Consider the following 72,089-nt stretch of genomic DNA (forward strand, 5'->3'; position numbering starts at 1 on the left):
AAATAATGGTTTGATATTTTTCATCTAACCAACTATATTTTTATGTGATTACTTAAAACAAACAATGAGCATTCATATGATTATACCAACTGCTTATATTTATAGAATCAATTCATAAGTAACAGAACCCCTACTCTAAGTAAGAGAACCATTCATAAGTAAGAGCATTCATGCAGTCCTTTTCATTATGAAGAAAATCCCTAACTGAAATTACTAAAATCTATTGAGAGAGAAGAGGGGGGGAAAGAGAGAAGATAGAAGAGAGCAGAGAGAGAGAGAAAGAACATTACTGGCGAGCTTTATCTTCATCCACATCCCCCACCTCGATCATCGTTTCCATCGAAGAGAAGGCTACGAAACAAGAAGACCACGGAACAAGAGAAGACCTCGGTTGTTGTTCCATGTTCTCCACCCACCACAGCCTCGCCACCAGTAGTGTGAGTAAAATCATACTGAAATATGGCACCAGAGGTATTCGTCAGGGAGAAGAAAAATAAAGAGATAGGAATTTGGAGAGACTATCATATTCAATTTAAGGGCACTTTTATCTCATAAGGGACTTCAAATTAAAATGCTATTTCTAATGGACTGGTAGTCATACTTTGGATCAACATGGCTTAAAAGTTTAAGTCCAATCCACAAATGGATTGGGCGTTAAAATTTTCTTAAATAAACCATTATGTAGGTGAGAGTTTGATTCTTATCTTGACTCACAAATCAAAAGCCACTACAATACCAACTCTTAGATAAAGTCCTTTTTCAAATAAGACATATATAAAAAATAAATAAATAAAAAATAGAATCATAATTGGACATGCAATGATTGTCAGTACCTCCCACACCAGCTACAATAGATGAGCGCCCCTCCATGATCTACCACCCCTCCAACACATCGACTATGACAACTTGGATTGAACTGAGGGGTTTTCTCAGAGTCCGGCATGTTGACCAGCATGTTGAGGATGAGGAGGGCACTACACATGCAAATAATGTGTTGGGCAGTGAGAGTGGCGTAGATGGCTGTGGCAACGAACGACAGAGACAAATATTGATACCACTTGCAGTGATGACACCCCAAGGAAAAATGGTTGAAGCTTTTCACTTTCTTCATAGGGGTCTTCCATAGGGATTATTTGGGAGACTCAGTGGAATGTAGGGAGAAGACGGAGGGCATCTAGGGGTGAAAGTAGTATGAATAATATCCATCCAGATCTATTATCGTATCCAAATCAATTTAGATATAGACAAAAATTTAAGGATCCAACTAATATCCATATCCATCAAAGAAAAATAGATATGGATATGGATGATAACTATCCGATCCGTATCCGAATATTCGAATATATTTGTAATCTTATATAATTTTATAAAGTATTTATTATTTTTTTAAAAAATATATAATCATAAAATATATTATTAAGTTAATTTATCATCTATTTAATAATATTTTTGATTCTGTAGTCATAAAGTTTACTTATCCAATTTATATTCGTAATTATATCCATACTTTCAGTATCTAAATTATATCTATATTTATTTAAAATAAATATAAATATAAATTTTTATATCCGAATAATATCTGTATCTGTATTTATATCTATTAGATAAAACAAATATCGATACGGATATGTTGATATCCTATTCAGTTTTAGCCCTAAGGGCATCATGGTGGGGGAGGGAGCCCAAGGCCTTAACCTAAAAGTAGCGAACTCATGCAAGAAAAATAGGCCTGAAAGCCGTGCAAAGTTGGACCCAGATCTGACCAACGTTAGTGATCTCCTAGGCTGCGCCCAGCCCAAACCCGACCCAGTCACCCGTTAAGCAAGTCAAACAAACATAGGTGCAAGGAAAATGCGGAAATGGTTTTTGTCAATCATACACCATCATCTAGTGATGCTATGTGTTAAAGAAGGAGACAAAGCTATTTTAGAAGTCACGGGTTTCAATTTACCTCCATGACTCTCAATCTCATCCCACATTTATATGGAACGTTCCTTTCACTTAAAATGCAAATTGCCATATCACAATTTAGCTAAACAATAAAATAAATTTTGAAAAGTTAAGGGTAAAATTGAAGAGGAAATAGAGCATCTATTGCCTATTTGAGGAGTCTTCCTCTGACAAGAGTTGTTTGAGTTTAATACTAACAATAATATAAATGTAGATCTTCGACTACTTTGCTCTTCTACTAAGCTATGAACATCATAACATAGACATAATGACATTACATAGAGAGTTTAACAGTTAACCGAGTGCACGCTGTCTCCTCCCATGCTTGGTCATGAAACTACAGAGATGGAATATGACGGAAAAAAGATGGTACTTCCAGGCTTCAACGAGCAATGACGTGGAAAGTTTTGAAAGACGGAAGACAATTACAAACTTTATTTTCTTTATTGTTCCGAGAAAAGACGAGGAGATAATTCTTTTCAAACAGACACTCAAACGTTGCTTAACGCTTACAATTTACTGATGATACACTCTAACATGTATACGTACAAGGTTTAGACCCAGACATTTAATATGGGGACCGTCTGATAGGATTTCAATCGCCTACTCGATGAAATACATAACACATAACATGGATCGCGAGGCAGCACAGGGACACCATCAGAACGTGCAGAATAACGTCTAAATGTCATTTTTTTAGCTGGCTTTTGTCAACAACCTATTCTCTATATCCACATTCATCTGAACTCGGCTCTCCTTGCTTCTCCTATATTTTTTTCTTTGGAGGAAGATGAAAATGAAACATAAAACTAAATCAGACCTAGATCCGCATGTGGTGACGTGAAAAGTTTTAAGTGGCCCTTTTAAACCCATATGTAGATATAAATCATTAGTGGTGAAACATAAGTAGACATAATCAAATAACACATAATGACGAGGCGGGAACTGTAACAAATTATGGACCATACCTGCCGTCACACCGATCCATTTTACCTTTCATGGTCCAGCAATCGGCCAAAAAGTCTTTCCATGAATGCTGCCGGCACAGCCATGGATAACTATAACGCCAAAACTAGAATTACTGGCAACCAGCTAGCGAGCCACAATTTTAAAAAAAATACAATATGAAAAAAAAAAATTCTGAAGGATGATTTTCTTTTTGGTGCGTTAAGACCTGTTTTAAGATTTGGAAAGAAAAGAAAGAAAAATATATCCTCGTGCCATCCTTCGGCGCCAACACAAAATTAGCATTGCAGTCCCAACTGACGGCAGAAACATTACAACAAACAAACCTGCAGATAAACCTTGTTACCATAATGACAAAATCATAACTAAAAACAATACTTCAAAAAAAGTTCCTTATTATTTTATAAGTATTTGTGCAGTGTGTAACAAACTCCAAAACCATAGATCGTTGCAATTCATGCCCATCATACTACAGCACAACCTTCACCATGGAGTTTTGGCATGTCAAAACCTCATCAAAACTACATAGGCAATTGTAAATTCAAATGTAAATGAAAGCAACATATTCAAAAGCGGCCATAGAATATTTGTTAAGATGACCAGGAAAACAATCCAAATATAACATTAGTCATCAAGCCAACCATAAGAACGCTGGTCGAATGATCGGGGTTCTGGACAAAGTGCAAAGTCGGACAAGCCAAAAGGAGTCGATGGGATTTGGTTTTCAAATGGGAATTGGAAATCGTTCTTATCAGGAGATGAAATGCTCATATCTGACAGTTCATCTTTCTCTATTCCCTCCAATACCTCCTCATTCCAGTTTGATACCCTTTTTTGGGACCTATCCACAGGGTTTACCGATCTGTCGCAATCGTTCGTAACCTTGTGCTCTTTCTCTTTCAGAGCAGAATCTCTCTCTTTATTTTGCTCTGCTGGAGGAGCATCTACTGGTCTATCTGTTTGGCTTTCTTCATCATTAGACCCGGCATGTTCCTTGAGCATGTGGCCATGCCTTATAGCTATCTCCCTGTGCCTCTCTGTCAAGTCACTGCGGCTCCATAGGTAGAGGGGAGGTGGCCTCAAATTCCACTGTTCAATCTGCTGTTCATCAACATCAACAGAACCAGGTAGGTAGAAGGACTGCGTGAAAGAAAATAGTTGCTGTTATTCACCAACGGAGGCCCTTCCCAGAAGACCGGGGTAAACATGAATCACTATACAGGATCAACTACTGATTTCCACTATACCTTGCCAGAGAGTTTTTCAGAGTCCTCCCAGATTAGATCATATCTTGGATCTCTTTCATCTACTCTGTCCAGATCAAAAAGCATGAAAGTATTTCACATCAACCACAGAGAGTTGAACTCTTGTTGTCATTCCTAGTAAAAGCAGGGCAGGAGGCAGCCGGAAGTTGAATACCTTTCCGTCTCCTGGGGAACAATCAGAATAAGGAGCTTCGGTCTGAATGCCAGGGCTTTGTCAATGAACTGGTTGGCACGTGATGCTTTGACCCCAAAGGGAGGATTGAGCCCCATGATCTATTCATGTCAGTGATAAATGAAATGAGAATATAAAATCTATGGTTATAAAACTATCTAATCATATAGGCAGGTCACTAAAAAAGTTAAATAACCACATAACAAAAAGCTTATATTTTCATACCAATTTAGATCCAGCAGGTAACTCATTTGGCTGCACTGTAAACCAATCCCTCTTCTCAAAATTGAAATCATTCTGCCAATAACATTTATAAGCCTTGATTTCAATTCTAATTATGAGAAAATATTAAAGTGGCATAAACTCGTCCACTTCATGTTTATGCATGTTACACAAATACTTGATAGTAAAATAATACTACGGCCATCACCTCAAACCAGCTCAATGGTGAAAGATAGTAAAATGGTTGACATTGCAGGAATTTGACTTAATATTCAATGCAGTTAACTAGTCTGAGGATGAACAATTAAATCATGTAAAGGTCTAGCTTCACTGTATGCATAACAAGCAAGCAAACCAATTCCTTTCAACCATCTACATTCCATGTATCAATGAAATGATGACCAGACGGAAACATAAACCATGCAAGATGACTTCAACTCAATACCACGCAATGCCACTACAGTAATGCAAACAACCAATTCTTTTCAACTATCTACCTTCCATGTATCAATGAAATGACGACCAGATAAAGAAGATAAACCATTAAACATGACTTCAACTCAATACCATGCAACATAACTAAGGTAATGTGTAACAATGGTGTTCCTGCATCTGATACATCACAGAAGGATGTAAAACATCCTGCATATGGTAAAACGAAGTATCAGACACTAAGTGAAAGACCAACCTAAAAGGAAAAATTAACCTAAAAAATTGATTCAAATGAATTTTAGTTCAACATGCTAAGGGGAGAAATTGTAAAAAGAAAAAAGAAAGCTCTAGAGAAACAATAGCCATTTACCCCCTTTCTAGTCTTGACGCATGAATATCACCACATCCTAACAGAAATACAAGGCAAAAGAAGAAAAAAGAAAACTCAGAAACACAAATGCAGGAGTCAAAAAGTCAAAAGTCTGCAATCTGCAACCAGGAAGGCCCAGGCCAAGAATTCCCCAAGCCTTGTTCTGGAATGAAAGCACTAGACTCAGCATTGTCTGAATTGGCCTAAACATATGACGCCCAAACTGAACCAAGGTATTCGCTCTTTGTTTCTGGGCTGGGCTCAGAATCAGGCCAAGCAATTGTCCATTAATATTTATTGGCACAAGTACAACCAACCAGGGCTTAAAACTTTGACTCATGGCTCCAGCCAGTTGATTTCTGACTAGATTTTTTTTCAGGCAAGCTGTTTAAGCTGATTGGACCAGCCCAGCCCATTGACAACTTTCAGGCAGAAGGAAAAGGCATGAAATTCTTGAGGTATATAGGGCACAGAAACATCTGAACGTTGGAGATGGGACAGATAAAAAATATGTAGGTTTAGCACCAACAACAAAAGGTCATTGAACAAGACCTATAATTTACATAGTACTAGATGATCATACTATGTCCAGCATACTTACGCTAACAGTGTCATATCTACCATGGCCATCAATCTAATTTACTAGAAGTAGACAAGAACATGGCAACTCTATCAATTTGGGGACTTGCTACATGGATTACTATTCAGTGTCAATCCCAAGGTTGTCCTATCAACTTGGGTTGAGCTGTAGGAATCCTACATTGCCATTTGTTCCTTACAAGGTCCTCCAAAAATAGATAGATCTTCAGTAAGGCGCAGATCAAACTGCAATTACAATGTCCCATAAAACTACATTTTCCATACCTTGTAGGCTTACAATCAAATTCATTTTACACTCGGACAAGAGTACCTTCTAGTGCAAAGAGTTATATAAAATATTTTTCATACTGTGTTGCCACTGATCTTGGATATGCACTTAGTATTGGCATTCATACGTTATCAGAAGTGCACAAGCTCTAAGCACAAAAATCCATAATATAAGCAAACAAACACCTAGACCTATTCTATCTTTAAGTTATATAAAATAACTGATCCACAGCAGAATATTTGAAATTCAGCAGCTTGAACAAAAGGCATTAACTACCCTTGGTGTCATGATATCATAATTTTTAAATGAACATTTCTTCCCAACAGCATCCAGCTTGTCTTTCATTAGTATACTAAAGTCATTGGCACCACAGCAGAAGTCAACTATCTGCAGTGAAAGAAAATAAGAAAATCAAGAATCAAATAAGAAAGAAAATAATATGAATTGCACTAATGCTCTATAAATAAAGCTGCATCAGATCTCGTATACAAATTGTATTTGTCAATAATTAAGTTGCCCATCCACCATGCAACCACTGGGTTATACTACAAAAAAGAAAGAGAACAAAAAGACAGGAAAACTTGTCAATCACACAGCTGCGCACAAGATCCTCAAAAGGTCATAGATCACACATAAAATTCAATGAAGAAATTATTAACATTGACTTTACCTTATTTGCTAAAGAATAAATAAATATTCCAAATGAAAAGAAATATTTGCATGACTTCTTCAGCGGTTTTAGCATGCAGCCTCAGGAGTTTTCTAATGTTACTACTAATAGGGAGGAAAGCAAGCAAACAAACAAACACCATGACAAGTCCATCAAAGTCAGCTATGGACCTACTTCATTGATGACTTGCATCCAAAGCCAATCCAATAAATCACAGACTATCTTCAACCATTTCTAGCAACCACCATACAAATCTTATGGTCCTCACTATTTCCTTCACATGCTTCAAGCTGTACTCTAGACCCCACCTCACCAAGGCCTAAATTATCCAAAGCTGCACATATTCAAAGTTGCAACCATCTCAAACACAACACATCAAGATTGGCGCTACCTCTTAAAAAACTCAGCCTCACACTTTTTCCATACAACTACCTTAATATTACACCTTCAGAGTCTTCACCTAAGTCTTGGACCTCATGGCCCATCTCACCACCAAAAATTTTAACGTATATCAGTAACCTGTCATATAACTGTTTTATTACTTTTTCCAAATGGTATTAAATAACAATACAAAAATGCAAAGGCTACACATTTATTTCATTCACTTAATCTTACAGGAACATCTTCATCAACCTCAATCCTTTTGTCAAGTAACCAAATGTCGTCCACCAGTTTGTCTTGAAAAATCCAGAATACACATCAACTTGCCCAGGCTTTCTTTCATAGTCCAATTTGGCATTTACTCATTCACTCATCCCTAGTCTTATTCATGTAGACCCAATTTTGATGAATTGAACCCACAGTAGGCTATGATCTCGAGTTAAACTCATAAATGAAGTAATTAATAGATTTTAGTTTATGTTTCAGATTTTGAAACAAAATCTGTGAATGGGATTAAATTCCCCATCCAAGGGTGACTCCTCAAGCCCAGAACAGAAGAGAAGAAGAAAAATAAAACCAACAAATCAATTTCTCAAAACATTTCCAATGCAACATTTCAAAGTCCTATTATCACTAAGCAAGTTGCATAATAAGTTCAACAGATCACAGGGACCATACAAGGTATTACAGCTGTGAATTGATGATGAGAAAGGCAGTAATGAGAAACTGAGAGCATGAAGAGAAGGGTTAGTCAACATCTCATCTGTTCCTCTTCCTCCTTATCCTTTTTGCATTTCTTTCTTCCTTCTTACTTTCTTTTATTCTTTCTTCTCTTTTCTTCCATCGTTCCCATAGCTTCCTTGTGTAGCCTCTCCCATGGCTACAAGTGAGCAGGAGGCTGAAGGCCTCATATTTTCTACCTGATATGCTAGCTGCATAACCACACCTGTTGCCTATATATAGCCAAAACGGATAAGTTGTACCCGATCATCTCAATGTTTGGACTACCAAAACAGATCATAGTTTATTCATTATCTCAACAAATGGGAAAACAATCCCCTAACAACTCAGACCAAACCTGAAAGCAACGGAAAATCCGAAAAAAAAAAAAAAAAGGACCCTTAGGACTATTACAAGCATCAGTAAGATAGAAAAGCATAAAATTAACACCAAAATATCAGCTTAAATTTAAATTCCTGAACTTTTCTAACCCTAGACCATCATATCTACAAGGATTACCAAAACACAGTACAAATATATGTTCCCATTTAATGCAGATATGCCATGATATTAGGAAGGCCAATAGGTATATGATATGATGTCGCTCATCGAACATTTCCTGCATGATCAAAATAGGTTCCATCTTGCAAGTTCTTTTCCAATGATCTGATGTTTTGATCAGGTAATCTCTAACCAGATGTGTGCATAGCATCTCATTTTTCGATGTATCCCTTCCATCTTTCCTTAATATCGCTTAGCATCCACAAGTAGCGGTTCTTAAAAATACCAAGCCCAACCTCTCTTATTCCAAAAAGCCTATTTAACAAAAAATAATTTCTGATCATATTTTCATCTAGCTTGCTGTAAAAATTATCAGAAAGCACAACATTGGCTTCATGACCTCCCTATAGTACTTCTACACCTTTGAAGGTGTCCAAACATAGTTGTCCAATCGGGATTCGACTCATGAATTGCCCATGCCTTGGCTTGAATCGTGACTCGAATCACAACTCAAATCTTAAGATTCAGCAACAAATTTAATTTTTTACAAAATGATAGAAATCAGCATAAAATCAAAATTTGTATAACAAAATAATTCAACAAATATAAAAAGAAAAGTACAATCAAAATGTATACCCATCTATCAATCAAAGAACACTCAAAAAGCATATGTAAGTTTCAATTTTAAAATACTAAGTCTAAAACATATGCCGATATCAAATATTCATGTGAAGTGTGCAAGTTGTTACTTGTTAGTCAACCGGCCCAAGCCCTATTAAAAGAATAAGAATTAAGAACTATTAAAAAAATTAAAGAAATCCAAATACAAGAAATAGGGAGTGAGGGCTCTGAACATTTCCTGAATACTCATTATGGCTTTTGAGTTTGATTTGGCCTTAAGACTTCATGGACCACGGGCCACGGTCCACTCGTCTCTCTCAGTTGAAGAGAGAGAAGTCCACGGAATAGGGCTTCGGGCTTCCTCAAAGAGGGGAAAATAGAAAAAGAAAGTGCAATGGGCCGATGGTGAAGGAACGGGGAAGAGAGATAGAAACAGCAATGGGGGCTCGCGCAAAGAAGAAGATGCCTTCCTCTTATGTTGAAGTCTTCAAAGCTTGGAAAAATAGTCGCACGCACCAGCAGAGAAAGAAATTGAAGAACAAAGGAGAGAGAAGGAGAAATCAATGTTGAAAGGGTTCGTAGTTGGCTTCGATTTCCTTCTGCGAACCATTTTAAAAGCTGAAATACCAAAAAATTTGGACTCTTCGACTTCCAAATATGATGAACAACATCCGAAAACTTACTTTTCCGACTCGAAGGTATCGTACGATCCATCGATTTGCATGATTCAGCCAATGATTTATCGATTCAGATATGATTCTTCAACATTTTCGATTCACCATCTCAGTTCAACTCGGCCAAACCTTGAATCGTCTCGAATCGTAAGAGTCGATTCCCGACTCGTACGATTCTAACAACAAAGAGCTTAACCTATAATTTTGACATAAATGCTCAATGGAGTTGAAGATCACTCACTGCACACTAGAGGAAATGTTAAGCAGCTATGGACAGATAAAATCAAAATACCCTCAATATATGATAGTGCACTTCATTCGCATCCACCCAACTGGCACATTGAAGGAAAAACTTAGTTCCCCATAGTTGCTTAATGGCTTACCATTTATTCTAGTCTAAATCTTTATTTTCTTCCAACTGAATCTTAGAGTTAATTGGACACTTCAAAAAGGTAAGCAGCTAGAGTGGCTAACATGTTCTTTTATGTGCTCGTTTAGCAAAAATGCAGTTGTTAGTTTGTCGCTATTCAAAGCACTGTAGCATAAACACTGTCAACATAAAAAAAAAAAAATTACCAACTTAAGTTCAAGCCAGCAAAATAAATAAACCCACCTCTATTTCAAAACAAAACAATGAATATCATACTAACAACAACTAACATATTATTAATATGATATCTGAATAGATATTATATTAACAAAGCAAATAACGAATAAATGAAAAAAGGTAACAAGCACAAAAGCAAGAATTATTTCAAGGGTATAACTCTTTATTTCTAAAATCATCCAAGATAATTGTTCATAACTCCTCATTTTTAAGATCATCCAACATAAGAATATATTTGACATCTTCATGGAATTATTCAGGTGTCTACTTGGATTATGCCTCCAAAGATAAATTTGGAATTATATCTCCCCATTACATTCTCTAAGTTTCTCCTATGTTACATATTTTCTATCAAGAAATACAAAATTGGTATTTTATTCCCCATTCTATAACTTTCTCCCATGTTGCCAAGTCCTAATGAGAAAATTGGGATTACATCTCCCCACATTCTGTAACTTTCTCCCATGTTACTAATTTCCTAATGAAAAAATTGGGATTATATCTCCCCATTCCATTCTGTAACTTTTCCTATGTTACCTATTTCTTATTTAGAAACACAAACTCACAAAGCTTTTCAGAAACCTTAGTTAAAGTTTCGAGCAACTCCACAAATACTCTTCCACTCTCCCTAAATATCTTGGCTTGGATTATATTTACAAAGACATTTGCAGGCCCAACAAAAAAGGTTCTCAAACTAATTATAGAGAGGTGCTTTGAGATTATGTCGAAGAAAACAGCAATGCCCACCAAGACAACATTAAACCCAATAGATCAAGAATGACAAGGATCTTTAGTACGTCATTGTCACCTTTACCATCACTGCCACCGTTGCCGCACTCCCTACCGCAATATCCATCTCCATCTCCACCAACTCCGATGACATAGACGGCCGAGTGTAGGTGGCAAGGTGTTTCAAAAGGTAGACCTCATCGAATAATCAATAAGACTGAAGCACTCAGAACCTTGATACAGTCGCAATAATCTAACGATGCCAACAACGAAACAAGCATACCATTTGCACAATTACCATAACACAAGGCTACCGTTGCCAGAGCCTTTGCCTCCGCTGCTATCATGGCCACCATGGTCACTGTCCCCTTGACCATCCGCATCACCATCACCCCTAAAGTAAGCTCAAAATACCATTGGGAGGCAAGTCTGAATCACATGTTGAATTCCAACGGACAATGATGGTGCCAGAGACTGATCTCCAAACGACCATGCTGATCGATGAGGACAATAGTCTCCAAACAACCAGACTGGGCACCGAAGACGATCGGAGGATCAAGACTCATGATAATAATATTTACCTGATAAATTAATTAGGCACCACCATCGGCTCCATCTCTATTATTTTATTACAGTATGTAATTAATATAATTATTAAATAAGTTATATATTTTATATAACCTCTATATAGAGCATAAAATTATATCAACATATTATGCCTTCTTATTTTATTACTGATAATAATAGCATTAACTAATAATATTATATAAAGATACTACTATTATATAAATATTATTATATTTATATATAATTATTATAGTATTGCATCTCTATAATTAGTTTGAAAACTTCTGTTGTAGGGTTTGTCTCTGTTTTCGAAAACATGATCCTGGCGAAAACATTTGAAAATAATGGAAGAGCATTTGTGGAGCTCCTCAAAATATTAACTAAGATTTCTGAAAAGCTTTATTTTAGATCTTTTTAACAAGAAATATGTGACATAGAGGAAGTTACAAAAATCCCAATTTTGTCGTTATGAAATAAGCAATATAGCAAAAAGTTACAAAATATGGGAAGATATAATCCAAATTTGTCTTTTCTAATTGGAAATAGGTAACATAAGAAAAATTTACAGAATATAATGGGGAGATATAATTCCAATTTTGTCATTGGATGTATGATCCAAGCAGACATTTCAACAGTTTCACGAAGATGTCAAATATAGTTCATATGTTGGATGATTTTAGAAATGAAGAGTTATACCTTTGAAATAAGACATCTAAATAAATATCATATTAACAATAGGAAAGCTATTGTTAATATAACATTCACTGTTTTGTTTCAAAATAATGGCAATTTTTTTTATTTTGTCAACTCAAACTAAAGTCAGCAGGATTTTTTTTAAAATTTTGCTGGCTTGAACTGAAGTAAGCTTGAATAACCCTAATATTACCTATTACAAAATTAAATTATATAATGTTATAATAATATTTCACTATTATCATCATTATTGTAATATTATAATATCTATAATAACATTATAATATTATGCTTTAAAATATACTAAAATGAGAATATCATATTATTATATGATAATAATTTATGTAATATAACAATATTATAATTATTATTAATATTTTCATAATAATGTAAAATTTATTATTTATTATATTACTTAAGTTAAATATCAAAATAAAAAACTTAAAAATGAATAATACTTCATAATAACATTTTTTGATAATATAAATAGTTAGACAGTTGAAAGCATTATACCATATCCTTTATTATGATTGTTGATCCAAAGGCCCTGTGTGGGTTTGTTGTTGATAGCAGAGCTTTGGGAAGTGCAACTTTTAACAAAAGGTTACTTGCTATTTGGTAACTCTATTTCTAAAATGCTGTGGAACTTTAACATCCATTTAGCAACCAAACTTAGAAAATGCTATTAGCACAAGAAAGAAAAGGACATTGCATAGTGCTTTCAATTTTTTAGCACTTTGAAAGATAAAGAACCATTATTAAAAACTATTCTTAATTTATAAATTATTTATTATGAATAATACAATCAAAGATTCAAGTCCCAACAAGACATCCGCTAGGACACCAGGATGGGATACTATCCTATACAGGACCGTCCTGCCAATATTCCAGAATCTTGATCGAGATATCTTGGGATATCTCCTAAATATCACGACAAGACAAGATGGGAGTGCGTCCTGTTCCACATAAAAAACGGGACAGCCCCATCCCACAGGATTTGAAACCTTGAATATAATAATAGAATATTATAATATTATAATGTGATAGTATAATACTATAAAAAAATAATATTGTATAATATTGTATAGTATAACAAAATTAAATAAAATAATATAATATTACATCATATCACAATTATGAAATAAAATATTAGTTAATAATTATGAAATAAAATATTGATATGAAGTATCATAATTATTAATATTACATAGTATTACGTTATTATAATAATGTGATGTGATATTATTTTAGTATAATATTATCACAGTATCATATTACAAAATTATTTTCACATCAATATGACATAGGGGGTATTTGGTACAAGATGATCATCCTAAGATCAAAGATAATGTGAGTGATAGTGATAAGATCACCAAATTTGATTGTACCATAGTGATCCTATGTTGCAGTCAGTAATCTCAAATCACCCTCACTTCTCAAATCACAACCTAACATAATTATGAGATATCCATCCTTGAGGTAAGGAATCCAAGTTCACCATAAGATAGTGATCTTGGGCTCAAATTTGAGGACAACAATACCTCAATCTAACAAAAAAAATTGGTATATCAATATAATATTAATATAATATATAAATATTATATATATGAAATTATATGATATTATATAATATATTAATGTTACATATATCAATATAAGATTAATATATTATATAAATATCTTCAGTATTATAAGTATAAATTAAAATATTAATTCTATAAGAACAATTAATATATCTTTGTACGATCACTAATTTATAGGACTAATAAATATATTTTTATGGAATAAATTAATGATTAATATATTAAGAAATAAATTAATATTTTACCATAATACATTTAATATGACTAATAAATAATTTTTATAGAATATATCGATAGTTTTTGTATTATATGGTATGTGATCTTGGATTCCCATGAAATATCAAATAGGTTACCTGTGAATACTTGGGAATCTTTGATCACTGGAACATAGCATACCAAATGCAGTAATGTTTGATCACCAAAGATTAGATTATCCCGGACAAAGATCACCAATGATCTAAGATCACCTTGGTGGTCCCATTTAGGTCTCCAAATGCTACCATAGTGTAAAGTTTATTTGCCAATGGAGGTTTTTCAACTTTTGGGCGCTAGAAAGCAATTTAAAGCCTTTTTACTAAACACTTAAATATGGCCCGAAAGTGCTTTTCAGCAACAAAAAGCACTCTTGCCACTCTAAAAGGCAATCCCAAATGAGGCCTAAAAGCATTTTCTTGGTTGGATACCAAAGATATGTTAATGGTCTAGACACTTCAGAAATACGGTTAACATAATAGCAAGTAGCTTTCTATTAAAAAATTCTACTAACAAAAGCTCGCTATCTAAAGCTCTGTGACAAAAGCTCTACCATAAACAGCAATGCCAAACGGAGCGTAAACCTACATTTTGATAATAATTATTTAACTTCTACCACTCAATCATTACAACCGTTCAATCCCAAACATGTTGTTTAGCACATCCTTATGCTTATACATGTTCAATGTCGCTTCCTTGCTCTCACAACTATTCTTGCTCTCCTTTCCAATTCAGCATACTTATGAAAAAAAATTCCAATTTTATCTTTACCACTAGGCTGTCCCAATCAAACATCCAAGTACTTCATCTATCTCCCCTTATTCTTTCTTTCTTTCTCTTTCCTTTTCTTCTTCCATTCCTTCCTTTTTTCGTCTGACTTCCTTTCCTTTTTTTTCTTCTTGATTTTTCTTAACCCTACCTTTCTTTTTCCTATTTTTCTTCTTCTCTCTTATATTTCTTCCTACAAACCTTTCTTATTCTTCTCCCTATCCTTCTTTCCTTTTCCTTTTCTTTCATTTTTTCCTTTTCTTTACATTTTTTTCCTTCTTTTCTTTCCTCTTTCTTCTTCTCTCTCCGCACGGATGGGTTTCAGAGTCCCAATCTCATCCCTATCCCATTTTGTTATAGGAACGAGACAAGACGGCCGAGACAGCCACCATTCTACCAAAAGTTAAAAACTTGCTGCTAGGCAAGTCAACATCTTGGTTTGGATTTGGTCATGGCCAAGTCAAACTTAATACAGAACATTTTAGGCCTAACCTACCATTTTTTATAAGACACCATATCAATCCAAAGCTCACCTTGAAAAAAATTGATATCCAACTCCATCCCAGATATGTTAAAATTGGGATAACGTCAGGATAAAGATGAGGCAAAAAAGGCACCAGCCAACAATAAACAGGAGTAATGGCAGCACGGGAGCAGCATGGGTGGGGCTGACAAACACTGGTTGGTGTTCCAGTAAAATTGAAGGCACATGTTAAACAAGGAAAGGGGCGAGGGCAAAGAGGGGACTAATGGGAGAGAAGCTACCAAGCAGGGAAAGTGCAGGCTAAAGGGAGGAAGAGAAGCACCATCCTAGTTTAAGACAAATGGTAGGTGATAATCTAGACCGAAGAATCATAAGCCTATGCTTGAGCAAATGCAAAGAGGAGAGAGCAAAAGAAGAACAAAGTAGAAAAGGCAGAGGATGGGATTAAAGATAAAAATAACAAGAAATATCATATTGATAATATAAAGCATAAATCTATTTAACAAGCAAATAATTTATACAACACATAGGGTTCGGTTAGTACCAGACAGAACCGATTTCAACTATTAGGCTTAATCCGTGTAACATGCCAGGTCATCAATTCAAGCCATCATCTAATTGCTCTATTTGATATTGTTGACACAATATACCTTAACTGGATAGGACCAAAACTGAAACTAGGCTAACACCCAATACTTGGCAGGTCTACATACAGCAACAATTGATTGCAAAAGTATTCAAACTTTGCCAAGTGTCTTAAATCAAGCAAGCTTAATTTCATCCAAAAAGTAGTAGCATATAATTTTAACAATTCAATATTGTTAGGTGCTAAATTATTGATTGTTAGGTTAGCAATTACAGCACTTGAGCAAGTCATTGCAATTTATAGTAGTGTTATGCCACTATAGAACCATGCCCACCCCATTCAAATCCCAAGTGGATATTAAAATGGAAGAGCCACTTGAGAAAGGAAGATCGGGCCACAAAATGAACACCAGCAAATAGGTATTATGCGGCCATAATGTAAAAGATCATTACAAAGTTCAACAGGTGTCATAAACTATCTTCCTAAATTTATTTATGTAAATCTAAAATCATACTTTCTATCTAGCATTTGGATATTCATTGTCATTTAATTCCCACATCCTTCTATTCATATTCAGTTTCAGCCTTTGCCTGCAAAAACTTCCTATGATATTTTTTAGCCTCCTACAGACTGTAACATAAACCAAAACCTAAAAATGTAACCCTCGGAATCAAAGAATTTAAGAAACAATAAGCATCAAACAATATAACTGGGCATTGCAAATAAAATAATATCAAGTTAGCAACAAAAAAGATTCTTCTCCTGCATTGATACCCTGAAAGTTATTAATCGCTTATACATTTGCATTCAAAATAAATGGCAATTCAGAGCCAGGTCCTATCACCCGAGAACAAAAACAAGATCACAAGACTCGAATAAAATTATTACCATGTCACCGCATTCTACGTAGCACTGAAGCATATCCACAATCTGCACATCAGCAAATATCCTATCAGTGTCGGTAATCTTGATTACAGTAGTCCCTGAATCATGAAATATAACAGGTACAAGAACAGTATATAAATATCAGCACTTTTCATTGATTAAAATGCCTACAAATTATGCACGTTGCGCAAAGCATCTAACTTAAGAGCATGCAGCATGAGCATGTACGTACTAAATGGGGCAGTATGTACTGATCCAGGAAGATTCATTTTTATAATTTAATTGGACTCTTAAAAATAATAGAAACACATTCTGCTCTTTAAAGAGTGAATGCAAAACATAACAAGGTAAAGAATGTCATATTTGCCATAAACAAACATCATTTATCATTAGAATGTGCAGTGAAATTCAGAGAACAATAATAACTCGAGAAAATAATAAATCTGTAAGAAAACTAAAAAAAATCTATAACTCTGATCCAAATTCCAAAGAACTATAATAAATCTTCTAGTCAAGCTAGTTGGCAAAAGAAAAATAGAAAGAAGAAATTTGCGGTCTCTAATCCAATGATACAGCGAAATAACACCTCCCAAACTAAACATGAGTTTTAAAAATATTTCTAGTCAAATTGACCAACATGATAGAATGAAGAGTTCTTTCAACGAGAAAGGTCCTTGGAATTATATTAAATTTTGGGAAAAAGCAGTTCCCCATGTTTAGCATAGAAAAACCAAATATAACTTCAAAAGCAGCCAGAATCAGCCCCCAAAGTAAATGCATAGACAACCTCATTTGAATGTTTTCCAGACAGGAAGAGAGAGAGAGAGAGAGAGAGAGAGAGAGATTAACTAGGTGGTTGCTTATTTATAATTTGTGCACAGACCTCCTTAAGTTTCTCCACTTTTGTGAAATGGCGTCCAAAAGACGTGTAGCGCATACCATGGAGAAATGGTGCGAGATAAACTCCTAGGTGATTCTACATGGAAACAACAATTTCCAACAAAAAACATATCAAAAATTATTTTGCAGATATAGTAATTACACTTACACCTAAAAATGCCACACATTGAAATTATTACCACATTCAGGATAGAAAGAGATGTAAAAGCATGGAATAGGGCAAAAAAAAAAAAGATTAAAGAGCAAGAAATGCAGAAATAGAAAATTACCAACTTAAAAGCTGAAATTGGACTCTCCGAAAAGAGCTTTGTAGATCCAACCAACAAAATTCTTAAAAATACAATCAACTCCAACAAAGACAGAAAATGCATGAAATTTCATTATTGAACGACTTCTTGCGAAAAGACACAAGCCCAAAGGTGAACTATGTTACTTGCGTATTTGATGGCAGTCCCAACCAAAATAAAGTCTGAGTCCATGAAAGAATCTCACAAGAAAAATAGACATGAAAAACAAGTAAAAATATCAAGAACAAAGAGCAAATGCAAGCAAATTTAAGCCTGAGATTGCATTGATTAAGTGAATTATGACACCTAGATACGCCTTAAAGTCAGCATACAGGTGCTTCCATGGTGCATAAATCAAGTTACCGAATTAATTAACCCCAAAAAAAAAACAAACAAAGAAGTTGAACAACGAATGAAAACGGACGACAAGTATTCTATTTCCCTCTTTTTGCATATTATTTCTAATATTTCTAACTTTTCATAATTGAGTAAGGTATATTGCACTGCCAAAACCAAAACTTGGTGGGCATGACCAAAACTGGAATCAAAAACCGATCTTCCAAGCCTGGGATAAAATTATCGGCAACATGAAGTTTGATGACACATATATTTCTCGCAGTACTTTGACTCTTTCCATTTCATTTCAAAACAGGAAAATTATTTACTGGCATTTTTCTCTTACCTTTTCTGTGCACAGTGCACATGTTCATACATAAGATGAGTGTTTGATCCATGGGCATCAGACGCATTAAGCAAGCAAAAAAAAAAAAAATTGAAAAGAACTCATAAAAAACACTTTTTTTATTACCACCATTAGAGAGGGCTACATAACCGTATTTGGAGGAGATATGTAATAAGTAGCATCGCTTTTTAAAGAAAATGCCTCATCTAAATATGTTGAAGAGATACATATTAAGTAACATCACTTTTTGATAACGGCTCATCTAAATCTGTGGAAGAAATACCAAATAAGTATTATCGCTTTTTGAAGAAAACGGCCCATGCAAAAGTTTTTCAAGTCTATCATAAACCATGCAAATTCCCGAGCATCACACTGACCCAATTAATTGAGCAATTCTATCAAAATTTCAAGAAGCGTCCATAAAACCCCATACAATTATTTAGCCCTAACAAATGAGGCATATGACACTTAAAGACTTAAGAACGTCCTTCTCAAATCAACCATGGAAAGTGTGCCTTCAAGTAAAGATTCTTATCCCACAGTTTGCCTTAATACCAGATTCCTTAAAAATCTGAAAGCACAATTCCCTTGTCGGTTAACCATGAAACCTCGAGTTAACACTAAACCCCAACAACTCCATGGCCTGCAATGCATACTTTAAATTGTTCATTCGTCTGATTGACAATCCATACTTTAAATTGTTCAATCCTTCGCGCTTGCAGGATGAAGAACAACATGCAGGCCAGCTCACCTGAGATCACCTGGCTACATGGTCACTTTCATCACCCCATCTGCCCTTTACAGATTAATTAGCCAAATAAAATCATTTATGTCCAGATGTATGCTACATGCTAGCCAACTAGCCTAAACTCTCCTGCAATATATGGCATCCTCAATGAAAAGAATATCACACTCCACATCAAGAAGATTACTGAGGACACTTCAGGCCCTGCCCAAACTTTAACCTCAGAAATCCTTTCTTAAACAGCAGTCATCAAGCAAAATTCCAAATGTCATGCTCACATACTCAACCTCAGAAAGATTGGCATCAAAACATTCATCAATCCCAAATGTTTAAGCAGAATTTTGCAAGCCTTCCTTCTAATCTGTGGCTTACTGACACTTCACATGTTCTTCACTGAAATCCTGTTATTGTATCACCCATAACAGAAACAAAGAAGAAAATAATAGATTCTTAGAATCAATATAAATCTCTCATTAATACTGATCCTGTTCCAAACTTCAACAGCGGTAATAATACTAATTCGAAATGCAGCACATGTAGTTTTCTTCCATCAAAGGATCCTGAGTGATGATCCCATACACAAATCTCCCCCAGATGGTCATTGTGCATACACCAGCTTTAAATAGAGAAACAAATGTGTGGCAACAAATATGAAAGATGTAGATGGAACTGGGTTACAGAGAAACTAATAGTTTTGTATTGTTAAAAAAAAAATTTGCTTTTTTTATTGAGTAATAGGTAGTGATACAAAAACAAGAGCTTTTTCCAACACAATGTAAAAATAATTATATAGTTGTTGACAACGAAAAGGCGTGACAAGAGATTTTCTAAGACTAAACAAAGAGCTAATTGTGAACTTCAGTAGCAAAAATGCACCAAAAACAAGGTTTGCCATGATATATCTGCACATACCCTCCACTTAATTATCTGACTTACTACATCAGGTTCGCATACAGCTTTGGCATCTTCAATGCTGACACCATCTTTTAGCTTTTGTAAAGCTGTTCGAATAGCCTGAAGATAAAGCAACTAAAAGATAGTTACAATCATGAAGCACCAGGTTTAAAAGTACAAATATCAGTTTTTCAGATTTATATGGATGATTACCACGACAGAACCCTCCACCTTTCCCAGAGTAATGCTCTTGTCAATGTGCCTCGCAGAGTATGAATGGGTTGATGGCGTTGAGTGCTTTTTTACAACATCTTCAAGTGCTAATGTGGATGATACCTCCGTCATTAAAGCAACAAGCCTGCATTTGAACATATGTGAAATAAAATACACCAGGAGCTTAAATTGCAAGACACATGCCCAAAAATAAAATAATGAATCAAATTTAGCATTAAGAAAAAACATCATATAACTGAACATTTTGGAAAGCAGCAACGGCGCTGCTTGCTCATGGCTTGATTTAGCAGCCTAATAAGAAGGTAGACTTAAAAGGGAAATCTAACTATATACAATCGTTTTTCTCCAATTATAAAAGGTGGAAATACTTAACAAACTAATAATGTACATGTACATAAATAAAGATAATTTTTTTTATCACATATAGTTCATTTTTTTTCAATGAATATACTTCTGATGAAGCCTTCTGAAACAGTGTAGAGGGCTGCAAAAATGGGTTGCTCAAATTATGTTTTATCAAATTACAGAGTTACCACATGGTACAAAAGTTTCAATTGTTCAAAGCTACCAGATTTCATTGCAACCTAAGTAGATAGTACAGACTACAGACTGAAGTACTATTGAGCAATAAAGTCACCAACTTGTCGAATTCAAACATAAAGTTGACCTAATATCTAGTAGAAGACAATTTTAAGTCATCCCAACATGGGGCTAGGAAATCCACAAGGTACAAAAGTTACAATTTAATCTGAAAAAAGTGGTGGAACCTTACTTTCTTTTCATTACACCATCTATCGCAGGAAATGAGCTACGAAACTTCTCTCCAGTCAAGATTGGAAAAATATCCGACACTGGAGCTTTCCCCTTCACTTTCAATACCCTACTTGAGTCCAGTTCTGTGCTCTCTCTAAAAATATCAACTTTTTTCTTGTATCCTACCACTTGCTTTGCATCAGTTCTCCCAGCTTTACCTGCAGCATAACTATCTTCCGCACAAGAAAGCTTCTCAAATAATTTAATTGAATTTTCAGAAGGCAGCTTTTCAGGCAAGTCATCAGAGAGCTTCCTTTTCTTCAACAAAATCTTAAATTTTGTTGATTCATCCACAGATTTTCTCTTTTCGATGACTTCAGGAAATATGATATGGTCTCGTATAGGTGTTCCAAGATCTTTATCAATCTCATGCTTCCTGGCCAAAACAAAGACAACAGTAGTATTAGCATTCCAATGTTTTTAAAAACAAGTGAGAAACAATAGTACCTGATTATAGCATGTATAAGATTGCAAACAACAGTAACATTTACAATGCATAAGCACAAAAGAAACAAGCAACCCCCGAAATGAGAACATACAGGCAGTAAATCAAGATACGATTTGGGAGAAGATCATCCCAAGCCCTCAGCATAATACCTTTTTCCTCTGAACCTTCAAAAGAAATTTTCCTGATTAATGCAGCAAGAATATGATCAACAGAAGAACATAATGGTTTTACTTATTAAATGCTTCACAGCTACAGAACAATTGAAAATTGGAGAAGAATTTGCAAGTACCTCGGCAAACACTTTCTATGGTATGACTTCGGACAGCGTCTACACAGTGCAAACTGCAACTCCAAAACCTCTTTATTTTCTGCTTGTTTACAAACAATGCATTTATGAATAGGGCATGTAAAGGACTCCCCACTTGCAACTTTTCTTTGAAATTCAGTTGATTCTGCTTGATTTTTAGGAAAAAGTAATCGTGCAACACATTTTGGATGGTAGAAGCGGCCACATGTTGCAGAAACACAACGAAACACCTAAAAACAGACAGATAGCACACATTTTATAACAAAAATATAAAGCAGAAAATTGACAAAAAAGGTTGAGCTACATATCCATAATATCTTAGAACTACAGCGAAAAGTTAAAATTTGAGTGCACAATATAGTGTGATTTGAATGTACACTAGATAATATTTTGGAAATAGGGAAACAAGAAGAAGAAGAAGATGATGATGATGAACATGATTGGGACATGAACCTTAATAGCATCTGAGATCTACATAAATATTAGTCAGCAAATATTCTATGATTGGACAAAAAATGTAGTGATTGTATTCAATATTTTTCAAGAAGTAAATTTCTTAAAATAAATAGTAAGAATAAGACAGGATCAAAAATAAAATCAGCATGACAAATACAATGTTGTAAGGTAATTTAATTTCATATGCTTCTTTTTAAGGATTTTGTCAGTGTAAACAAGGGGCATCCTTAAGCAATAAAAAGGAATTTCTTTTTACTCTCGCATGTTGAGTCCTGCATTTCAAAAACTAGAACAGTTTTAAATATGAGAAGTGGAGAATGTCTGCAATTTAGATCAAAAGAACCACACAAAAAATGGTAACCATAAGTGGAAGCAAAACGTAATTTTTAGAGCGGAATGCAAGCTAGTAGAAACTAGAAACCATTGTCCTATATAAGCAACAAAAATGAAATGGAAAGATTGGAGAAGTAGCATGGAGGCACGCCCTCTTTCATTGGTAAGATCTCAGAAAATGCCTAACTTATGCATCTCACTTTTCAAACATAAGGCACACCTATTATCCAACAGTGATACTCCCACTGGCAATTTGTCCAAGCTAATTATGTCTTTCGGATACACCATAAATATATGACCTATGCAGCAGAACCAAGTTCCTCAAACCCATCCGAAGAACAAAAGGGGGAAAAAAAGATCAAAATGTGAGACTCATTTCTGTTCACCTTCAGTCAGCAGAGAATCATCTTGTCTCATAATACCAACATGCATATTTACTCCACTCTTTCCTCAAAAAGGTGACCACCAATTTCTCTTTGAAGTTGCTCAGATGCCATAAGTGCCATTCAGGGAACGGAACTCATAAAGGACAACTCACCACATAACAAATAAATCCAATATCTATCAGTCTTTTGTGCTCAACCTAAATCTCACACATGAGCCAAGTGTCCCTAGCTTAACAATATTTTAACATTGAAAGTTGCAGAACAGGCATATGATCCAAAACTCGAATACCTGCTTGCAAAATACCATCCTCTGTAATGCAAAGCCTATAAAGCCATTAATATTAAAAAATAACCATCTTTGATCTTTTTATTCAACTTTGCCATCCATTATTATTAGTTTCCCGCAACCACAATAGAAGACAAAATATATGCATCCCCCAAGCCCATGAGAACGATTTTCAACTTGTGAATAATGTCAAAATATTAAACAGTGAAAAGCATTGAAGCTCACAAAATAGCCGACAAAATGTTAAGGATGTACTAAACAAGGCAACTCATTTTAACTCTAAGAAATAAATAATAAGTGCAACATTACCACCACTCATTAATAATTGACTACCTGAGTGCTCTACCCCCCATCAACTCACCCTATTTATGCAACAATAATACAAGTGATAGTAGCAGTAGTAGGTAAACTAATCATGAAAGCAAGCATATCACAAGTGGCTAAATGTCCTCGAGTGTCAGACATGGCAACCTAAAAAAATCCAGGCACACAGATACAATACACACATGTAAAAGGTTTCAAACACCATCAAAATGAGATGATACAACAATATTGTACCATTCTAGTAGGTTTCTGGCACCTATGCATAGTGTGGTGGTATGGGATGCAATCCCACACCATCTGTCAGTACCCGATATCATACAATTTCAGCAAAAAACTGATATGAGGTCCGCTACCAGCATTTGGCACCTTGCACATGTTCTTGTCTGTTTTGATGCTTATTCAGAAAAAGCAAAGAAAAGAAACATCAAATATAGGATGGTATTAGCACGGAGTCTGGTACCAAGACGACAAATCTTGGAATCTAACCATTAATATGTATCATTTACTTATAATAAAATGTGATATTAATCTATAATGATATTGATGATCGCAAATGCCACTAGTGATCAACATTATCGATCTTACAAAAACAGCTACACAAATAGTTGCAATCAATTAAGATGTTCAACACATAGAAGCATTATGGGACAACTCAATCAATATAGAGGAATTCAAACCCATATTTTGTTCATGAAGTTTATAAAATCTACCTTCCTATCAAATCTCAAACTTTGGTCCCACCCTTATGTCCATGATTCATTACTTACCTCAAATTTTCACATGAATAACATTCAACAGTGGGCACCTCATCAAGCAACACAAAGATCAGGCTCTTACCAATTTTTACTTTCATATCCTGACCTATACAGCTTTATGTATTTATTAAAAGAATGATGTTAACTTCCCCACCAACTCCCACCATAACTGGTTGCCAATATAGCCCACTCAGCCCCATACAAGTACCAAACCATTTTGGGGCAATACAGTAGAAGAATCACAAGTCTTTGCCCTTCAAATATAATTAAGATCCTAGTTGTCCAAAAAGATCAATACATAAGAATCAATTGTGAGGGATACAAAAAAACAAGTAGCAAACTTAAGAAAGGTTAAGCATAAAAAATTTGCAACTTATGAAACATTGTCTATTTTGTGATTGAACTAGCAGTGAAGTATCCAACAAATAAGGAGGAGCAAACAGATTCTTAATCACTAGCAATGAATAGCAATTGATTAAACATCATCTTAACTTGGGCTTGAACCCATCAAGTAAGTATTCAACACAAAAAGAGGAGATAAAATATAAGTCAAAGGTAGCCATGAATATCTTCTTGTTAGCTAAGCCTTCTTGTCGAGCATCCCTCAGGCAAAATAGCATACGCAAGCAAAGGCCTGCTATGGTCAAAAATCTTGTCAACCATGCTTAATAATGCAAAAGTTTATGCAAGTGATATTTCAAAATTCATTATAACAATCATTGATCTTTTGCAAAATATCGCCAAGTCATAGAATTCATGACTCGCCCTTGATGCATGAGTCAATAACTCAATGTCCAGCTAAGCCTCGCCATTAGTTACTAAGCCAATCAGCACCAAAAGAAGACAGAGTAATCAGCTCAAATAGAGATTAAGTTAAAAAAGCATAAAGAATATGCTGATCAGTGATTCCTAAATAAAAATGAGAACAATACAAATTTATGCATTTATAGCTTTTGGAGATGGTTAAGGCTTTTGTCTATGGTAAATCCGTAATTTGAAAGTCAAAACTCAAAAGAAGCCATGGTATACTGAAGGACCCTGACATGTGATGAAGCTCCAACAGTTGAAACATTAAGGCTTAACCTAAATAGGCATTCAGCGAAAAATTTACAAAGGTCCAATCAAAAAAAGAGTGGCACAGAAAGATAAAGTATTGATATATGATTCATGAAGACCAGATAAATGGGTTAATGCTTGACAGTTGTGATCATGGTGATGTAATCTTCAGTAACACACATATGAACACAAATGCATACATAGATAAGAAGGGTATGTAAATGAAAGCTATTATGACATGCTTGCATGACCCGTTAGTGCAGTGCTGCAACAAATAATATTCATCATGCTACAAAAATCTATTGCAAGACCAAAACATGCCTGGTGTTTTGTTGAATAAGAGAGCCCAAATGGTGAAAGCATATACACTTAAAGGTTACACTATTGAGCAAGGACTGCTGGACCGGAACCGAACCCTGTGCTGGCTGGCTGGCAGTATGGTTCATTATGGGTCTGTACCGGTCCGTGCCGGGCCAAACCAACAGGGCAGAGAAGGGGAGAGGGAGAAGAACGAGAGGAAGAGAGAGGGGGGGGAGGACTAATACAAAAAAGAACAACTTCATGCATAACTAATACAAGTAAAGCGCATGATTGGATTTTCCAAAAATTCTGGCAGATCACTTTTAACAAATCTATCTCCTGAAATACAAAAATGAGGTGTAAGCGGACTAACTTCAAGTTTAAGATTTCAAACCTTAGCACCAGCTTTTTCATCTGAGGAACCCAACTTGCCACAGGCAAAGCATTGATGCTGCTTATACCGGCAATTCTTGCATAGAAATATCTGCATGGCCTGCACAGAGAAAAGATTATTAAAAAGAGAAGTGCATACATAGGAAAGCAAACCAGTAACCTCAGAAAAAGGTTAAAAAAAGGAGTAAAATTGCTTATTTCATGAACAGATACCTCTACTTGAGCCCTGGTGTAGCCAAGGGATCTACAATCTGTATCAATGCCTGCATCTCTAGTGGCATGAAAGGACCTCAGGCACTTGCCTTCACAGCTGCAATAGGCATACGACGAATTTCTCTTATATTACAGAAAATAAAATGGAGAGCATCAATAAGTATTAGTAAATAACCACACATCAACTCCACAGTGATCATGCCCAGCATCAAACAGATGCAGAAAATTAAGCAGCTTATAGGTTTAGTGATGCTTGAAAGTTCAGTTAAAGAGAATGTTATACAATGATAAAACATAAGTAAATATTTCAAATTTGCATAACCTTGACAACCATCTCTTCACTATGAATCTTGTGATGATCAGGTAATCAAGTCCCTATCCACAACATACTGTTTTAACAGTATTGTATTGTGCCAGCAGGTTATTGCCACAACATAGGGATGCATATAATTATGTACCATCCCAGTGGGGCCACATCATTATATATTGACATGTATCAATGTCTATCGAGCCTGTACTCATAGGTATGGACCTATAAGTAGCGACAAATGCTCATGTCCTCCTGGCCATCTTAAATAATTCTCTTCCAACTCAATATAGTTTGAAACTTCTCCCATTATACTTCCTTAAATCAGCTTCCCTAATTCTCGCAGTGTGTTAAGAATACCATGACTGTTTTATAAGCACACTTACAAGTCTCCTTGCAGTTTAATAATGAATTTTGACATTGGTTTGCTATTTAAAACATAATTACATCATCTGGCCTATATGAGAGGTTAGTTGAAAGTTGAAACAAGGGAATACGCACATAATAAACAACAGCCAGCACATGCTTTGGATCCTGAATTTCTATATGTCGAACTAAAACCGGTCTTTATGCTTAACATTCCACAGGCATTTGAAAACGATCGATATTCAAAAACTATTAAAATAGCATAACTACACAAGCCAATCGCAAACCTTTTCCACAACTTACATTTCCTTCCATGATACTACATAGCAAGCATCCATGCAACACAACACAGCACATGTAGCATGCCATCCTCTAACAAGCACAAACATGATATGAGATTCTTTAACCATTGGCTGTGACTAGTGTTTAAGCAATTGTCTCGAGGGTTTTCTAATAGTCGACGATCACCAAGGGTTAATCCTGAGACCATATATCTTATTGCTTGCTAACTAGTAGTTGTTTGAGCCAGAGTATATATTTTTTGCCAATATGTCAAGTTAATTGATGCAACAAAAATACAACTAAAGGCTGGGTGGAAATTGGAGTTATAAGGGAAATATGTGAAGGATCAAAAATGCAATTTGAACAAAACAAAATATTCAGAAAACAATTTGATTGGAAACACAAATGAGACGAAGGACCCAGATAAGAAAATGGGGAAATTACCTTGTTGCTCCTATGTCCAATGCAATTTAACAAACAGGGCATATTTATCAAAACTTTAATTCCTGGTCCCTCGTTTTGACTACCATTTAACTTTTATTTCCTAATATATGTGCAAAACAAATCATACAAAGCACACACAAGTAGGCACTAATATGCGTAATCTAGGCATGTATACATCAGGGGCTAAGAAGCAAGCACAACATGGCTAGGGACTAATTGCTAAATTGCAGTCAGTCAAGGACCTGGAAATAATTTTTGCAAGGAAGGGAGATAACCTAAAAGAGTAACATCCATGTAACTCTTTTGCAAAATGGATCATGATAGTGCTCGAAAACAAAAAAGGTCCAAGTAAATACAATGGATGCCCAGGAAAAAAGATGATGAGCTTAATGTGATAAATTTATCAATTATGCATGTAGAAATCATGAAATGAGAGGAATAAAAGAATTTATAATGGGAAAACCACTTTTGATGGTATGAAGATGTGAAAGAAAGATCAGCATATATGCTTGCAGACATGGTGGTCCTCAAATTATGGTTGAATTGTAACAAAAAAAAAATACTATATAAAGACAAGTATGGAACTTGGAAAGCATGAAAAAAATTCTGGAAAGGCTTCCATTAATGTAAGATGCAGATTTGGTAAGAACGCAATGATAAGTTTTTATGGAGCAGGACATTCAAACTGACTTCATGGCTATGGTCATGGTATTGATTTTCTGCATTTAGGGGCACATAGAAGGCATGGATATTCTTTCATAGGATGCAGTTGTTGGTGATATGATCTAGGAGGAGCAGATTCATATGGATAATGTGGAAATATTCCTCATTCACTTGTTTTTCTAGTTTACATTGCCTTTCTTCTTTTAGCATGCTTCCAAGACTTTTTTCTTTTATGTAAAATATGTATATGTTAAATCTCATAAATATTTCTTTCACTAGAGTAGAGAACCAAAATAAGATGAAAAAGAGTTTTATAAATAAACTTAAGATATGTCTTAGTAGACACAAGCCTTCACATGCAAGAGCAGTGAGAAAATACATACCACAAAATTTCACCACCATTGTCACAAATGGCACAAACTGAATCAAATGACGCTCTCTGTTCATCGGATTCCACTTCCACATCATCAGCAATAAATTGGCTTTTTGCATCTAGATCGTTCTGAACAGCCTATTAAAATCGCACTTTAGTCATGGTTCATATCCAATTTTGTACTATAAACATGATAACATTATTTTTTTCATGCAGTATCTTAGAAGGATTCTAGAAGAAATAATTAAGCTGATGTGGAAAAACTAAATAAAATGATAATGACCACAGCAGGAATTAGTCTCTTCCCCAGCTTCTTCATAGCCACCACTAACAACTGTCCAAAAAACATCTTCGTTAGAAATACATATGACAATATAATGTTTACATAAGCATGAATGGTAGGAATTAAAACATATCATATGGTGTCAAGAAAACTAACACTATTAGCAAAAGTCAAATTAGGAAGGTTATATAATATCTCCTAACCACCTGGAAGTGCAGAAGTGTAGAGGTGCAGTAGTTTTATCAACGTGCATGACTACAATAAACCTCAGCAGTGTGCTTGGCTGCATGCATTTTTTTTAAAATTCAAGAAAGAAACTCAAAAGCTTAGAAGTGCAAATTTTGTAAATATAATCCGTCCTCATGTGTCTGACACGATCTAAAGCATGATCAAAGAGATGATTTCATGCGTTTAGCACATCAGAAACTGCAGTATATTTATAAAATGAAAAGAGAGTCGGTGAAGCGACAGACAGGTGTTTGTCAGGACAAAGTGGTGTTCACTGGTGGATACATGCAAAAGGTTTTCATCATTAACAGTTATAGGCATTCTTTGAAAAAATAGAGGACGATCTTCTCAACAGTGAAAGAATATTGAGCAAGATATACTAACCTTTTCCAGATAAAATATGAATTAACTTCAAGTCTAAGAAATGTGATCAATAACTAGCCCATTCACTTAATCGTGTCACTCATGCTTGTTGAGTACTTCCGGATTTCCATCAACAATACAATATTTCGGCAGAGATACAAAATTGCGCTTGGTTCATAAGTTACAAATTCAATGCATATACCACTGAATAGCATATAGATTTATAACATCAGATTGTGTGACCCATACTGCTTCTGTTTAAGCAATAACATCCTCACTTATCAGAGGTCCAATTCAAAACATGATCATCCTGAAAAGATGCTGGAAATTAATGGCCATTCATTAGTCACCATTGACATGACTAACAGCCTAATTTTCCTCATGATAAACTGTTGTCACAATATAACCAGTAGTTTAAAACTCGCATATAAAATCATACATTTTTTGCAACAAAAATCCAAACCTGAGAGTTTGATAACAACCCGTCCCTCTCTGCAACCAGCTTGATCAACGAGGTGTGATCCCTGAGGTCATTCTCAGAAGGTCTGACCTCGAACGAACTGCACATTACAAGACATCCATCAACAATCTCAGAGAAGAGCACTGAAATAAGTTAATACTAATACAAAAGAACCCTCAAACTGTACCCCACCGAAAAGGTTTGGATAGATGTTCCCAAACACTGTTTGCAGATGCTTCCGGATTCCTCCTTATTAATTGAAGCCAATGTACAGTGATCATTATCGTCCTCGCCGTCTCCAAGTAGCTCTTGCTCGGGTTGAGAAGCCTTATCCACTCACTTTCCTTCGTAAGCACTGAAATCTCAGGCTTACCCCCTTCGAGCCCAAGCTTCCAGGAAGTCACTTCCTTAGAGACCATCTGGTGGCCGTCGGCAATGCCACGCAAGAAAACTCGACCTCTGCTGGTGTTGGGTCTCCCGGCTCCATCCAACCAGAAAGGCAGAACCGAGAACGAGATCGGCGTCTTGTTTTCATCCACAAAGCGATATTTTCTGATGAACTGCGGCACCAACTCCTCTTCATCTTCTAAAATTGACATGATTCACCGAAAAACCTAACGGTGATCAACAAGAAATCAGAAAAGACGACAGAGGAATGCAACAATCCCTTTCAAAGAATCAAACTCTAAAATAACTTCAACACGATTACACTCCGACTTTCGTAAAACAAATATTCGTCAATCAAACTCTCAGAAAAAGAAGGAGAAGATTTTCAGGAGAAAACGAAAAAGGAAAAAACAAAATAACATTGCCGTGAACTACGAGGGTCCAAGGGGAAAAACAAGAGAAAAAGTGATTTAAATTGGGTAACAAAAAGAACAGTTCAATAAACAATAGCGTTAGACTAGAAATGCACCTTAGGGAAGGAAAAAAAAAAAAACAATAACCGTCAGAGGAGCACGATCCGGAACCTAAAATCGTCCGAAGGGTTTGAAGGAAGCAACCTAACAAGAAGAGAGGTTGAATCGATCGAGCGACAAAATACCGGCGAAAGATCGGGGTTTCTCAGAAGTGGGAAAGAGGGTAAAAACCCTAAGCCTTGCCTGGATTTTTGGCAAAGCGACGAGAGGCACTTCTCGGCTTCTATAACTACTAGCAAGATCGAGAGACAGAGCGGGAAACAGGAAGGTCAAGCGTCACGTAGTATGGGCTTCGCCCCGAAGGAGATATTAAAATACATGGGAACACCGTGGCTCCATCGATTCGAACCGTCCATTTCAAACTCTGTCGCTCTAGAGGGCAGACGGACGGTCAGATAAGTAACACCGCGTTGGTCTCTGGGCTGTCAGTCTTAAACCCAGAGCAAGACGGTTATGTTATGGTTGTCAGGAATTCCGATTTACGAGAAGATGATTGCATTTCGATATTGTTTTTAAATTAAATGTATACCGTCCGTCCATCTACACATGATGCCATGTATTAGTGTACTGGATAAATTTATTATATTATTATTGACGATGGGAAAAATATGAATTCGTACTAAATTTTTTACGCGGACAATGATATCTACCACGTAAGCTGGGTTTGGGTTACCAACACCTCTGCATGCCTGCGGGCTCCGACTGGAGTTGGACTCCCTCAGCGAACACCAGCCGCGATTGTTGCTGGGCTTCCTTGGTAGACACTAACTCCAACTGAACTCCCTCTTCAGCAATACGCTTGGCCGACTATTGATCTTTGCCCATCTCATCCTCGTCTAGGAAGAAAAGGTTAAGATCAGGAAGGCATACGTCTATCCTCTCGCGAAGCACATCCTACCTCAAGAAAAAAAGCTTCCTTGAAAAAGACTACTTTTTTCTAGGTGAACTCTAGAGAGGACCGGAATACCTCAACTACTCGTCGATTGGCTTTTGCATGCTTCTCATCAGCCTTTTGGCATCTCTTTTCTTTTCCCTGGAGATCTATTTCAGCCTTTCCTAGTGCCGCCTCAGTTCTTTTTTACATAGTTTCGATCTTTCTCTATGCTACCTCGACTGCTGCCTTCACTGCTTCGACCTCCCCCTTGGCCTCCTCGATCGCTCTCTTCACCGTCTCGATCACTATCTTCGCTGCTTCAGCCACTGCCCACATAGTTTCAATTTTTTTTAGCATCTTTTTAAGGTGCTTCACTTCGACCTCAGCCCCATTGGCTCTGACCTAACCACCTTTGCTAAGTTGCTGAACATCACAAGATAGTGGCCGACCTACAAAAATAATCAAATCAACTATCGAAGATGCAAGAAAAAGCAAAAGTAAAAGGAGAAGAAGATTGAAGAACTTATCCGAGTGAAAACGGCAATAGCATCTTTTTGGCGGGCATTTAGAGCCTGCTCCTCCAGCAGGGCGGTTTATATTAGAAGAAGAAAACTTTGAAGCTGCTCGTGATCCTCGTAAAGAATCCTATTGAAACCAAAAAAATATAAGCATGCTTGCCATCCACACCAAAATAGATGGAGTTTTCTGAAAAAATCTGCTAGTGGAGTAGTAGGAGGTTACTTCAAATCTTTCCAGGGTCTCAGGCAAGTGGATCCATTATGGTCCCGTAGGGTGGAGCTAAAGGGAACGATCGCAATGGCCTTCAACCCCTGACTGGGGAGAGGGGTAGACTCTAGGCTACTCCCCTCGGCGCAGGGAGATGGCTTTGGGACTTGAGGGACAAGGCCCAAGGTTAAGGCTGACGGACAAACTGCTGGTGCTTAAACTTGTGTCAGAGAAGCCTGAGCCACTACCACAGGCAACTAAACATCCTCCCTAATGGGTTGCTTCACCACGACAGTTGGAGCTAGCCACAATTTCTTTAGCCTGGCCACACTAGCCACCCTAAAGCGTGAACCATGGGTCTTCCTCTTCCTCAGGCCCAGCTTTTTCATTGCCTCGATCTCCTCTAGCCTCATTTCTATGTCGAAGCAGAACAAGTTAAAAAGAGAAAAGATGAGATAAAGAAAGAAGAAAAAATATGGATCGGTCAATTCTACCCTTACCTCAGGGATTAGCTTGCTGAGGTGACGTTGAAGAGAGTCTGCTTTGACAACAGTTTAGCAATGATGGAATTTTGCTATTGCGCAATGCTTTGGAGCACCGCTTAGCTCGAAAGCTCAGAGGTCGGCCCCAATTAGCAAAGCCCCAATCCCCTATGGCTAAGCAAGAGACGTCAAGAAAGTGCTTCTTCCAGCCATGGACTGAAGAAAAGGCACCTCGGATCAGGGCACAAACTCCCTTTTGGGGGAACATACCACCAATCATCGGATGGATGCTTTTTATAAGTGTAGAAAGATCGGAATAGATGGATAAACGGATAGACCTTCGCTAAGAAGCAAGCAGCCAAAAAGTTGATTATAAAGCACCATGAGTTTGGGATTACCGAACCCAAGGCCATATTGGAAGATAGAAAAAAATTGACTATGAGAGAAGGGAAGGGGAGCCTAAGACCCGTCTGAAATGACTCCTTATATAAAGCGAGCCAACCTGAAGGGAGATTACAGATTTTATCAGATAGACCTAGGAGCTTTAAATCAAATACGGGAGGGATATCGAATTGGGCCCTGATTAGGCTAAGGTCATCTAAGTCTAGGGTCGAGCGATACTTTTCGGGTATGAAGCTCTTATTCTCGGGCTCAAAGATAAGACCTTCTGAGTCGCCTCCTAAAGGAGAACCAGAGAGCTCTCACATCACTAACTCTTTTCCTAGTCTATCCATCTCAACAGATAATGCTAAATCTGAAAAAAAGAGAACGAAGAAAAGGAGCACAAGGGAGAAGAGGAGTAAACGAACGTAGAGGAAAGGAATGATAGATGGAAGAATGGCTGGAGAAAAATCCTAAGAAACCAACCTACCAGTAAAACTTCAAATTTCCTCAAAAGAACGCAACCATCTTAAGGAACAAAAAAAACTTAGAGGAAGCAATAAAGAAAAGAAAAAGGAGAAGATAACACCCTTATTTATAGAGGTCATGGGCGGTCCTTGATCCTGCATCAATTCGACTTAGGCCGCTGGATGCCTGCTGCATGGCAAAATTGAAAAAATCGAAATGATTCTCCCAGATGGTGCATTTATGAGCATGTCTCTAAAGACATGCATGTGCTTCGAGTCCAACCAAGCTTTTAATATCCACTAGCTGACACCTTTTTGTCTGATGTCTCTTCACAAACCCTACCAACTCCTTGACATGATGGTTTGAAAGCTACAGATACGTTATTCTGACTGAAAAATGAAGGCTTGATACATATCTTCGGAGGCTGCATAATGATTTGTACTCCCTATGCCTAATCTTAGCTCAGACTAGGGAGTAGGGGGCATATGTTATAGATATAAGTTCAGTGCCCAATCTGAAGACATGAGCAAACTCCGATCACAATTGACCCCTTGCCTTAGCCATCGGGTCATGCGTCAGCCGCCAACCCTCACATCGACTACCAAGCATTACGTGGGTTTCTGACTCTTCGCTAGCATCTTTGTCGATGGGCCGTCGATCCATATTCAAGCTACCGACCCTTAACCTCGGCCACTGACTCAGGCTTGAGGCATGACCCCCCCTCCCAACGCCAGCCTTGGCTTGGGTATCTACTATAGATTCGTTGTTCTAGAGTATATAGCAGGCCATCGATATGCACTCCTTCCACTCCTTACTTCGATCGCCGTACCTAACGATGTCGGTGGGAAGCCTCTATAAGGCCCTATCAAATTAAGCTATTAAAGGGAGCAGCTAGCTCCGACGTCCACAGAAAGTCCCTGTACAATCCCGTCAAATCGAGCTACTAAGAAAAGTAGCTAGCCATCCGTAGGAAGCTCCTATACAACTCTGTCAAATTGAGTCATTGAAGGAAGCGGCTAGCCACGACGTCCGTAAGAAGCCCCCATATGATCTTATCGAAACAAGCTATTAAGAAAGATGGCTAACGATGTATAGGAAAGGGTCACGTCCTGGGCATTTAATATGCGGCTGTCAGAGAGGGTTGCTTGCCACATGTGACTTCATCCTGCTCTAGCACCTCCGATCGGAGTCAAAAATATGCAGCAACACTTACAAACCAAACGGTCCAGCCATGGATGGATCATAGGCTCATGCAAGATAAGCCGAACACCCTATTTATATCCATCCTCGCATGATGTTGAATGGTTCAGAAAGCATCTACCACGATTCTTGCACGCGCGACCGCATGCACGGCACCAGCTAAGCAAATGCCAAATTGCCAATCCCTGCTCATGTAAATCTCCACAAGGTTAGCGGCATTTCTCCATCACTCCGCAAAACCCTCGTATATATGAAACCATCCCCACCGCACCCCAGGGCTTCCCGCCCGCTTTCGCGATCCCTAAATACTCACTTCAACGGCGAGCTGAGCCGGACTCAAAAAGATGGACCAAGCGAACCGGCGGCCATGGATCATCGACCCGGAATTGGACGGCCTGGACCTTGACCCAGAGGACCTCCAGCCGTCCATCCCCCTCAAAAAAGTCCCCGCCGGCGACGTCTTCGAGGCGGCGCGCGCCGGTGACGTCGACCGCCTCCGCTATCTCCTGGAGACCGGCGTCAACGTCAACGCCCGGGACCAGTGGGACTCCGTTGCCCTCTACTACGCCTGCCTCGCCGGCCACGTCGAGGCCGCCCGCATGCTCCTTGAGGCTGGCGCCATCTGCTCCGAGCGCACCTTCGACGGCGATCGCTGCCACTACGCAGCCCTCAACCTTCGCGTGCGGCGCCTCCTCAAGGTCTTCGAGGCCCGCCCGCCGCCGCTCGGACCGCTGCCCGCCGCCCTCCGCGACACCTTCCTCGGCTGCCCTGCCAATCGCCGCGCCTATCTCGAGCAGTGTGATGACGCTGCCGCCGCGTGGGCAACAGGTCAGGTTGCATGATTCCCCTAGAAAGCTTTGATTTTTCATTCAATTTTTTTCCTGACTACCTGGCCGGCAGGTATAAATTGGTTAATTGGCTTTTTTTTTCCGACGTCATTAGTGCCTATTGAAGCTTGCAAGAAGGCAGGTATTCAAGGGAATGCAGGTCTTTTAGAAAGATAGTTTTGTTCCATATATTATATTGCTGTCGTTTACTTTACCAGCTTAGCACTTACATTGGCCTACTGTCTCAATTGTGTTATCGCCGTAAAATGCTATATAGAAAACAATGTGTTAAATTTACAGAAAGAATGTGAGTGACTGATTAGAATAAAGTAGGAGGGGATTTTGGAACTCTTCTTCTGGATGATCATTGCCACCCGTTGGTTTTAATTTTAATTACTCTGAGAAAGGAGAGGCAAAAGGGGAAGAGAATAAAGCACAGAGTGAACTGAATCTACTTGACCCTAAAGAGTGAAAAAGGAGATGGAGGAAGAGGGTTTACTGGATGGAGTGAAGGAAGATGAGTGTAGGGCATGCAATCCCCTAATAAACAAACCAAACACTGTAGTGCTTATCACATCAAGATGGAGTTTGCAATACAAGACATCTCAAGGGAAAGCTCCAATCAGTACATAGGGAATTTTACAACCTAAGTTCCCAATAGTCAGCCTTACATCAGTACACCTTGATTTTTCAAACATCCTTGGCTAATGCAAATTGGTATTTGGGGGGAGCTGCATGTAAGAGAGAATGGAGAAAGGGATAGGAAAACAATCTATTCTTAATCCATCATTTACTTCGTAGTAAGTACTATTGTGATGATCTTGAATGCCCCTTTTAAAAGGCTGATTTGCATGCAATAAATTGTATTTGCCCTTCTTCAGCATCGTGTAATGGAAAGTTTTCATTAAAATGGAATCTTTCCTAAGATAAAGGATGCTAGATGCCTCAATTTATCCTCAATATATCGATGCCTTTGTGAAAGTTGATAGAAGAACAAAGGATAATAATCCTAATCAAGGGCCTTTTCTCCTTTAAATCAAACCCAGAGTCAGAGTGCCTAGTAGTATTTTTACCAAACTTGTTTTGATTAGTGTAGCCTAGTCAACATTTATATTTTTTTGAACTTAAGCCCTTGATATTACCCTAAAAATCTCCCACTATCCATGTATAAAAGGTTCAAAAGTAATTCAGATACCCAATTTAAGCAAACAGTCATATGTGTGCATTTTATAAGAGTAACCTCACTTGAGGTAGAATCATCGAAGAGGTCGAAACTCAAGTTTTTCTTTTTAATTAACTTGTCAGTGTCACCTAATCTCATTAGGTGAGAACTTTTAAATAATACTCAATCCTTGGAGACCTTTTTGATGGTGTATAATCAAGATGATGCCAACCCCATACAAATTGGCACCAAATCCATGGTAAAGGTAACTCTAGGTAGGAGGAGAGCCATTGAGATTTGAGATCTACGATGCCAGCGACTGAGTAAGGAATGTATGTGCTTGGTCATGAGAGCTTATACAACTAGGCTGGAAGAAGGTGACGCTTTATATGGGACATGATATTAAATTTAGAGGTAGACATTGCATGCAAAAGAACAAAATAGTAAGGAACTGAAAGGGCACAGTAGAGTATCTTGAAACTTCTCTATAATATGGTATATAACCTAGTGAAGACCCTTTGTAGGTGGTTGATTCTAAATAAGGTCAACAGGTGGGCACCTTTTCTTAATTTACACTCCTAAATTGTTTAGGCTCAAGTTTGTTTGAGGATTTGTAAAGGTGTGGCTTTATAATGATGTTTCCAGTTTCATTTTTAAACAGCTCAAGAAGTTCGATGGTTGAACAATTAGGACTTCTGAAACATAGTGAGCTTGTAATAGGATCTATCAAATAAAATAAAGGTTGATTTAAAGCTAGAAATCTTAGTTTGATTTTATCCTGTAATTTACTGGATCAACCAGTCATTCAAATTCAGATCTATTAGTGGTTCAATAGCCAACCTGACAAGGTAGGGTGTGGGAAGAGGACTTGGGCACGAGGTGTTTGTGGGTGCCCATGGCACATGAAGTTGAGGGGGTGATCGTGGGAGGAGGTTGGTGGATGGAGAAAAGAATAGGGAGGGATATAAAGAGAGAGAAGGGCCTTTATTATTGGTGGTAGTGGGTGGTTAGCTGTTGGTGGTGAGTGATTATCCACTATTGGATATTTGCTGCTCCTTAGTGCAACAGATGGAAATGAGAGATGTGGCTGGGAAAGCCAAAGACGGAGATCTTGACAGGTTCTAGATTTGGTGGGGAGGATTGTGTCCCTGATGCCCCCACTCCTCGTTTACTTTTGAAATCTTTAAAGAGGATACAAATCTAATGGAGGACCCTCCATATTAATTTAGACTTTATACAAATATAACAATATCTAAGAATTCAGTTGGGTCATTATTGGACCAGACCCTAACCCAAGTACGGTTCATTTTAGTATTGGGTAATCATATTTGAATATTGTTGATTTTTTTTAAAAAATGTAGGTTACTATGTCAAAATTGTTTACCAGATTCACTCAATGGGATCGGTTGAGCTAGAATCTAATCCATTGATAGGCCTGTTGCATAGGATGAACCAAATTTTTGGAGATATGTAAAATTTGCATTTAGATATACTTCTAAGCCATCAGTAGTTAATTATGTGTTGTCCATTATCAATTCTTGATAAAAAGAAATAATGGTACAATGATAAAATATATGTAAAGAGATGTATAGCTAGATTAGGCACCATATGTTTTTTAAAATAATCATAAACTTACTCAGCTCGAGTCTTATGATGGTGCTGTGCTTCCTTTATTAATTCCCCTTTTAATGTTTAGAAGTGTAGGACTCGGTTGCGCTCCTCTTCACTCCTCTTCTAAGGGTGGTTGCTAGATATAGTATTCGATCTGCCCATAGGATTGCGCCTGTATGAATGGATAGCTCGTGATCACCACCTGATGCCTTTATGGTTGCTAACACACCTGATCACTTCCACAGGACATATTTGATGTGGGTTCAACCTCTCTAGGATAAAGATATACCTGGCTTAGGGGTTTCAAAGTGCCTAGGAAAGAAAGGTTAAGGGGAATTAGACTAATTTGGATGTAGTGAATATATCTAAACTAAAAACTGGAAAGGAAATAATTGAAATAATACTAACCTAGGGATTTGGCAGAGAAAGGAGGTATTGGAACATCTCAGCTTGCCTCTAAATTCCCATAAAAAGAAACTAAAGAGTCTGGGCTAATGTGGTTATGCCTCATATGCAAAAAATAAAAAATAAAAAAAGAGATGAGAGATTGAAGGACTTCCCCGGGACATGCAAACTGATGTTGAGCCTTCTCATGAGTGACCTTCAAATCTTCAGCACCCTTCAGGACTGTTGAAAAAGCTATGTCCCTTAAGGCAAGGTAACCTTAGTCCACCTAAGTTTGTTTTTGCAAAGGCTTAGAGATCCAAAGTGGCACTTTTCCAAGAGATTTCTCTCTTCTCTATTTTTTTCATCTTTGGCTTTGGGGCTTGGGAGGTTTTTTTAGGGCTCTCAAGAATAATGTTTTAAAACCTGGACTGAATGGGCTGGTTGAACCAGTTGAAAGTCAACCGGCCAGGTATGTGATATGAGTAGACCTATAAACTTAGCTTACATGAAAATCTATTTTAACTTTGGAAAATCTGAGAAGGTGCTGGTTAAATTGATGATTTGTTTGAACTGGAATGAGTTCATGAGAATTGGCCAGTTTTTAAATAGTTTGTGTGATTTGGTTTTGATGGGGAATAGAAAAAGTGGATTGATGGAATTTGAAGCCTTGAAGTATTTTCTTCACATCGCGATCTCTTTTCCTTCTTCCTTTTTCTCCATTGGATAGTGGGGGTGCATGGTTGGCAAGCAATGGACAACCGATGACCAAGGTGTCTCTCTCTCACTCTCTCTCACCCCCCATAACCAGCCTAACCCTCCCTCTTTCCAATTTATGCCTCTTTCCACTCTTAGCATCTGGAGCTGGTGAATGATCTTAGCCCCCAAGCTCCTTTACCTCCCCTGTCCATTGTCTCGAGGGCCAAGGGAGTAGGCTTACACATAAGCCATGCTCTTCCTTTAATTTAATATTTATTTTGTATCCTTCAGATTTTATTTAATTCTTGGAGAGTAAAGCAATTTTCATTCACCAAAAACCTTGGATAGATGCTTAAAGCAAGGGCAACAAGTGTTGCTGCTAGCTACAGATGATAAACTAGATGACCATAGTGCCAATTATGATTTTTTTATGATCTTTCCCCTTTTTGGTCCTAGAGACACCCTTTGTTCCAAATTGGTTCCGTGTATTGGTGCGTGTCACCCTGTACTGGGCATGCTTTACTGACTAATATTGGACCGGGACTCGGTATGGGGATCGGTATACCAAACTAGCCCTCACACTAGGCATACCGACATTGTACCTATGTGTTACTGATGCGGGGTCCAATATCGAGATAATGATCCTAGGTTCCAAACCTTGCTATTGATCAACATTGACCTTGCAGAAAAAACTGGCACATGCAGCTTTTAGCAAATATTTTACTTGTCAACCCCATCTTCTGGTTTATCTTTGTTTTGCTTTTGCTAAGGCTCTGATTGGCTTTCCAAAGATACTAGCATCTCTTTTATAGTGGAGTCATTAGGATCAACTTTAAGGAGCAAATTAAGGATGGATGAATAAATGATATTTATAATTAATTCATTATTATATTGTGCATATATTATGCTTAATCAGTGTTGTGCATTATTTGTAATGCCATATTATTATAGAGATCAGAGAGTAGTAAAAGTTGTTAGAAAATGTTGATATTTTTTTTCGTAATTTTGTGTTGATAATTTTCATATATTTTATATATAAAATACTATAGTTAATATATTTATTTCATCATTATCATAACACTGTTTGATTCTGATTGAGCTGATGGCTGCACCAGTGACCCATGACCTAGCCTCCTTTTCGGTTCAACGAATGGTCCGCATTTTAGAATATTGCTCACAAGAGATCTAGTATAGGTGCATTCCATGTGGGACTATAGAAAAGTAGCAAAAATCTCATGAAAACTCATCAAAATCAACTAGAAATCAACTCAAGGGAGTTTGAGCTCAATTATACTTTGAATCCCTTCCAATGATGTCCACCATCATACACCAACCGACATAAAGGATAAACCATTGATTAATTATTGACTTTGGGGAGTTTCACCATCAATACCTACTAATAACATGTGGTTCACCATCAATATGGTATTGATTTGGTCTAGTCCTTTCCCTTACATAATCGATGGTTGTAATGCATGTGACGGGCTATACGACATTGCTAGGCCCTAATTCTTGGGATGTAGAATCTTGGGGTGTCATTATTGGTGACACTTTGGTCTTTGGATGTCAAAAGTCAGGTGTCTACAAGGGCTAAAGTTCATATTATCATTTCTTGTTTGTGGGGCCCTAAACCTTCCAAGAGTAGTCTAAACTGATATCATATGACCATAAAGGATATCTAGAACATCAAGAAGTGAAAATTTGACAACTGCAAAGAGAAAAAAAATTGGATTGTGAATATATTGTTGTGTCATTCCATATCCTGAAATTCAATTGTCATATGATCCATGATTCAGATCAAAGAAGGTTGAACCGGTACTGGAGATGGTATCGATCGCCGATCAGTATGGTACGATACCAGTTCGGTACCATACCGACACTCGAAATAGCCTGATGTGCCGGTTTGTGATTTTTTTTTTAATTTTTTTTTTATTTTTTTTTATTTTTTTTAAGATATCTAATCAATTTTTCATTATTCTTGAATGATTTTAAACCCAAACTGATACTTCTTGATGTTATTTGATATTTGTATCACTTCGGTACATCCGCAATTAAGCATGTGATGCAAATTTAAATCTAAGATAATGTTATATCGGAGAAAAATAATCTTATAAGGATAGATATTATTGAATCATAAAATACTCAAATTAATTAAAAAAATATATAAATAAATAATCAATACATATCGAGATTTAGAATCTCATTGAGCATTGATATCGTTTATAAATATCTAGATCATTTATATAATCCGGTGGAACATCGGTCCATCTCTCTAACCATACAACACTGTAGTCTTTTATGCTTATCCCATAAGGTGCGCTTGTTGGATCGTAATTTGTCACAGATCTCTTACTGAAGCTCTGACTCTGAGAGGTGTCCTTAAACTGATAGTACGATTGTAGAGGGGTTCATCCGAATATGTCGGTAGCAAAATTCGATCCATAAGAAACTTCGGATTGCATAGGATAGTAGTGATTAGAAAATGATGTCTTGGATGCACCATATCCATATTCATATGGATTATAAGCTGTCCGTGATTTTGGATAAGAGGATTCAAAATATGATGAAGAACTTGATATGTCCATGCATCCAACTCCACATACGAAGTCATCTACAACTGCATGATATCTTGAATGATCTCGAATCTCTCGTTTGTATGAAATCGTATCCTCACGGGCTTTACCAGCTTGTGCATCATGGTCCCTATCCTATATGACATGTGTAAACTATAACTCACCAGTGAATTGAATACCATCTTATGGCTGCATCTCATAAATAATGGTCTCCTGTCCTTCACTTCCTTCATGACTATCAGATCCATGACCATCAAAAGAACTACCATCACTACTCTGTCTAGTCTTCGAATCTGGGTGAACTGGGTCAACTGATTGCTCCACCCTCTCTATCGGGGCTACAGTTGTCTTTTCTTTTTCTGTCTCTGCATTGAGAAGCTGCTTGCTCTCTTGTCATACCTCACGAGAATGTCTGCTGTAGTTGATCAGCTGGAAGTCTGCGTGAAATATTACTGGTTGCTTATTGCTCAACATCCATTCTAACCTCATTAGCTACGAAACTAGCTGGTCGTATAGGCGATCCTGGCTCATCAAGCTTCAGCTTTTGCTGCTAATCACAATCCATCCGATCATCGGATCTTCCTCATCATTAATAAAGTCATTCGCAGTCGGATCCGAGTACTTCAACTCAACTTTCTTTTGAATGCATTTTAGTCTCGCTATTAGATTATAGTGAATATATACAAGATCGTTGAGATATTTTTGTGTCAGACGATTTCTCTGCTTGTTGTGGATAAGGACGAAGGTCGATCAATTGCGCTCACAGCCACTTGAGGAGATCATTTGGAAAGAGATCCAGATGGCAAGTCACTTTAGAGTAGGAGTGCCAATCCGAAATTGACTCACCATTCAGCTACAAAAGATTAAGATTGAATAAAATTAAAAATAAAATTATATCATATTAGATTTATTAGTAACTATATAATATTAAATAAGAGTTATCATTTATATATAATCTACCTAGATTTAATTTTTTTTTTTTATTGCGATTGCCACATCTGTTCCAAAGCTATTGGTGCACTCAAATATTTTTATCTATAAAAAATATATTTGTTATAATGTGTTACTAGTTGAAGATACGATTAAGTTAACAAAAATCACACAACCTAACTTCTTGTATGCATATAGGTAGATTTCTAGATTGGACTCCATCTTGTATATCACATTTGGGACGTCAGAAGCTCGTCATCCATGCTTGTCCCAGGTACCATGTATTGAAATTTCGGGTTCAGATAGTAAGCTACAAATAAATTTCAGAATTTATTAAGCATATTTGTATAAATATAAGAGTAATCAAATTTTTAAGCGTTCTTGATTTGTTGCTTATCTACTAGATACAAGTCCTTATCCATCTGATAGTCCCATCGATGCTCAATGATTTGGATATACTCATGGGCATGTTTCTGATCGACTGACCTCATCTGATCATTGGTCCTTTCCATGTGATACAAGAAGCCCATCTGAGGGTATCTTTCACTATCTATGGCCCAAAGCATCTCATATAAAGACTTGATAGCCTTCATTATTTTCGTAGCCCATTACCAAAATGTCAGTTTTATCACTAAGTTCTCCATATTGCTCTCTTCAGTGCCTGCACTGGTATATCTATTTTCTTGCCACTCGAGACTAGCAAACATCTGACGTAGATATCTTTTCTTGTCAATAAGACTATCAAATGCTATATAATTCATAGCAAACCGCACGACATCTGGTCTTAATATGTCTCCCCCTGTATATCACCTTATCAATAATAGGACCTATGTGTAATTGTGAATAAATCTAGTAATCGTCTGCTCTGAGTCGACTATTTTCTGCACCCTCTTAAGCTTTCCAATGTGCATCAACATTGGATTGATACAATGTGCAACACATGGGCTCTAGAATATATGTGATTGTTACTGCATCAGAATTTCTCTTGTAACCCTATACTATGGTCCATTGTCGGTGATGACCTGCACAACATTTTGCTCTCTGACCTGATCGATCATCTCTTTCATCAATCTGAGGATATATGTGGCATTATGCACCTAATTTGAAGCATCAATGGAATTCTAAAAAAATATTCTTCCATCACAATATGTCAAAAAGTTGATGATGTTTCGTCTGATGGGATCAGTCCAACCATCATACATCACCGTAAGTCCATACATCGGTCATTTATTTTGATATGATGCAATCCATTTCTGTAGTTCTTCCTTATTGTTGTCAAGAAGCTCGCCATAGATATTCTTAGATCTTGAAGGATCTACACCTGGACCGATAGTCTGTGTAGATGCAATAGCATAATGATAATATGTGTTGTTTACCGCATGCGCTGGGATGTAACTGAAGTGAAATCGGGATGCAATAGCTCGCCACATATTCTTCTTGCCATTTTTGAACATATTATCAATCCTCCGTTGCTTGGAATCTCTGCTGGAAAAGGCGTGTGGATCTAAGTCATATATAGTGGCTCTAGCTGGAATTTTTTTAGAGGAATTCTTTCTGCTATCAAAAGCTCCCAACATAGAAGTAATAGAGCTTGTGCCTCTACCGATGGATTTTCTAACTGAGAAGATCCTCCTAAACTCTGACTCTCCTGCAGTGCTTATAAAGCCCAATTCCGACTCATAAACTAATGGTCCAAATTGAGTCCTATGCTTGGCCAACTCCTCGAGCTACCACTGATTTTTCAAGCTTACATCATTGGCATCTTGAATTTGTCCCTCATCATTTGGGGTGGATGTTTCTTTTGATTTTCTAGAGTAATAGAAAGATGATTGTGCGGTTTGACGGTCTATCTTCATCTTCTTCTTCGAAGTCTTCTCATTCATTGCTTTGAAATTAGCGAAGTGAATCTTCATTAGTTGACAAATCTATTTTGGAGCTTTTGGTATATAGCTACATCGGGATAAACACCAGCGAAATGTTGCTTCAACCTAGTTGTTTCTCATCTTTTGAATTCTGTGTTGTACTAACTGCATCTCCAATGGTGTTGATCCGGCTATCTGAGAGCATCTGCCCGTGGTCCTAACCAATGTCATGCTCCGACTCCTTTCTTGATGGATCCATTTCTGAAGGTTGAACAAACATAAGAGTTCAATAATTATGAAAAAATAATAAAATTTGATTCTCTTAATTTTTATTTTTTGAATTAATTTTATATTTTAAATATTTTTAAATTAAAAATATTATAAAATTCAAGAATAATGAAAAATTAATTTGGCCTTAGATCCATGTAGAATCCTATCACGGATGCTACATATATTTTTTCAAGGTAGTGGGCATGCATGAAATACTATTTATTTTTTAATTTTATTCAAATTAAGGCTCAAGCCACATGCATATGATGCATCAAAATTTTGATAAATAGATACTAAATTTATGTCAAAAGTATCTTGCAAGCTCCTAAACAATATTTTGATTTAACAGTTAATTTTTGAATTTTATTATTAATAATTTTTTATTTAAAAAATAATTTTAATTTAAAAATTATATACTTAACAAAAATAATGATTTTAGTGTCATTGTGTAAATTATCGATACATCTACAGCATATAATGAAATCATACCAAAATCAAAAATTTTAGCATGATTTTTCTTTGTTTTTTCAATTTTCATGGATTTTAAAGTCTCAAAAAAAAAGAGAGGAAGAGGAGAAATAGAAGTAGGAGATAAGCTCACGTACCTCTATTTGATGAGTTCTTCTCATTTTGCTTATTGTTTTTATTATGAAAATGGGATGAAACCGAAGGAAGAGAAGTCTTTGACTTCCCTTCTTCTCAAAAACCTCCTTTTAAAACCCCCCACTGCCAAACACTGTAGACGCAATAACCAAAAAACAAAACAAAACAAAACAAAATAAAACAAAACAGGGCCGAACCAACCCGATTTGGACCAGTTCGGGCCCGGTTCCAGATTTTAGGGCCGAACTGACCTGATTCCATGCCGGTTCGGCTCGATACGGCTCAAATTGGGCGGTTCGGTCTATTTTGGCAAACACTGATTCAGATCTTATGATGCATATCATGTGCATGCATTCAATTGAATTTGTGCAATTAAAATAAAGAACCCTAGTACTTCAAAGAGTCAAATTGGTCATTTATAACATGGACCTAAATGTCTTACATAGAATGTACATTGGAGGAAACTTAGCGGCAGCATTATCTAAGGTGAAAATTAGGGAACAAATTGAGTGAGAGGTTGTGCTTATGGCCATTTGTCGATTAATGACAGGACGGTAGTCCATCATGATTGAGATTGTGCCTTTGTAGTGCTCTATAGGCCACTGCGCCAACATAAGACATGGAGATAATGCTGTTGCTGCACTACAAAGGCGACTGCGCCAACATAAGACATGGAGATAATGCTGTTGCTCCATGTGCATGGGTTGGTTGGTCATGCATATGGCCCTCTGTCTTTTTGTCCCCTCCCCCTCCATGTTTTTGAGTACTGTATTTGCGTACAAGGCTCTTTCAGTCTCCATGTTTTCATAACTCAGGTTTGATAACCGTTGAGGAATTACTGCAGAATATCTCTATTTATTTTCTAATGTATTGGCATCTTTATATGCAAAATTAAATTGCAGCCTAAATAACTTCTGTGAATTTTTCTTGCAGGTGTTTTTACATATTAGTATAGTTTCTACATGGATTATCTGCTATCACATGTCCTTGATACATGAGGCATTTGATATTTTTGGGTTAAATTTTGACTAGAATAGATCATAGATAGGTGTTTCTTGAACTGATGACATCAATTTTTTGCTATCTGCTCTACGACCAATATCACCATCTTCAGATCTATGATAAGCTGTTTTTCATCTAAAAATGATATAAGCATATTTCTATTTGTATGGCCAAAGGAGATGTTTGAGAATACAATACTTTACTGTCTAATGTCATTACTTACAGAATTTAAACACATTACTGAACAGGTTACTCTTTGTTAAATGATGGATCCATTTCGACTCCATTTCCCCCGGACATCACCTTCTATGTGGATGGAAGACCTATTGAAGCTCATCGAGTTATATTAAGTGCCCGGTCACCCTTTTTTAAGAAGAAATTCGAGACAGATTGGAGGGACCGCAAGGAAGTGAGGTTTTCTAGCCAAAAATTGTCTTATCGTGCATTATATAGCCTTATCCATTTCTTCTACTCCGATAGACTTGAGGTTGCGGTGGATGACATGGAAGATCTTGTACGTACATGCAAAGCCTGCAAGTGTGAGGAATTGCAGAAAGTCCTTCAGAAAGAATTGATTCACCAAAAATATGCAGACTATAAAGCACTAAAGGAGGTGGATAATTCTCAGAAAAGGTTCATTTTACAGGGCTTGTCCCTACCAGAGCAGGATAGGCTTCCTTTTGCCTTGCATCGCATTCTAGAAATTTCTCTTGCTAACTCCAGTGGGAAAAGCATGAGTGTTGATGATACACATGACTCACAAATGAGCCAGTCTAATGATGATCTTGCTGATGTTTGTATAAAAGTTGATGAAAGGATTTTCCGTTGCCACCAAGTGATGCTGGCCTCAAGATCGGAGTATTTTAGGGCAAGGTTATCTCGAATGACAGGATTTCTTGAAGGGAATGATGGACTGCCTAGTTTCTCACTTCCCTTTCTAGAAGAGCATGACTTAAGTACAGAAGCATTTGAGAAAATGATAGAATATATGTAAGATGCAAGTCTATTTCTGAAGTTTTAGTTTCTACAATGTGTCCTACTTGTTTCTGACATGTCTGATTAAACTCAGGTACACAGATCGCTTGAAGGATATGGACCCTGATCAGGCTGAAGAAATGTTTGATGCTTCTTCAAGATACCTGTTATTTCCTCTTAAACGCGCTGTAGCTGATTCTCTGCTACCGCATCTGGAGCTGGTCTCACCTGCTGAACTCTGCCACTGGCTGATATTATCAGACATGTAAGGGGTTATATGTCTCCTTTCTGTTAATCATGGTCTTAGCTGTTGCAAATTTAGGTTATGTTTCCATTTTTCTTTATGATCACCTATTTCCATTGTTCATGCTTATGTATCTGTGGATACTACATATCTATGATGAATAAAATATGCACGCAAGTCCTATTTATGATACAGTTCATAGTCCATTATTATGCAAAGGTTGCTGCTCCAATGTAAACTTATAAGCTTTTTTCTTTAAATTTAGAAGTCAATAATTCAGCTCAAGTATAATGCGATGTAGGTAGATTCAACTAATTTTAATTCCATTCCTTTTCCATTGCTTGAATCATGTGCCAGACATCCTTGTTTGGCAGATATTCTATCCTCTATGCTATTGTTCCTGAGTGACACTAAGGGCCTGTTTGGATAAATGGGCTGAACATCCCATTGGATTCATGGATTAGGCCAATGAAATCAGTTAGATAATAGGCTTACGAGCTGAGCTAGGCCTATATTTATTCCCATTCAGGATTTGTTTTGGAGTGCGCTTGCCCGAATCTCATAGGAAGAAAAGCATAAATATTGGTAGTCAGGTCTTGTTTTCTTCCTATGAGATTTGGACCAGCCTACTCCAAAATCAATCATAGATAGTTATAGAAATAGATCTAGCCTGGACTGTAAGCCTATTATCTAACTGATATTACTGGCCCAATCCATGAATCCAATGGGATGCTCAGTTCATTCATTCAAACAGGCCCTTATGTTATTTATAAAAATCCTTAGTGTGGAAATCAGCTAGCATAAATATTGAAATGTCCCCAACAACAGCTGAAAATAGGAAATTGTAGGTCCTTACTCATTTCTGATCAGTACACATCGTGATTGATTAGTAAGTTTGAGAAAATGTGTCAGATGAGTTTCATATTATGAAACCATGTGCTTTATTATCCGATAGCTTTTTAATTATCATTTTTGTACATTGTGTCTCTATATGTCTCACCAAACAGAATACTAGCCTCCAATTTTTTTTTTGTATAACCAATTAAAATGGACAGTAGTGTATTGCATTCATCCACTAAAATTGTGCTTATTTAGTTTTTTAAATTGTTTTTATAGAAAACATTACTTGAATATTTTGAGGCCTCAAGTATGTTGCCTGCCCGATATTTTCGCTGTTGTCCACAGTGCTAGTTTTAACCAAAAGTCTTTGTATGAAAAAATCACTTCACCAGTACTGAGTTATCACTGTCAGATAATGTTTGTGCAATACTGTAACCCATGACATCACATATTCCTCAAACACTATCATAATGGCCATGCAGAAATCTTTGCTTGCGGCTTCATTAGAATGATTGTCACAAAGTGCGTGGTTTTGCTCAAGTAGGTTGATGAAATAATGCAGGTATGGTGTTTTAAAGATAAGGGAATATTGTTTGGATGTTATTGCTTGTAATTTCGAGACATTTGCCGATACACGAGAGTTCCGGGCCATGCTCTTGACACTCCCGCCACCGTCTGGACATGACTCATTGAGGACAACCCTTCCTAGTGCCCCAGGGTCTGTAGGCAACACTGATCAGGGCAATCTTCTAGATGACTTGAGAGAGAAATGGTTAGAAGCTGAAGCTGCAGAGCTCGACAAGAGAGATGAGAGTGCGGCTTTGTTTGACAAGCGGCTTGAGATGCTTATGCTTGTAGCAGAACAAGAAGCCAATGAAGTTCATGGTGATTCCATCCAAAGCAAGCACTGTGATCAGGTGTCCACAATGTTGTAAGTTGTGCCCATTTTTTTATTTATATTGTAGTGAAGGGGTCTAGTGCAGAATAATTGTTTTTCCCATCTTTCATTTTGCTTCTTGTTACTATATGAATGAAAATGAATTACAGAGAGGATACAAGGCATGTTCTTTTCCAAATCTTTTCAATGAAAAGGAAAAAAGAAAAACTGATATTTTTGGTTCACCTGATCTTTTTGATGCTTTTGTTTTGTTTTAAGATCCCATTGAAGAAACAATTAAGCTTCAACATGGTTGCTTCATCATGTGTAATTGCTTAGGCCGCCAGCCATTCTTATAGTGTTTTCAAAATGGTATTATTCAAATCTCTAATGTTATTTGCACTATCAACAATCATCTTTAATAGATTCTGGCATCACTATTTATGCCTCTCTTTATGCAATAACAACAAGCAGGACCGATCTTTTCAAAAGGAATGATGTGAAAGTTCCTAGGTTGGATAACGACTTGCTTCAAAATAAACATCCCACAAGCTGGCTTCGTCATGAATGGTTGTTTAAAAATGTCAGCTGCTCTGTGACCGTTGGGAAGAAATAATGTGGTGCCATGGGCACCCACCATATCTGGATTCTCTGCAGCTTGTGACTGAACTGAAGGTACTCAAGTTCTGCTATCACTACCGTTCATGTATCACATAATGACCCATGATTGTATGATTCCATGCAATGTGCTATCATTATCTTGTGCAAGTCCTCGCAATTCCGGGCTGTCTCATGATACTCCAATGGCTATGATTACTGGATCTCTACAGTTCAAAACCCAGCATGATAAGATCTGAACTTGTACTTCTAATTAAGCATGATTTTCCACCAGATGTGAATGTGATTCGTTCATGAAAGAAAATGTGAGCTGGACTTTCAGCCTGAATCATAAGAATCAGGCTGAAACTTGATTTCTGCCCACTGAAAAACAAATACACAGGACAGCTAAATTTTCTTTTGGTAAATATGCTTTGCTGGCCTTTGGATGAGCACCTGTCTACAGTCATTTGGTGACATACCAAAAATGTTCCTAAACTTTGAGCTCAAAATGCTCTGTTTTGCCTCGTGGCCCATGCTGTTGAAGGCTATGAATCGACAAAAATCTAGGATTAAGGTCAAGGCCATGAAACACTGTATGGATCTATACACATTAATATTGATCATACCATACTGATATACGGTATAGAAGGTGTACTGATATGGGCATACTGAATGTCAGTATGCCCAACCAGTTCTACGTCGAATGCATAGACATAGTCATAGATTGGTACTGGTATAGAATCCGATGCCGAGATGGTATATTTTGATCAAGGCCACCCGACCATCTAGAGATGAATTCCAACACCTTAATCATCAGTCTCAAGATCAGTGTGATACTGCAGCGCATTCATCTGCATTCTGAAGTGAAACCTTGGCTATTTGATTGAGAGAGATTAGCATAAGATCATCATGAAGCATCAGGGGGACGTTAGCAGTACAACTGTGCAAATTTAAGAAACAGAAGAATGAGAAACTCTCAGATATTTGAGAAGTACTATTCTCATGCTAGTTTATTAATCAACACAAATCAAATTAATAAAGATGACCGCAACTTCAAAACATAACCTTCGGGAAATTTACGGTTTCTTCAACTTGAAAGCATATCCATGCACCCCACTTCAGCACAACAATCCCAAGGAAGTGTTCTGCGAATTTTACTACAGGCTTCACCATTAGAAAAGGGATTATAGCTTAGAGAATATTGTGGGCAGGCCGTGGGGAGACCCTCTTTAATAGTCCCACATCGGACAAACTTTGGAGTGTCATGTGCTTAAGTGGGATACGAGCACGCATGCTCTCACGAGACGCCTTTTGCCTTCCGACCGAAGAACAAAACCGTGAGGTGCGACGCTTGTAGTTCTCTGTAGCGGACACACGTCGTTTCGGAACGGACAATACTTCGTGAGGTCCGAGGCGATGCCTCCGACGACCCTTGACATGTGCACACATCAGTGGTGCGCCAGGTAAGGGCACCCGCCCCCTACCCTCGCACAGTAACCCTCCAGAGTGGAGGGCTGTGTTGTGGGCAGGGCGTGGGGGGATCCCCCTTAATAGTCCCACATCGGACAAACTCTGGAGTGTCATGTGCTTAAGTGGGATACGAGCACGCATTTCCTCACGAGGCGCCTTTTGCCTTCTGACCGAAAGATAAAACCGTGAGGTGCGGCGCTTGTGGTTCTCTGTAGCGGGCACACGCCGTTCCGGAGCGGACAATACTTCGTGAGGTCCGAGGCGATGCCTCCGACGACCCTTGACACGTGCACACATCAGTGACGCACCAGGTAGGGGCACCCGCCCCCTGCCCTCGCACAGTAACCCTCCAGAGTGGGGAGCTGTGTTGTGGGCAGGTCGTGGGGGGACCCCCCTTAATAATCTCACATCGGACAAACTCTGGAGTGTCATGTGCTTAAGTGAGATACTGGGATACGAGCACGCATTCCCTCATGAGGCGCCTACCCTCGCACAGTAACCCTCCAGAGTGGAGAGCTGTGTTGTGGGCAGACCGTGGGGGGACTCCCCTTAATAATTCCACATCGGGCAAACTCTGGAATGTCATGTGCTTAAGTGGGATACGAGCACACATTCCCTCGTGAGGCGCCTTTTGCCTTCCGATCGAAAAATAAAATCGTGAGGTGCGACGCTTGTAATTTCTTGTAGCGGACACACACCGTTCTGGAGTGAATAATACTTCATGAGATCCAAAGCGATGCCTCCGATGACCCTTGACACGTGCACACATAAGAGAATATAAAAGGCTCCCATAAGAAAGGTAAAAGAGAACGTTTAGGTCTTTTACCGCACATGTCCCAGCTACTGGCTCTTAACATCATTGAACAGAACCTTTATCTGCTGCAATGGTAGCCTGTGACGTTCCATAAGATTTAAAAAACTTACGGAACAAAGGAAATTTTGTCACTTCCACGTTATCACGACGACAAAGGCCATAAAGCCTTATGATTTCGTCATGCCTCTATCCTGAGACAAATTTGAGAGCCCTCAACTAAGGGAGGTGCCAACCAGTTGACAGAAGTCTGGTTAGCTGATTTTGAATTACAACTTTCAACCACACATTAATCAAGATTTGAAATCCGTTGGAACGGGGCTGTTCTAATTTTCCCACGAAATAGGACTTGCTGCCATTCCATCCTGACATTTGAGATGGGGTGCCTTAAGATGTGTCAATTAAGACGCTAAGATGATAGTAGGATGGTCATGACATATAGAATAGTATCCTATCCCGATGTTCTGTGGGATGTCCTCCCAAGACTTAAATCCTTGTCATTAATCAAACAACTCACAGGCACAACGAAAGAAAAAAACACACGTTCAGTCTACATTTGTAAATAATAAAAGAGTAACATTCTCTGGCAACCTAAACCATACAAGAAATCATTTATAAAAAAAAATTACATGTAAAGAAACTGTCCTCACCCACATCTGCCCAAACAATGCCACTCCTTTTGAATTATTTATTCAACAAGATGAACAAAATTCAATTGTCAAAGAATACCTATACCAGAATTGAAAAACCTATAAACACATTCTCATACCTATTATTTTCTTTTCCTCCTCAAATGAGAAATTAAAAAGCAAAAACATTTTTCTTTTGATATAACCACTTTGATATGTAAAAAAGCATGCTGCTATATGGTACTGTGGATCTATAGAAGTTTTTTCTACCAAAATACTAGATGTGCTTCCCTTTTTAACTTTGCTTATCTTTGGATGGACTGAGTTTATGAGTCACTCTTTAATAGTATCATTGCCATTTTCAATTTGTGAGGTGTCTGAAGTTGCATCATCAACACTCAAGTTTGAAATGCTGTCTGCAACAACACTTTCATCTTCTTTGTCTGAGGGAGATTTCTCTGAGGCAGCATCCTCAGTGGATGGCTCAGACATCACAGCGGACTCTGCAGTTTCCGAGGGTGCTTCAGAGTTTGCTGCAGGTTGCTGCAGACTCCAGTACATGATGCTTGCAGTTAGTGTAAGGATCATCTTCTGGTTTACCTGCCGTAGGCAAAAGAAAAATTCAACAAATAAGAATCTGATTAGAAAAAAAATTGTCCAAAGCTTCTATTAGAACCAGCACAAAAGGAAGTCAGTAGGGACACATCAACTAATAAACAAGCTAAGTATTTAATTCCATTTGATGATTTGAGCTATCTGATCATAAAGTTCTTACAAAGAAAGGTGACAGTGTACAGGATGATGCTGGCATCCAAATGAACAATCGAATAAAATATGTTTGGCATGGATGATCCATGATTTGATAAATGCATGGTTATGCTTTCAAATCATTGAATCATTTTTCAGAAGCGAACTGTGCTCTAAAGTATCATCTTTTTATGAGTTGTTTGCACAACATTCAGATCTGAAAATATCTTGCAATATTTGATGATCCAAGTGATACTAACTTACCTCCATTATGTCCTCAGGCAACAAAAAGATGGAACATCCAAGCTTTCTCGCAACACTGATTATATATTGAGCATTTAACTTCTTCTGTTCATCTGCATATAATAGATGCGGACAATAAGATTAATGGGTGATCTTTTATGTGATTGAGAAGAGTAGATTCAACCTAATTTCATTCTCCAGCCTTCATTTCTGTAAACATATAAAATGAAGTACAAATTTTATCTCCCAAACAAGCACATCAAAGACCTCAGATGGAAGAGTTGCCACATGATAACAGACAAATATTAGATTTGATGTGTACTGGCTAAAGAGCATACCATCTTCACCCTTCGTAACCAGTTTCCAGTTTATAACCCTTGGCTTGACAGCACTAAGAAGCTCAAGGAAAAATATTCCATTTGATAGGCTTTTGTCCTGAAGGAACAAGGAAAGTAAAAGAAGAAAACTTGAGAAGAAAATAATGTTTAAAGAGCTGACAGGCAATATTTCTCAACCAAAAGAAAAAAAACAGAAGCAATAGGAAATTGATGAGAGTACCTTAAAACTTTCTATTTGAGTGGTTTTGCCTGATTTCTTCACTTTATTATTGGCCCAATTTAGGATATCAGCATCTGATATCTCTTTTCCTTGGGAGTGGCATCTCAAGTTCTTCAGTAGCTGAAGAATACTGAATCTCATTAACTGCCACAAGTAGGCTGGAAGAAAGCAAGATGAAAGAGTCAAATTATTGATTGAAGCAGTGATCTCTGCCATTGTTAATTGCACAAAAAATAAAAGGTCAAACCAAGAACAATTATCAGGATCACAGCACATTTATGTATATATATATGTATGTATGTATGTGCATATGTGGGTGAGATTATATTGCACATAGGGTGTAAACAAAGTACATACTCTGACCACCAAATTCAATGTCGTGGTTGAAAAATGGAAATTTAAACCATTAGATGTGATATGATTATAATTTAGATGGCCTAAAATATTTATGTACAAAAGATTACATGTTTTGGAGTCCCCCAGCCTATGCATCAAGTCATCTCAAAAATATTGTTGTAATTGAACAATGGTGTCTAGATTCCGGGATGACTCAATGCATAGGCTAGTGGTCTTGAAAACAAATGACCTTCTTTAAGTAGATGTTTTAAGCCATCTAGGTCACATCCAATAGTTTAGACCTCCAACTCTGTCTTTCAATCACTAACAGTGAATTTAGTACTGGGCATAAAGTTTTATCTTTGCAATCGATTCATATTATAACCTCAACCTCACCTCCACACACACACACACACACACACACACAGACTCAAATGGAAACAAGTGTATCCAATTACGGGATGGAAAAGTACTGGAACCTTTTACATTTATGTTTTCATGTTACACATAAGGAAGCCCTCATTGTTTTATGCATGTTAAAGCGATAAGTCTATCTTTTTATGCTTTCCATGTTAAACATCAAAGATGCATTAGATCTTCTCTGTTTCTACCTCAACCACATTTTGCTACAAAAAATTGTTGCTTCAAGATAGCCATTCGTTTGAAGGTTGCAAAATGATGATTTAAAAAAAAAAAAAGAATAAGAGGGGCTAATCCCCTCCTTTTTGCTTTATACCCATTGTGGGAACAAGTCCGGAGGTGTGTTTAGTCCCATGTCGGCTATGCACTTGGTAGATTTTAGGGATTTATAATCTTATATAGGGGCAAGAAACCCACGTAACATCCTTCTGACTCATCTTTTTGAATAAGATCTCAAGTTGTTATAAATGATATCAGAAAAAACCCAGCCAATGACCCATATCAACTTGGGGACATTGCAACATGAGCCCATTTGGGTTGACCATAGGCTGATCATAGTGTTTGTGATTGGAGCTATGGTACTTGTGATTGGATTTGGACTTTTAGCTTGGCAAGAACTCTAGAACTTAAACGGGAGGAGTATGTGAAGATTTGTGCGGATGTGTGTTTAGTCCTACATCGGCTATATATTAGATAAATCTTGTGTAGTTATAAAGGGCCAAGGAACCTAAATAACATATTCTAGTAGCCTTTTTGATGAGGTTCTAGGTCGTTGCACCCACCCATCTTTAAGGGCTCACTCTAACAGGAATCAAACCAGCACCCCCTTGTTCAAATGGCAAGAAGTAATACCATCCAAAAAGACACTAAGTGGTTGCAAAATGATATCTAGTATTAGGTAGCTGTAAAAAAAGCAAAACAAAAGCAACCTATTAGAAATGTGATGATGAAAACCAGAAGTTAATGATTATAATAATGTATAGTAACATATATTTGGCAGACGAAATCAAATAAAAAATTGTTTTGCATTAGAGGGTGAGTCCTAGCACAACGGTAAGGTTGCACCATCATGACCTAAGCATCATAGGTCTGAAACACAGAAATAGCCTCTCTGTATGTGGAGGTAAAGTTGTATATATTTGACCCTCTTCAGCCCCCACAATGATGGGAGCCTTGTGCACTAGGCCATCGTTTTTTAACAACTTGTTTTGCATTAATAGGCTTAAATAGGAGTATTGAGAAATCGAAACCTGTTAAGTCCCTTTTTGTTTTGGTGGTCTCTTGTCAAATATATTTGCATGATGCAATCCAGATTATTTGTTCCAAGTAAACTCCCAAATATCTAAAACCTAACCAATTTATTTTGCATATAATTTTGACTAGAAGTCAAAAGAGCAGAAAATCTACAAGGCACTTGTATTGTGATCTTCTTTGGTTCAATACATTTGACATACAGCCCTTCTCCCTATATTTGAAGAGATGATAAAGGTGAGCTAAAATTAGCCAGTGCTCAAAAGTAGCTAAGGAAGTAGTTTTAAAGGATGAAGTTTATACAAGAAATCTAGAAAACCCGCAAAATAGATCAAAACAAAGGGTTTCATTTGCCATAACTGATATCTTCTTCCATTAGGCACATTAATTTGTATATATTTAGAATGATGTAATTTAGCATACCATTAAAAATTTGTTGTTGATACATGCACCAAACTAGTAAAGAATGAAAACAAGCATATCTATAGAAATAATATGATTAAGAGTTTGCTCAAACACCTCAGGTATCAATATGATAACCACGCCCAAGTGAGGTTCTACTCATATCCAATATCCAGTAAAACAATTTGTAATGCCATATAGCATACAGTTACATCATTAAAGAAGCTAAATAAGGAAAAGATTAAAGATATGCTTGCAGATAAAAGTTCTGAAAACTTCATTGCTGAATCATTGATTTTCTGCTCATACAGTACCCATATACAATAATATGTTGGCAAAAAAAGGAGCTGGTGCAGAGCATGTCTCTGTACGTCGGTACATACATTATGCATACAAAACTACCAGGCTACCTACAACGAATGTTAGTGCTACTAGAGTAATGCAATACGACTGACCACCAGTCTCATTGGTAAAAAGGGTGAACTTGTTTTTTAAACAACTAATGTAATACAGAGAAAATTAAGCTTAACATAAAAAAGGAACACCTGCAACATACTACTTACCCAGAATGAGCTTCTTATTTCCTTGCACAATGTCATTCCCAGCTACATTTACTAGTGAAAAATTCAACCCTTTTCCGATCTTTATAACTTGATTGCAGTTTTCCACTTTTCTGAATGGCATCTTGATGGGAGGCTTTGTTGCCTGCTTCCAATTAACTGATCCAGGAGACACTTTATCAAGTACTTCCAAAAGAACCCATCTGCAGGTATTTTTACCATTTAGCAACACAACAAAATAAGCCATCTCTGCATGTCAAATATAACTTACCCATTTCTGACGTCCTCAAACAAATTATTAACATATGTCGCAATTCCAAGACTGTTGATCCACAACCGGAAGGCTTTTTCTTCTCTAGATACTTGGATATCATCAGGCGTCATCTCTGCAAGGGACATCTTCTTGCTGTCTGTGGATAAACCATTCCTATGTAACATAAGAATTATTAGTACTATGCTACATTTACATCTTAAAATGAGATAGAGCATATTAGAAAAGAAAGAGCAATCATGAATATTGCTGATAATCATTTGAAACATCACATGAGAAAGTCATGTATAAATATATCTAAATGTTTAATAGATTAACACTTTACTATTTTTTTAAATGATAAGAACGGTGTTCTATGCAATTTTTTCCGACTTTGGAATCTAGAGTAAAAGCTGGAAGGTATTATTCACTTTCAGATGCTTCATCCTACCATACTCTTTATCCTGACTGGGGTGATTTTTGCTGTTCTAAATCTGATCTTTTGTGAAATATTCCACCAACAATGACAAAATCAAATAATGTTGTCATTTTGCCATTGTTTGGTACTTTACCTTACTGTTTCGAACACGTGACACCCAAATCATGATGGAGACCAAGGCCCGCTTCTCACTTTCCCCGCAACTGACTAGGAAAAATAGTTTGAAAGGAAGGAACTAACACAAGAGTTCTAATGGCCTGGAAAACAATTAAGATATACCAAGGGAGCTCATTTATTAAGCCATGAGATCAAGGCATATCTGATGTTCTAACTATATGTGATGCTGATGGCTAAGAGGCAGGTCTCTGTGCTTGAAGCCCTTCTAATTTAAAATCCTTTAGGGCCTGTTTGGATGATTGGGCTAAAAAGCCTATTGGATTCGCCAGTTGGGCCAGTATAACCAGCAAAAATATAAGATTACAGACCAAATCCCATAGAGAGAAAAAAAAAAGATCTCAGTGGTGGCCTTTACATGATATAAATTAGCCAATGGTGCATCCATGATATGAATTAATATAGGTAAAGTTTTAAGAGGTGAGGCCATACCCTTTTTCGAGGACACCTAAGTGGTGGTCTTTTAAGTGAGATAGCCCTCATTTGAGAGAAATAAATAAAGAATTATGTCTAACAAGAAGAGATAAAAAAGAGGTTACACATTCTTTTTTGAGGGAAGCCTACAACCCTTTCATCACTAAAAACTACTGTTCGGATCATATGTGGCTGAACAAGCTTTTGGGCCTCTATTCTATTTGCCAATTTCTTTGGGCATCAAACCAATCTAAATTAAGGTCTTCATGGCACTTTTGTAAGTAGGTCCATAAAAAGATTCCTTTTACCAAAAGGGATCTTTTAGGTCTTTGAAAGAAAATTTTTCTTGTAAGTTTTCAAAGATAGGAGAAGATATAAATTGCCTATTCTTCTTCTTCCTTCTTTTTTTCGTTTATTCACATAAAAATTGAGGATTTATTTTCTTTGATTAAGGAGTCAATCTGCAAACAAAATTTTCATAAGATGTACTTGTTTTATAACAGAGTTCTTTTTCATTCTTGATCTAAATCTGATTGAATGCATTTAAAATTAAAATATCATTTTTGAAGTTTAAAAATCATGTCGAATTCATTAAGTAACAAGGATGGAAAAACCCTAGAAAACTTAAATGCTAATAGCAAAAAGACATTAACTTGCCAACCAAAGAATTTCACAAAAACTAAAATTGAGAAGGGAGAAATATTAGAAATGTTTCCATTTGCTTAATATGGTTAATAGATTTATTCTAGTGCAGTATAATAAGCCACTCATAAACAATCAAGTCCTTTATAAGACATTGGATGTAAGGGCAAAAAGGAAATGCAAGTTCTTGCCTGTGCTGGAATATTTGTGCTACAAATGCAAGATTCAGATTAGGAGAGCCTTCAACAATGTCCTTTGGAGATAAGTATCTTTTGCAATCCAACTTCTCTGCTTGGTCAAGTACCATTTTTGCCCTTGCATTAGGATCCTTGGTTTCCAAGGTGGCTGTGCTACAATGCTCAGGAGCAAGAGTATTGAGAAGGTAAGCATAAGCCTCTCCATCCTGTATGTAGATGGGTTTGTGAGATATAGAAAACGTGGTAATAACTAACAGATGCATTACAGAAAGAGAAAGGGATGAGAAGAAAAGCCTATCAAAAGAAACATTAATCACATGTAAATGCAAGAGAATTATTGAATGGTGACTAGAAAAGCAACTTAGTCAAATAAATCTATCAAATTGTCCCAGTTGACGAATGAAATGAGGCAAAAAGGTTTCAGTTTAAAAATATCACCAAATTTATTTTAAAGGTACACCTCAGTTTAAAAATATCACCAAATTTATTTTAAAGGTACAATGAATTGATCATAGTCTATAAATATAGTGCACCATTTGGAGCAGAACATATATCTGAAGGAGCTTTAGAGGTAGAAAAGAAGCTCCATTGCTGCACCTGTAAATTTTATGATCCTTGAAGCTACAGGAATCATGTATCTTAAGAATGTCACTAAAGTTCACACTTGTCAATTGCCAAGCAGAATAATGTGTTCCTTCTCCATTTTAAAATATTTTCCTTTCTATTACTCTCATCATGATCTCTTTCACTTGATTCCTTAATAATATTAATCACCACAACACAAATGTAAGCCTTCAGTGAAAACAGCAATGCTGCCCTAAATGACAGAAGATCTATTCCATATTCAATCAGGCACAAAATTTACAACCATAATATGATAAAGATGTACTCCAAAAAAGTCATATTGTAGATGACCTGAATGAGAAACATGGTTTTAATTATAACAGAATAGCAGGATTGGTTTTGTCAGGACTTGAAACAGAGGCACCCATGTACTTAATACTCATGTGTCCAAAAAAAAGCAAATAAATACAACAAGTCACCATTAGTCTTCCTCCCATTATATTTTTGATCCCCTCACAAGCACACGATCTGTTGGGTGATGATTAAAGCTTTCAATAAGTGTCTAAAAACCAGCAGGATTCATTTACCTGCAATCATTTTATAAGAACTCAAAGAGCTTCAGTGAGAATGTGATATTAAAACCTGAACTAGAAGTTTTGCAATCCATGGCATTTCAACAATGATGTTTCCATTTCTACACATATGACTCACTCTATCTTCTAATATATTTTAAGAACATTTTTAGTGAGGTCAACACAGTGTGAATAATAGAAGGAGAAAATTTTAGAACGTCCTAATTCAAAATTCTAGTAAGCACCTTAAGATCGGAAGAAAAATTTGATACTGTTTTCTTGTACCCTGCTTTCTTGAGATGAAAATTCATCCATTTCAATAGCATTTTTTCTGGTGCTAAGCTCATCAGCTCCTCCACATCCTGCATATCATAATACCAACATAACAAGTTACATAATTATCCTGTAATAATTATCTTATAGACATTAAAAAAAAAAAAGAAAATAAAAGTCAATGTTACTTGACCTGGCTGTCATCCACCAACTCCAGCAGCTGAGGTGTTTTCTTGAGGTTAAGATCAGCCAATAGTTGTATCTGATTATTGTACAACCAGGTCAGACAAATATATCACTGGATTCTTGATATACAATTGTACATACTGTATATATAAAGTAATCTCTTTCCAGATAGAACAGCTATTTTAGCCTATTTATTGCATGACCTGAGCCATTACAGTTACAATGCTCAAATGAAACTATCAACTCTTCCTATAATACCCCTCTTTCAGAATGTTGAACACTTCATAAAAGATGGCAGACAACTTCCAGGGTGTCCCTGAAGGGGGGGGGGGGGGGAGAGAAAGAGATTGTACCTTTATCATTTGAGATATCAACCCAAGTACCAAATGAGGCTGCATAAAACAATAATTTTCAGTTCAGATAGTGAGATATGCAGTAGAGTTAGTTAAGATAGAAGATCACTAGTGATCCAGATGCAGCAAAAGCAGACAATTTTCAAAGGGAATTCCCATAGCAGCAACTTCTAAGGTAGAAGGAGGCTTCTCAAGAAACTAAAAGTCCAAAAGCCATTTTTCAAGCTAAAATGCAGCTTCTAAGGTTGTACAAATTCTTGAACATATTGTTAATGTTCAAAACAATGTATCATAGATGTTATGCACTGATGGCATAGTGTCAAATGTTTAACATAGGCTAAGCTAAGTTCCAAATTAAATTTTAGGAACTATGCTTTAGAGGACAAATGTTTAAAAATCAGCACAAAAAGATACAGTATATGGAAAGCAATTTTATTGGAATTAGAGATGAAGATGAGGCCTCAACTTTAATGGACAGGACATACCACAAGGTGATTAGTTTCATAATTTGGGATTTATAATATAAAATAACAGCAAGATAAATGAAAACGTATGTTATATAATTAAAACTTGTTGGTCATGATGTATGGCTCAGAGCATTACGTAATAAAGAGGGCTTACAAAAGCAAGATGAGTGTGATCGAAATAAAAATGTTAAGGTGAATGTGTCATAAAAAATGTATAATAAAGATTTGATTAGGCTCCAATAAAAAGAGTACTACAATTGAGTTGAAGGATGCAGGAAAAGGGGGAGGACCCAAAATAATGTGGATGGAGACTGTGCTAAAATATATGAAAAAAGCTTCAAATAACATCAAGGATGGCCCAGAAAAGAAACATTTGATGAATGAAGATCTGCCAAATAGTTGGTAGAAGGCAGGAAGCTGATGGTTATGGTAAAAGTTGCACCAGCCAATATGTAATAACTGAAAATGAAAAAAAACACTCATAACAACACTAGTCAGAACATCACAAACTGGTAGGTGTCTGTGCCAGACCCTCATTTGAGCTGGATGTTTTTTCTCAAAACAAACACAAGCAAGAAGAGACTTGAAAAGAAAAACTACTAAAAAACTAGAAGAAGAGCCTTATCCCAAAACTAAGGAAGCAAAAAAAAAAAAGAAACATGACTTACTAGTCTTTACCAAAGACAATATCACTTGCACTTACCCTCCCTTCAACCAGGTCCTGAGTTCCAATGTTGACCACTGTGCATCCAATTGCCTTCGCAGAATTGAGGCAAAGAGTATGATTCTCATTCCTCTCCCATGGATTCAGTACTCGTTTTTTATTAATTGCCCTCTCATCTATTGTTCCCGGCACCGCCACATTGATCAATTTACTAAATCAAATCAGAATCAAGAAGTTCCAAATAAGAGCATGTCTCTTAATAAAACCAGTATCATTTGGAAAGAAAATTGCAAAGTTCTTACAAAGCCAATCATAGCCATCTACACTATTCTTATTCCAAGCTTTACCAAACAAAAATGCACCCAACAGAATAGCTCACCAGAGGAGGACACCATCCCTCACAAGGTTGAACAGATCATTAGAGGCAGGGTCCAGAGGCAGATACTTCTTCAGAAATGGATCCTCCCCAAGATAACTGTTGATATGTGTCACATAGGATGACTTCTCTGATTCGTTGATGGTGTGAAGGAGTGTCGTGGTGGTTGCCTTCAAGAACGACGATGAATTCTTCGTGCTGCCCAATTTGGCTGCTGCCTTTGCTTGTAGATCCAAGTATGCCTGCCCATTGTAAACAATTCTACTTCATCAATCTTGCCCCGACTCTCATTATACATAAACTTTGATCATGAAACAATGACAAAAAGCTGGATAACGATACCCGAAGGAATGATTCGAAGTCTATCTCTTGGCCGGTGTCAGGATATGACTCGCCCAAGATCGCCGTAATTTCTTCCTCGTTAAGCAACTCATTGAGACCCTTCAACTTTCCCATCACCGGTGGCAGATCCCTCACCTTCACGAGACCCGACTCCTTCGCGGAAAGAAACTATCCAATCCCGTCACAGGATAAACAACAAGAAGATAAATATATAATTCTCGAAAGAAGAAGCAATACCATAGGGTATACATCATCGAAGAAGAGCTGTTTCGAATGGCTTACTTTGGATTTAAGACCTCGAAGCTCCACCTGCGTGAATTGGCTCTGGAGCCAGGGATCGGAGACGAAGACCCCAGCAGCTGACATCTCTCTTTCGATCCAATCCCCTGTTATCTGATCTTACGACTCCTTTTCTGCTTCGTTTTTTGGATTCACGAGACCAAGAGCCGAAACAATCAAAACCCAATCGAAAAATCCAATCTTTGAACTGATTTCAGATCGAAATCACAATCTCGATCGATTCAAACAAGAAAACACGCGAATTTCCTGACCCAAGAAAACGAATAAAAATCGGGAAAAAACCTTAAAAAAATGTCGAAAACATGGAAGACAAGACAGACCTCACGATTTGCTGATGGATTCCGAAGGAAACCTACCTGTGGGAATCGAAGATTCGTACGAGAAGGCGAGAATTTCGCACTCTTTTTTCGGGCTTTTCTTTCCTTTCTCTATTTCGAACTCGAGGAATGGTGGTGGGGCCCCGAGGTTTCCGATTCGGCCCTGCCGACAAGGCGAAGGAAAGACTAAATACTAACAAAATAGAAGGGTTTGGAGGATAAAAAGCGGCTTTTTCTGCGGAACAGCGAACTCTTCGGGGACCCTGCCAGAACCATGCTGGCGTATTCATAGCCTGCTTCCGAGAGGGGGGCGTGTTTCGCATATCTGGAGGAGGTGGACCGGTTCGGCATCCCTTGGCCGGTTTACATCCGGACATGGGTTATGGGAACAAAAATTATATCAGGGTTAGGCCTAGATGTTAATTGGACCCCTTGATGCCATTTGCACAAACCCTTTATTATGTATATATTTTATGATCACTATGTAAGCCCTTAATGCCACATTGGTATGCATCGCATATAGGATTACAATCGGATCAGATACCGATCATATATTAGTATCTCTATATTCATATTTGTTTTGTCTAATGAATACAAATATGGATATGAATATTATTCGGATACAATAATTTATATCCATATTTATTTTAAATGAATACGGACACAAATTAGATACTGAAAGTATGAATGTCATTACGGATATAAATTAGATAATTAAATTTTATGATTATAGAATAAAGATGTTACTAAAGAAATGATAAATCAAGTTAATAGTATATTTATATGGTTGTATATTTTTCTTAAAAATTAATAAGTACTATATAAAATTATATAGAGTTACAAATAGATTCAGATATTCGGATACAGATCGAATAGTTATTTATCCATATTTATATCTATTTTTTTTATCAGATATGGATATGGATGCGGATATTAGTTGGATCCTCAAATTTTTATCTATATCCAAATTAATCCGGATATGAAAATATATCCAAATAGATATTATCCATAGTTCCATATCACTTTTATCCCTAATCATGTGAGACTATATATTTCATTAAGATACATGAGACTACAGCTTTGATGCCATGCTTATACGCACCATATGAGAGTATATATTTTAACATATCCCATGTATGACCAAAGAACCTCAGCTACATTAGACCTGATGAGGCGATCCAATAAATATTGAACCTATCCTACTTCGTAGAAAAAACTATAGAATACCTCAATATTTGCCATATATACATAGCTCTAGATTCAATTAGGGCTTCTAAAAAATATTTATTTTTAGTTGGAGACTTAAAATTTGATATTTTCTTGTGTCCAAGCCCAACCCATGATTAGTTCTAATTTCAACCATGATCTAATTTGCAAAAGTATTCTTTAAAGTTCGAGCTTATTTAGTGGTTGATGTTCATGCTATTTGTTACTGCAAATCTCCAATTGCTAATGGCGTGGTTGGAGTTAGATGCCATTTTGATGATCGGGACGTCGGAGAGAAGCTGCAAGGAAAGTCCATACTCACCGGAAGATTTTCGATGGGAGATCCTTCGATACTTAAGTTAGTCGGAGCCTTGAGAGTAGTAGAAAAAAGAGTGGCAGCAGAAGAGAGAGTAGAGTGGTGGTATGCTATTCACTTTTCCAATGGAACTTATTTGAGGGTTTTCTTGAAACTTTTTTATATAAAGTTGGAGCCATAGGCGGTTTAGCCAAAATCTTTAAGCCATTATGTTAGTCTTATTAGGGCACAAAGCCACATTTTGACAGGTTGTTAGGATAGAAGATGTTTTCACTATTGTGCGAATCAAAGTTGTTAGGTGGTTATGGATTTTGTCTACATAGACCAAGGAGTTGGTAGTCGGTGGTTGGTGTTGAGCTGAGACTTATTACAGGTCAGGACTTGGGTGTCATCTCCCATCTTTATGAGAGTTTTGTCCTTGATCCTTGGAGTGATTAGATCATTGGATTGGTACACCTCGGACCTCATGGTCGGAAGGTTTTAGCCATGGGGTCGGTTGATGATCGATCCGAAGGTCGAGAGGAGAGTGGTAGAGTAGTTGGTCCATCTTGGCTACCTATCGCTTTCAGGTGTCCGAGGCAGTCTCACCAAATTATTCATGGATATTCGGTCGCACTCTGAAGGGAAGAGAAATGTTATGGATGGTGGATTACATCCACAACACTTGTCTTTCACTTTCGAGTCTAAAAGATTTTACTACTTCAAACAAAAAAAGTAGTCAATTTTTGAATCTGTTCCTTTCTGCCGGCCCCATTTATTGCATAGTGTTTGGCAGAGAAAATCTTGAGATCTTACTAAGGAGTCACTTTGTAGTCCATGCCGCATTTATGAAGGATGGGGGCTCAAGGCATCGTGGAATAATGACTTGAGAAAAAGGAGATCTGGGGATTATCCTCAGGTCCGTTGGGCCTCACCATGTATCGAATGTTAGTAGGCTCCATAGTGTGGCTCATGGATCACCTTACGTAGCTTGATTTGAGTGGGGGGGGGGGTGCAATGAAGAGTCACGAGATCTGACTCTCCTACTACTCGCCAAGTGGTGGAATCTGACGACTCGACAGTTAAATCTGCACCATTGATGGTTTATATACAAATAGGCTGTCATCTGTTATTATTTTCAACTTTGGTTTGTCAGATTTTCTGTTATCCCCTTGTCGGTTGCTTTTTTGCTATTATTGTTGTCAGAGGAAGGCTTCCCCCCACCAGTATCATCTTCTGCAGCACCGAGGATCACTCTTATTTTTCGTTGGTCCTCCCTCTTCATTCTTTCTTTGTTCTTTGTCTTTCCATTTTGGATTTCCTCCTTTGTCCTTTTTGACCATCATTTTTGCCTTTCTTCCTTGTTATCTTGGTCTTTTTCTTATAGTTCTTTTTTTCTTATCTATGTCATCTAACGGTGATGAGGTTCGAGGTGAAAACCCTCATGGAGGCTGCAGTCATCTGTCATCGTCTCTCCAATTGGATCTGGGAGTGAATCTCAAACCATCATCGTGGCTGGCTCCTCCTCCAAGAATCAAGTCTCCGTGCACCATCGTGCAGATAGCCTTGTGCACGGGTTTGGAGATTTTTGGAGCCCAAGCAATGAGGTGTCATGCCTTACTGAGGACGATCTGAAAGGGTTTCGTTCTCAGTTTTCCATCTTTTTGGACTTCTAGCTCAAAGTCTTGGGATGGAATGCTCATGTGACCAATGCCCTGGGAGGCTGAGTCGCATTGTACAAGGAGTCTTTCAAAATCGATCTTTGGCTTCTACTCCATCGCTTTATCAGTAATGTTTTAGATTTTTATAAGATTCTTTCAACTCAAATCACTCCGAACTCCACCTGAGTGATCATCATCTTTATTATCCTTTATGATTAGATTGATATCTTTTTGAGATATTCTTTCTTTAAATCTTTGTTCATCCCGAAGAAGCACCCTCACAAGAGGGGGTGGTGGTACTTTTTACCTCACTCAGGATGTAAGTTCATCATCGTGCTTCCATCTTCGGTCCATAGCTGCTTTTCCAATGTGTCTTCAAATTGACCTTGGGGGTTTAGTCCGATCTAAAGCGATTCATATCTATCTTCTAACAAAGATAAGCCTATCCTTCCAAGAAATGAGGACCATTAGAGCCTACTTAATGTCGAGGTGCCTGAGCTGAAGGAGCTGCTAACCGAGTAGAATTTTTATGACGTCGGCATTAATTTGATGTTTTCTTGAGGTATGATGTTTTCTTTTATCTAAGAAAATTTTCTTGGTTATTGCTATGCTAACCATTTTTTTCTTCAATTTTGTAGCGATGAGGCCTTCACTTTCATCTATCAAATCGATGCTAAATAGGAAGATGGGCTCCTCAGGTAGAGCATTCTCATCAAAGAAGCCAAAGAATATCCAGCCATCGATTTCTGCCCTTGCCTCCGCACCATCTATAAGGACATCAAATGCTGACCCCATAGAAATTGAGGATGAGCGGATGGTGGTTGGGTAGCCACAGTGCCCTGTGTTGGTGTCTTCGGAGCCTGTTCAAATCCTTACTCTTCCAGTGGGCCAGATCTTGCATTCTCTTCTAATCGATGAGTGGACTCCATCCTTGCTCCATGATGCTCCACAACCATCATCTCCCATGAGGTTGAGCAAGCCGGTGAGGCTCATGGTGGATCCCTCCTCATTCGGAGGGGATGGAAGATTCATGATGATTGTTAGGAGGTTATGGAAGGATATCTTCGCTCTCCAGGACCACTAGCTCGGTAGCAAGTTGGTGAATATGATTCTGCTACTAGCCGATTAGTCGGAGAAGAGGGCTTGTTCCCTTGATGAGACCGTCAGATCTTTCTACGTCGGCATTCTTGGGATAAATTTTTATTTCTTGTGCTTACTTTTAACTTTTCAATAATGATTTTGACTAATTTTTCTTTTTATGTAGCTGACGCATGATATCGCTGTCCTCAATGAGAACTTAGTTTCAACTGAGTAAAGCTTTTACTAGAGGAGAAGCTTCGGATTTCTAAAACCCAAGCTATGACTGCCAAAGAGGCAAAGGGTGCAGCGAGGAGGTAAGGCAGATCGTTGAAGAGGCCAAGAAGGTGGCTGAGGAAGAGGCTTTTCGGGCCACATTTGAACTTCGAGCCATTTGAGAAAAGGTCGGCACCTTGAAAAGCTTGATGGCAATCGAGCGTAGAGCTAGTGGTGTTCTCTATCAAAAAGTGGCCAAGCTTGAAGAAGCCTTGAGGCTCGGAGAGGTGACAATCAGAGCCACCAAAGATAAGGTGAGGCTCATCAAGGTGGCAGCTAAGGAGGAGAAAGTGTAGGTTGTCACTAAGGCTAAGCTTAAAAGTATTGAGGAGTACAAGGCTTCACAAGAGTTCGAAGATGAAGTCATTGAGGGCTCTACGGTCACCTACGAGTATGGTTTCAATGTCTGCAGGGAGCATCTGAGGTAGATGGTTTCGAAGCTCAACCTTGATCATCTTCAGCTTGGTGATAGTGACAATGATAGTGGAGGGTATTCACCTAATAAAGATGAGTCCGAGTAAGTCAAGCATGAGCCTGTTTTGATCGAGACCTTAGCTGAGCCCCCAACTGAAGTTCCACCCAAAGTCCCAACCTTCGGTTCCACCACTGTAGAGGTTGTAGACGACTCTACTGAGGAGACTATCTTGACTGCCCCTATCAAGGAGACTATCATGGCCATCCCCATCGAGAAGGTCTCCGTACTTGTATTTGAAGACTAATTTTTCTCTTAAACTTACAAACTTTTTGTTTCAACAACTTGTATAGTGAACTTTTGTGAATATAATGTATGTACCTATTATCCTTTGCTTTTTGAATGAAATGAAGTTCTTTGTTACTTTTTGATATTTGCATTGATTGGCTTCGACTTGAAGTTTCACCAACCTAGCAAGTTCTTCTTGTCCCTTTGCTTTTGAGCCCGAAGTAGCTTCACTACTTCAGACAAAGAAAGTAGTCAGGCTGAAGTTAAAATATTTAAAGTAGATCATAGATAAAATATCTGAAGTCAAAGTATTCGAAATAGATTAGAAGTCAAACCTTGACTGTAACTCTTACCATGTCACCGTCCTCGATATCCACTTGATTTATCCGTAGACGAGGGGAGTAGCCAGTTGCTACTCACCACCTTGGCTTTCTTCCTTAGAGCACATGGTGGGCGAGGTCTTAGAAATTATAAACTCGCCAATGCCTGCCATGTGTCAGACGTCGACAGGTGCCATACCACACTCTGCGGATCATCGGAGATGGTTAATCTTTGGGATCGCATGTCAAAAGATTGTACTACTGAAGAGCCTAGGGGAGCATGGCATTTAATACTGGCACTTTTCAAGAATAATAGTCTATTGGGAAGGACAATCGAAACTCTATCTCCTAGGAAGCATAGTCTCTGAGGCCTCTTGCATGGAGACACCTATCACGCAATCAGGAAATGATTGGAGGTGGCCAAATCTGGCTCCTCTATAAATAACAGTCTTATTGCTTGAGATAAAAGAAAGAAAAGATATAAGATTTAGGCTTGATCGATGTCCTCATGGTCGACTGTCATCCAGCACAAAGCCGAACTACTTTCAGCGAGGTTCTCAACAATATCCATGCATGAAGACCTCTCCCTTCGATGGTTGTCGGTCCTCGATAAAGGATATTATGAAAAAAAATCTGTCCGATCTGATCAGATCATCAGGATATATCTGAAAAATTTTTCTATTCTAAAGATTACATAACAATTATGGGTTACCTTATTCATAGTGGAATGGGATCAAAATTCTCAGAAAAACTCGAATCCGATGCCTCGCGAGATCTGAACATACAGACCCTCTATTTCGCACGCATACCAGACTCCATAGAAAAGTGGGATGATTTTCTTGGGTATTAATCTTTAGAAGGGAAGCAAGGGGAGGATTGAGATCTCATGTCACATTTGGATGTAATCTTGGATGGGAGTCCACACGCCAAGGAAGAAGACACCTTGAATTCTCCATGCTAAGAAATATGGATGCCTAATCTTATTAGCACCCCTTCTCCTCTTTTGGTTGGTTCTCATGAGAGTCTCAAGATTTTGGAACTCTTTGATTTCAAACCAAATGGGCTCAAATTTGATTCAATTTGGATCCGATTCGAACCAGATTCAAAAAGTCTATCAATCCTAATCCAAATAGAATTCTAGTCCAAGTCTAACTTAGATTTTTAATTCAATTAAGCCTTAATTAAATCAGATCTAATCTTAAATTAATTAAGACATAAATTCAATCTCTCATAAATCTCTTGGATCATTGATTAGATCATCATCATTCTCAAAATTAAACCTAAACCTCATATCTAATGTTAGCTAGACATAGTCAACTGTTTAATCCCATACAATCTTTAACTTAATTCTCAATTAAGCTAATCTATTTATTTAATCAAGTCAAGTACTTTCAAATTGAATATATAGACTTAGATCAATTCTTTCCTGCTTTATCTGACTTTTGTGTATGACTTTATAGATTCGAACACTAAGCTGGTAGCATAAAAAATTATTTTCTATACTAATCGAAGTTACTATCTAGTAATAATTTTTGATATT

The 72,089-nt window shown here is 37.4% G+C and overlaps 3 protein-coding genes across 19 annotated transcripts; 1 reads left to right on the forward strand and 2 right to left on the reverse strand.

Moving 5' to 3' along the window:
- Window positions 1–3,294: 3,294 nt before the first annotated feature.
- LOC105038955 (protein ENHANCED DOWNY MILDEW 2) lies at window positions 3,295–31,837 on the reverse strand. 15 transcript variants are annotated; one of them, XM_073242934.1, is made up of 19 exons: window positions 31,464–31,836; window positions 30,740–31,161; window positions 30,527–30,647; window positions 29,497–29,547; window positions 29,224–29,351; window positions 26,779–26,875; window positions 26,567–26,665; window positions 22,259–22,506; window positions 22,061–22,150; window positions 21,481–21,897; window positions 20,688–20,832; window positions 20,517–20,594; window positions 17,850–17,942; window positions 16,970–17,011; window positions 6,522–6,632; window positions 4,579–4,650; window positions 4,336–4,454; window positions 4,164–4,227; window positions 3,295–4,056 (listed from the first exon to the last, which is right to left on the reverse strand). In XM_073242934.1, exons 2-19 carry the CDS (start codon window positions 31,144–31,146, stop codon window positions 3,541–3,543), a joined length of 2,898 nt encoding a protein of 965 aa, XP_073099035.1. In that variant the 5' UTR covers window positions 31,147–31,161; window positions 31,464–31,836; the 3' UTR covers window positions 3,295–3,540. The 15 variants fall into 15 exon arrangements, with proteins under 15 accessions (XP_073099035.1, XP_073099026.1, XP_073099033.1 ...); XM_073242925.1 differs by having other exon boundaries at window positions 20,493–20,594; window positions 31,651–31,835; XM_073242932.1 differs by having other exon boundaries at window positions 20,493–20,594; window positions 31,593–31,835.
- Window positions 31,838–35,651: 3,814 nt separating this feature from the next.
- LOC105038954 (BTB/POZ domain-containing protein At2g04740) lies at window positions 35,652–51,482 on the forward strand. Of its 2 annotated transcripts, XM_010914893.4 has the most exons (6): window positions 35,658–36,426; window positions 47,770–48,511; window positions 48,591–48,761; window positions 50,143–50,511; window positions 50,737–50,829; window positions 50,932–51,482. In XM_010914893.4, the coding sequence occupies exons 1-5, from the start codon at window positions 35,943–35,945 to the stop codon at window positions 50,744–50,746; spliced, it is 1,776 nt and encodes a 591-aa protein (XP_010913195.1). In that variant the 5' UTR covers window positions 35,658–35,942; the 3' UTR covers window positions 50,747–50,829; window positions 50,932–51,482. The 2 variants fall into 2 exon arrangements, with proteins under 2 accessions (XP_010913197.1, XP_010913195.1); XM_010914895.4 differs by lacking the exons at window positions 50,737–50,829; window positions 50,932–51,482 and having other exon boundaries at window positions 35,652–36,426; window positions 50,063–50,285.
- A 2,386-nt stretch (window positions 51,483–53,868) lies between these two features.
- On the reverse strand, window positions 53,869–65,262 carry LOC105038953 (fimbrin-4). 2 transcript variants are annotated; one of them, XM_010914890.4, is made up of 15 exons: window positions 65,054–65,262; window positions 64,680–64,810; window positions 64,398–64,565; window positions 64,059–64,297; window positions 63,719–63,890; window positions 62,549–62,587; window positions 62,203–62,271; window positions 61,982–62,098; window positions 60,595–60,806; window positions 58,756–58,911; window positions 58,488–58,687; window positions 55,516–55,673; window positions 55,296–55,392; window positions 54,979–55,070; window positions 53,869–54,567 (listed from the first exon to the last, which is right to left on the reverse strand). In XM_010914890.4, the coding sequence occupies exons 2-15, from the start codon at window positions 64,761–64,763 to the stop codon at window positions 54,301–54,303; spliced, it is 2,070 nt and encodes a 689-aa protein (XP_010913192.1). In that variant the 5' UTR covers window positions 64,764–64,810; window positions 65,054–65,262; the 3' UTR covers window positions 53,869–54,300. The 2 variants fall into 2 exon arrangements, with proteins under 2 accessions (XP_010913192.1, XP_010913193.1); XM_010914891.4 differs by having other exon boundaries at window positions 64,680–64,943.
- Between the last annotated feature and the right edge of the window lie 6,827 nt (window positions 65,263–72,089).

Source organism: Elaeis guineensis, chromosome 1 (assembly GCF_000442705.2).
Source record: "Elaeis guineensis isolate ETL-2024a chromosome 1, EG11, whole genome shotgun sequence".
Classification (NCBI taxonomy): domain Eukaryota; kingdom Viridiplantae; phylum Streptophyta; class Magnoliopsida; order Arecales; family Arecaceae; genus Elaeis; species Elaeis guineensis.

Coding starts and splice junctions, on each gene's coding strand:
- LOC105038954 (XM_010914893.4), top strand. CDS start 35,943: ATGGACCAAGCGAACCGGCGGCCATGGATCATCGACCCGGAATTGGAC. Junction 36,427..47,769: donor TGCCGCCGCGTGGGCAACAG/GTCAGGTTGCAT, acceptor ATTACTGAACAG/GTTACTCTTTGTTAAATGAT. Junction 48,762..50,142: donor TGGCTGATATTATCAGACAT/GTAAGGGGTTAT, acceptor GAAATAATGCAG/GTATGGTGTTTTAAAGATAA.
- LOC105038955 (XM_073242925.1), bottom strand. CDS start 31,146: ATGTCAATTTTAGAAGATGAAGAGGAGTTGGTGCCGCAGTTCATCAGA. Junction 26,666..26,778: donor ACACCAGGGCTCAAGTAGAG/GTATCTGTTCAT, acceptor TTCTCTGTGCAG/GCCATGCAGATATTTCTATG. Junction 4,228..4,335: donor GTTCCCCAGGAGACGGAAAG/GTATTCAACTTC, acceptor TGATCTGGACAG/AGTAGATGAAAGAGATCCAA.
- LOC105038953 (XM_010914890.4), bottom strand. CDS start 64,763: ATGTCAGCTGCTGGGGTCTTCGTCTCCGATCCCTGGCTCCAGAGCCAA. Junction 62,588..63,718: donor AGGACCTGGTTGAAGGGAGG/GTAAGTGCAAGT, acceptor TGTTTTATGCAG/CCTCATTTGGTACTTGGGTT. Junction 55,071..55,295: donor GGTTACGAAGGGTGAAGATG/GTATGCTCTTTA, acceptor TATTATATGCAG/ATGAACAGAAGAAGTTAAAT.